The sequence below is a fragment of the Arachis ipaensis genome, chromosome B9 (assembly GCF_059453495.1).
Source record: "Arachis ipaensis isolate K30076 ecotype BB chromosome B9, ASM5945349v1, whole genome shotgun sequence".
NCBI classification, from domain to species: domain Eukaryota; kingdom Viridiplantae; phylum Streptophyta; class Magnoliopsida; order Fabales; family Fabaceae; genus Arachis; species Arachis ipaensis.
The window spans coordinates 14,398,004-14,469,314 of NC_142444.1; the positions used below are offsets into that span (position 1 = coordinate 14,398,004).

A 71,311-nucleotide genomic window follows, 5' to 3' on the forward strand; every position below is an offset into this window, starting at 1 on the left:
TTGTGGCTCAATTTAATCCTTGAACACATCAATTTTTCTTTTCTTTGGTGCTTTGCACCTTGAGCCTAGCCGTGACTTTAAATGTTTTGTCTCAAGTTTTACTTGACACAGAAACACCATAAGCACTTAACTGTGGAACTCTTTTGAAGTTCTGATTTTTTTCAGCTACTCCCAGATAGTGGTGCTCAAAGCCTTTGGCACACTCTGCTAATTGCAATTGATCTCGACTCTAAATGTTTTGTCTCAAGGATTACTTGACACAAGAACACCACAAGTATGTGACTAGGGAAACAACTCTTTGAGCTTTTAATCATGTCTGACCTCCCTAGTCATTGATGCTCAGAGCCTTGGACCTTACTTTTATATCTTTTTTTTTTTTGCTGTTTCTTTTGCTTCAAGGATTAAACTTTTACTTATTGCAAAGACTTCATAATAATTCTCTAAATTCCTGTTCCTTGTACATCAACATTCTTTGATTCAAATTTAAATATACACTGTTCATGTCATGCATTCAGAGTTACAGAAAATACCACCACATTTAAGTGAATAAGACTACTCTTCAATATAAACTCAATTTCTCATGCAATATATCACTTCTTTTTCTTTTTAGATTCAAGTTCAGTGAGCAGTACATGAGACAAATGACAAAATGGAACTAATTCTAAGAGCTGAAAGTACTAAAGATCATGCAGGCAATCAAAGCAACAGAAAACAGAAAACAACAAAATAAGAATGGAAGAAAAATAAAGTGAAAGGAACTCAACCACCTCAGTTATTCTAGTGGTCATCTCATTCCTCGATGAAGAACATTCATCTCCCTTTTGTGCTATTAAAACAAACAGAAAAGTTATAAGCGAAGTGACAATACCAAACTTAAAGGTTTGCTTGTCCTCAAGCAAAGAAAAACTGAAAACAAATAAAAACAATTATTATGATGAAATAAGAATAAAAGGATAAAAGAACAAGAGAGAATTAGGATTTGGGAGAGAGAGAGAATGAAAATTTAAAACTGGACGGCGAATTAGTGGAGGTGTGCGGCGCAGGCGACGTGTACGCGTACAGCACGCGTACGCGTGCCCTTGATTTGTGCAAATCTCGTGAAGGCGGCCGCGCGCACGCACAACTCTCTGTTCGCGTGGCCTGGGAACCAAAATTTTCATATGACGCGTGCGCGTCATGCACGCGCACGCGTGGATGGCCATTTGTGGAAAGGACGCGCACGCGTTAGGGACGCGTTCGCGTGATCAAGTTTGTGCCTCTAGCACAATTCCAGCCCCAAGCCATCACAACTCTCTGCCCAAACACTCATTGACGCCAATTTTCAGGGACGCGTACGCGTGGGTGGCTAAAAGCGCAAACGACGCGCACGCGTGGACTGTTGAAACCGAAAGCGACGCGTACGCGTGAGGAACGCGTACACGTGGACTTGCTTGTGCGCAAGGCACGCCACCAGCACCACTCCTGCCCAACTCTCTGTTCGATTTTTATTTTTCACTCACACACATATGACGCGTACACGTCAGCGACGCTTGCACGTCGTGTGCTCATTCTTTTTTGTCGCCTGAAGTGTTCGGTTCCTGTTATAAAATAGCTGCATAATCAGAAAAACAGTAAAAACTCAATTAAAATCAAATAAATAAGAAAACTACTACTACGAAAAATAACTAAGGATACAAAATTATCGGGTTGCCTCCCGGCAAGCGCTTCTTTACCGTCACTAGCTTGACGGTTAGCTCCTCTAAGGAGGAGGATCATAGGGCTCAGCTCTTCACTCCTTACTTTGAACTTCTTTCCTGTGTCTCCATAAATTAGCTCAACATGCTCCAGAGAGAGGATTCTATTTACTGTATAAATCCATACTGGATTCCAAGTCAACACCACCTTCATTCCTGGGGAGAAACCTTCAATAGGGATCTTTTTGTTCCTCCATCCCCTGAGTATTTTCTTCTTTTTGGGAACCTCCTCCTTGGTGGATGATGCATTCCTGACACCAAACTTAGGTTTGATATCAGGGGGAATTTTATTGATTGTCACCAAAGGAGGTTTGAGCTACAGATTCTGCTGTCCATCATCAGGGGGTTCTTGAAGGTTTGGATCAATAAGCTCAGTGTGCATGCACCTCTCTTCTTTACCTGCTAAATGTATATCTTTGAAGACATGAAAGACCAGTTGCTCATGATGCACTCTGAGCACTAATTCTCCCACTTCTACATCAATTAGAGCTCTCCCAGTGGCTAGGAAAGGTCTTCCTAGGATTATAGAGGCATTCTCATCCTCCCCTGTGTCAAGAATCACAAAATCTGCTGGAAGGAAGAACTTACCCACTTTGACCAAGATATTTTCCACTAATCTGTATACAGGCTTCATAGACTTGTCTACCATCTGTAATGCTATCCCTGTGGGTTGTGCCTCTTGGATTTGCAGCTTCTTCATCACAGACAAGGGCATTAAATTGATACTTGCTCCAAGATCACATAATGCTTTCTCAATGGTTGTGCTCCCAATGGTGCATGGAATTTGGAAGCTCCCTGGATCCGACATCTTCCTTGGCAAGTTATCCTGAATGATGGCACTGCATTCTTTAGTCAGGACCACTGTCTCATCTCCCTTTAAAGGCTTCTTCTTTGACAACAACTCCTTCATGAATTTGACCTAGAGAAGCATTTGCTCCAAAATCTCAGCAAAAGGAATATTGATTTGTAATTTTCTGTAGACTTCCAAGAACTTTGAAAACTGCTTGTCTTTGGTCTCCTTTTGAAGTCTTTGAGGATATGGCATTTTAGGCTTGTACTCAGGAGCCTTTGGCAATGTAGGATAAGTGTCAAGAGAGTCTAGGAATGGGTTGTCTGCACGCTTTGGAGGGACGTGCTCTACTTCTTCCTTCTTCTCATATGGAGCTTCTTTTTCAACTAACTCTCCATTGACCTTGGTCTCAGAGCCAGCTACTTTACCACTTCTCAGTTGAATAACCTTGCAATCTTCTTTTTTCAACTGGCTCCTCATTAACTTGTGCTTCTGTACTTGCCACTTGTCCACTTATCAAGGTGATAGCCTTGCATTCTGGTGCGGAATTTCTAACCACAAACTAACCGACAAGTGCACTGGGTCGTACCAAGTAATACCTCAGGTGAGTGAGGATCGATCCCATGAGGATTGATGGACTAAGCAACAATGGTTAAGTGATTTACTTAGTTAGACTAACAGAAAATGATGTTTGAGAACTCAGAAGCATGAAACAGTAAATTCAGAAAATTAATAAAGCAAGCAGTAAACAGGTTATGAAATATGTATGGAGAAACAGTTAAGACTTCAGAGATATCTATTTTTCAGATTGACTTTTCTTACTAACTATTTTAATCATGCAAGATTCAATTCATGGCAAACTATATATGACTAAGCCCTAATTTTTTAGACCTTCTTAGTCTACTCTAACTTTCATCAACCGCCAATTCCTTGGTCACTTAATTCCAATTAGAGGATAAAGTTCAATTCTAGTTTATGTGCCACAGAAACTCTAATTACCAAAATATAAAAGGATTATATGTCACGTATCCCGCTAAGTCCAGATAATTAGAAGTTTAGGAGAAATTATTTTCAAGTTGTTGTTCAAGTAAAGAACTTTTCCAAGTTATACAAGAACTCAATTAGAACAAGGGTCATACTTCCGTTCCACCCAAATTCATAAGATAAAGAACGAAAACAATTCTTGAAATAGAAATCAAATATGAATTAAAATAGAAAAAATAGTATCAATCCATACAATAGACAGAGCTCCTAACCTTAACAATGGAGGTTTAGTTGCTCATGGTTCAAAGAGAAAACTAGGATTCTAAAAAACTGTCAATTGCGGAATGAGGTAGAAGAGAAGGGAAGAGCCCGAAGGGCTGATTCTTTTCCCTTTTATATCTAATCCTAATTAATGTAAAAATATATTTTCTAAAACTAAAATAATATCTTTTCCTATTTTTAAAATAAAATTAAAGCTTAATCATAATTAAAATAAAATCTTCGAACAACCTTATTTTAGACGCTGGGACCATTTGATTTGGGAGATCATGCGCCTAACTTGGGATTGTCCACGCCTTACTTGGTCCTGGCCGCATGGATTGGAGTTTGAGTGGATGAGGTTGCGCCTAACTCAAAGATTCATGCGCCTTACTTGGAGTGTGAGTTGCTCCTTATGCGTGCTTGTTGGTGTCTTGCGCCTAACTTGAGAATTCTCAAGTTAGGCGCAGCCTAGGCAGACTCCTTTAGCGCTTTTCCTTCATCCTTACACCTAACTTGAATTATCTCAAGTTAGGCACAACCTTGGCTGCGCTGGATTGATGTGGATGGCTTGTCTTTGCGCCTAACTTGAGAAATCTCAAGTTAGGCGCCACCTTTGCTGACTTGGTGAAGAAGAAGTATAGACTATTATATATCGTTAGCTTTCCAACGCCACTAGAATCACGTCTATTGGACCTCTGTAGCTCCAGATATTCAGGTTTGAGTGCAGAGAGGTCAGGGTTGACAGCATCATTCGCCTTCTTCTCTTTTTCTACGGAAACTCCATCAAATCCAGCCGAATGCTACCTAAATTAAACAGAATTTCACAAGACTCAAAGTAGCATCCAAAGTGGATAAAAGATAATTAATTCTTGATTAAACTCAACAATTTAAATGCAAATTCACTAGGAAAAGATAGGAAAGATGCTCACGCATCACATTCCTCTCTTGGATTTGGAACTGTATTACCAGGAAGGCTATTAGTGGTCCTCTGATCAATTTCATTAACTTTTGTGGCTAGTTGACCCATTTGAATCTCCAAGTTTTTGATTGATGCTCTGGTTTCCTGTCTAAAACTTGTCAATATTGCTTCCAAATCATTGTTCAACTGGGGCTGAGAAGTTGCTTGCTGAGATGACTAAAACTGGTGGTAATTAAAATTCTTCTGTTGAAAACCATCCTGAGAATTATTATTAAAATTCTGTGACCTCTGAGGTTGCTCTCTCCACCCAAAATTTGGGTGATTTTTCCACCCCGGATTGTAGGTCTGAGAATAGGGATCATTATTGGGGTTTCTAGGAGAACTCCCCATGTAACTGACTTGTTCAGAAAAGGATTGAGCATAACCATAATTATCATTTTACACAAAATTACCTGTCATGTCATAAGAGACCTCTTGAGGTGGATTTTGGGTGTTGATAGCTGAGACTTGCATGCCACCTATCTGTTGAGTAAGTAGACTTATTTGCTGAGACATAAGTTTATTATGAGCAAGAAGAGCATTAAGAGCTTCTACTTCTATAACACCCTTCTTCTGAGGAGTCTCAGAGTTCACAGGATTCCTGTTAGATGAGTATAAATATTGGTTGCTAGCAACCAATTCAATTAGCTCAATAGTCTCCTCCGGTATCTTCTTCTTGTGCAATGAACCACCTACAGAATTATCTAAGCACATCTTGGACATTTCACCCAAGCCTTCATAAAAGATATCTAGTTAGGTCCATTTGGAGAACATGTTTGGAGGGCATTGCCTAGTCAGTAACTTGTACCTCTCCCAAACTTCATAAAGAGTTTCACCATCCTTCTGCCTGAAGGTCTGAACCTCCACCCTAAGTTTAGTCAGCTTCTTTGGTGGGAAAAATTTAGTAAGAAACTCAGTAACAACCTTGTCCCAAGTATCCAAACTCTCCTTGGGTCGGGAATCTAGCCATAGCTTTGCTCCATCCCTCAGAGCAAACGGGAAGAGCATGAGTTTGTACACCTCTGGGTTCACTCTATTTGTCTTCACAGTATCACAAATCTGCAGAAAATTAGAAATAAATTGATTTGGATCTTCGTGGGGAAGATCATGATACTGGCAGTTTTGTTGCACCAGAGTGACCAATTGTGGCTTCAACTCAAAGTTGTTCGCAACTATAGGAGGCACCACAATACTTTTTCCATAAAGATCTGCAGTAGGAGCAGAGTAAGAGCCAAGCACTCTCCTTTGCTGATCATCCCCATTCGGATTTGCCACATTGGCATTAACAGCATTATTAGGATCCATAGTGGATTCTGCAACCTTGTAAAGTCTTGCTTGTTGTAAATGCCGCCTAAAAGTCTTTTTAGGTTCAGGATCAAAGTCTAAAAGAGGTTCCTTGTCTCTGTTCCTGTGCATAAACAGACAGAAAACAAGAAAAGATGGGAATCTCTACGTCAGAGTGTAGAGAATTCCCAGTGAGGTAACCTGTGTGAAAGAAATAAAATAAAAGATACAAGAAAATTAACTCTAAAATTCAAAAATTACTTATTAAAATAGAACAAAAAATTTCGAAATTATTAGGCAGATTAAATAAGAAAAATTAAAATAAGACTATCTAGGAAACACCAAACTTAATTTCAGAAATTAAGAAAAATATTAGTGCTATTTATTTATTTATTTATTTATTTTTCGAAAATAATAAAGCAAAATTTAAATAAAATTAAAACTAAAATGCCTAATCTAAGCAATCAAACAATTAATAGTTGTTAATCACTATCAATCCCCGGCAACGGTGCCAAAAACTTGGTGCGGATATTATAACTACAAACTAACCGGCAAGTGCACCGCCAAGACTTTTGAGAAGTCCTATTTTGAACTAATCTCAAATCATATATTTATTTATATTTTTAATTTTCATAAATTATCTTATTGAAGGTAATTAAAGGTAGTTTTGATTAATTAAATTTGAAATAAATTAAGGTTTTTATCCAAACTCTATGCTTATGGAGTATTTCTCTATTTACAACTTAAAGTTCTAGAAATCTAAAAATAATGAGTTTGGGCTATTTAAATTAAGATTTTATCTAATTTTATAATTATTGAGTTATTTTATATATTTAAATTGTAAAGTTTGTAGTTGTGAAATAATAAGGATTTTTATATGATTTGGACTAAATAATTAATATTTTAAAATATTGATACTACTGTTTTGGAAAAACAAAGGATTTAAGTATATTATTTCTAATTATTTGATTTGGACATTTTATTGAAAATAATTTGTAAAATTGACGAGCAAATAGTATTTTCTATATACAATTAATGTTGGATTTAACTTGGGTTTCGATTATTATATTATTCCCAATTTTATTTGAAATTACCAAGTTACCCCTAACCCTAATTTTCAAAATAATAAAACCCTAACCCAGCCCGGTTCCCTTTTTCCCCACACCCAGTAGCCGCCGAAGATCCCCCTTTCCCCTAACTCATCAAACTCGTCAGCAAGCACCCAAGGTTTCCTTTTTATGAAAGAAAGAAAAGAAGAAAGAAAGGGGGGAGCTAGGAAAGGGAGCGCCGGTATGAGAAGAGAGAAAGGGACGGCGCCGGCGGGCGTCACTGCCGCCGCGCCGCCGTGTTGCACCGGGGAGGGTGAGAGAGCGAAGAACAGGCAAGAGAGGGAAGAGAGCTGCGCCAGGAGAAGAGAGGGAAGGGAGATCTGAGGGGAGGAGGTGCATCGCCGGCCTGGTGCCACTGTCGCCGTCGCGTCCTGCCGTCCCTGCCACTATGAAGCCGCGGAACTAGGCTGAGGGAGAGGGAGGAAGAACGAGTGTGGAGAGCTCAGCCGCGAGAAGGGGAAGCGCGGGTCTGACCCGTCGCCGCCGATCCGTCCCGACCCAACACCATCACGAGGAAGCTGCCACCGTGGGGTGTGTCGCCGTTGAGGAGCCGTCGCCGCCAGATTTGCCGCCGCCTCTGTTCGTTGCGCCGTCACCTCTAGCCGTGCCGCCGTCCCTACGCCGTCGCAGAGCAAACAAGAGAGAGATCTGAGGCTGAGTTGGGAGTCTAACCATCATGCCCAGCCGCCGTTCGCGTCGCCGGCACTGCCTCCGTCGGAACTACCGCCGTAGGTGCCGCTGCCGGAGAAAGGAGCTGCGTCTCCATGACTCTGACCGCCGGGAGTGGTTCTGTGACTTCTGGGACCACCGCCGGAGCTTCTGGCCATTTCTGCCGTCGCCAGAAAACTCTGCCGGTAAGGGTTTTGAATTTGATTTTCATTCGTTTAAAATTCTGGAAACTTTATCGTTTGCGTATGTGGGTTTCAGCCACCATTGCCGAAGTCCGGGTCGCCGCTGCCATTTGAGGTGGCTGTCGGGCTGCCGCCAAGCCGGTTTAGAGACCGCCGCTGTTTCGGTTCAGCCGTTCCTTCTTCGTTCGGTAAGCGTCTCGATCTGAAAGCCCTCTAGTTACTGCTTCATTATACGTTGAGGTGTTGTAGCATTCGTTGTTATGAGAGTTAATCTCGGGTATTATATGTTGTGATTAGAGTGGTTGTGGTTGCTGAGAAAGCGGGTTGGAGCTGAGGTTTTGACTGCAGTCGATTCGGGTCAATACGAAAGGAGTCAGTTAGCGAGTTTGGGTTGTGATTTCAACGTATCGAGGTAGGGGATTTTTATACAAACTGATTCATTTTAAAGTGGAAGTTGTTATAAATAGATATGCTGTACAAAATGTATTTCTGGTGGTTATGTGAGTCTTATGAATTGTCTGGTTTTATCTTGAATGAATATGGGTGCTTGTTTGATTGTAACAATGTCTGATTTTGGTAAATTGGAGATTTCTGGATTGGTTGATTTGAATGATTTTTGATAATTTGAAAGTTGAGTTTTGTTTTATTGGAAACTGATTTAGTCTTGAACCTGTCAGAAAGGATTGATGATTGGTTTTGTTGGGACTCGAAAAAGGTGGCAAAGTCCAAGTTTTAGGGGAGATGCTGTCGAAATTTCTAGAAAATCTGAGATTTTGATTGGAATTGTTATTTTGGAAAAGAATGAATTATGCTTTGACTTAAATATTTGAGAAATAAATTATGTTTGAACTTGCCTTAGTAGGAAAATCTCTATATCTTGGATGTAATTATTAAGAAAGGAATTATGCCTTAAAAAATCAATTTAAATATGAAATTTTTATGTTTTGGAAATTGATTTACGTAAATAGATTTTGGAGGGGGCTTTAATGGGTTTAAAATAAACGTGGTTTTCAATTAATCTATTTCACTTTACGACATTTAGGAAGAGCTTGAAGTATTTTCTGGAACTTTGATTTATTAAAATTGAAACACTTCCCGAGCCCTTGGAAACAGATTTAAGAATGAAACTGAAATTGGTTTTCGGTTTAAAAATGATTTGGTTTTGGCTTAAGTTTGGTTGGTTTTGAAATTGGTTCGGAATAATTGGAAACACGATTTGGTTTTGGGTTTAAACCCTATTCTATTTATTCAACTCAAGAAGTTAAAGTTTCGGAGGTTTTCAAGGAATTTAAGAAATGAGTTAGGTTATTCTCCCCTAAAGTCTTGAGACTCCGCTGAGGAATCTTACGACCAAATCTTGATTTAGAAATGAATTATTTTGAGTCTTTCAAAGAGATTTTGAACTTGGCATGGTTTTGAGATCTTTGGAAGTGTTGGAAAGATGTGGAAAGTGGCTCCGTTTTGAAAAGTGATTCTTGGCTAGCTGTGATTTGACTACGTTTGTTACTTAAAAGTAAATGGGCCAAGAATGATTTTGAATTAAGATTTTGGGCCTGATTGATTGTAGATATCATCAAGATTGATGAGTTATTGTTTGGTAGGCATAAGGGCCGGGTTCGTCCCACTTATGCTGATAGATTTGATAATTGATGAGATTGTTGATAAGTCGTTTGTGCCTGGCAAGGACGGTGGTTAATCCCCCTTGTCGAGGTTGCGGTGCCCGCGTAAGGATGGTGGTTAATCCCGCTTACGTGTAGATGTGAGGTCGGAGGCAAAGTATCCCGCTCACATCCTTTCGGATCACAGGAGTGTGCAGGCACTGACATCCTGGACCGTGTGGCGGGCACGTTATCCCAGAGGGTTCCCATTTATATGTGATCGAAAGGCAACATTCCCATGGGAATGTGTCGGGTTGGCAATTGAACCGACAATGTGATATCACAGCCAGTAGGACAGGCATTCATCATTTGCATCTATGTGATATTGTTTGGGTGTGCATATTGTATTTGGTTTGTCTATGTGAATACTTATGTTAACTGCTAACTGTTATACTTGTTGTAATTGCTCTTGATTGTGCTTGAACCACATTAATTGTGATTGTGTTTGAATTGATTGGTTTGTGAAGAGTTGGTTGCTGATCTAGCTGTTTGGGCCGGGGGCCGTGTTGGATTGGATGGGCTTGAGGCCGTGATTGGTATATTGAGTCCTAGTTCTGTATAAAGTATCTGATCGGTTCAGCATAGACTTAATGAACTTATGCTTGGGACGGGATGATCATTTATACCGCGTAGGTAACTGCTTTCATGATTGCGGTCTAGGAAAAACTTTTCAGACATTTTTTTTAAGGAAAAAGGTTTTGTGTTAGAATATTTGAGAAATTTAGCAAGTCTTCAAAAAGGAATTTTCTGGATTTCGAATGTGAACCTATGATTTTTGGAAAGACTCATAAGACGAGCAATGATCACTGAACTCTAAGAATGATCTTATCTTTACGTATCTTGTTATAGCAAATTCTGTAATCCTATAGTGAGAACAAGCGAGGACGACGTTCTCACTCCCCTACAGGTTATTCCTTTTCAGGATATGGAAGGCGAAGCTTCAGGAGAGTTATGTTTATTTTCTATTTATTCGGTCTTTTTGTATCACCGTAGCTATTATTTTTCCCTCACCTTTATCTTTATGAAGCTTGTAAGAGGGATAGGAAATTATGATATGTATAATTGTAAACTAGTGTTATGTATATGTATATATATATATCTTAAGGTTATATCTGAATTGTATGTACATGTATGTTTAGGTTTTCACGAAAAAGAGTTATCGAAGTGTTATGCGGTTTTAAGTTTTAAACAGGCTCATATTTTAGTCTTAAATATTATAAAAGTCGTGGTAATACTCGAGCTATCAGAGTGGCGCAGCCGGAAGCGTGACATTTTGATAGTTAGGGTGTTACATTTGTGGTATCAGAGCGGTCTTTCCTGTAGAGCCTGAGGAATGGACCGACTATGCTTCAATTGCATACTCTGAGCGTTTGTCATGTAATAAGTCTTGTTGAATGACGAGAATTAGAGCTTTATGCACATGACTGTCTATTGATTAATGCCATTAGTCTTGCGTTGCATAATTCCTGATATTAAGTTTGGCCAGCTTAATACTAGTGAATTATGTATATGAAAGCACTGATGGGTTATCATAGATGATATACGAGTTTTGAGTAAAGTAAATCGCGGGTTTTGGAAACGTTAGAAACTATTTCTCGAGGTTACTCAGTTATGTGCTTTGGATTCTGTTGGATGTCGTGTGACTTATTGTTTCTTAGCCTATTTTGATGTTCTTGTCAATTCTTTTGGGAAGCAGTTTGATGTTTTCAATCCTATTTTTCTGTTCATATGCATTCTTCTTGATTCTAAATTGCATATGCCGGTTTGAATTTCTTGGTGTATCCGTCTTTCTCTGTTTGAGCTCTTTTCTTGATTCATGTAATTTTTAGACATGATTTTGAACTTGTCTTGATGTAACGTGTCTTTTTATGTCCTTACTTCTAGTCTTTAAAAAAAATGATGATTCAGTTTTTCTCTTAATTGACTATATTTATAACCAATTTTCAAACTTTTATAAAATCGCTTTTGATTTGATATACACCTATCTATATAAAACTTTGAAAATTCCTTATGCAATTTAAAAATTATATTTCTAATACCTCGCATGTTCTTTTACTGGTTTACGGAACTACACTTACTTTAAATACAATTTGACTTTTCAAAATAATTTTATTATGGTCCCTATACGTAACTTTATTTGATTACGTACTTAGGTATTTTTAAATTCTTAAAGGAAAGGCTTTTCACTTTATTTCCAGTTAGTTTTCGTTTGACAAATTGACTTTAATTTAGTATGATACATTATTTACGTAATTGTTGTTCTTTTGAAAATATTAGGTTCATACCTTTCCTCTCAAGTATGGGCTAATTCTTTAAGCTTGTGTTTCTATGGTCATGATACTTGATTTTGTTTTTAACTACTCTTTTTCTTTTATGAACACCACTAGTAGTCGCAGTTTTCCTTCTCTTGTGAATTTCATGCTCCTCTAAGTCAACTTAAATTGTTTCTATCTAGTGTGTTATTTGTCCTCCCAATTGTCCTTCTTTAGTCAAAGGTTCTTTCTTGAAAATTCACTGTTGATTGAGTTGTTTTTCCTGACGAGTGTTGCATCATTTTGAACCAATGAAAAGCTTGTTTGGTGTCCCATGCTTCGTGGATCTTGTTTGGACTCCCTTGACTTGAGATCCTTTCTTGTTTGGTCTAATTCCCTTTTAAGTACATCTTAATACTCTTGAATATTCTTATGTAATGGCAATTTCAAGTGTATTCTTAGAGTTTTGATGTGAACTTTTGAAGCAAGTTTTAGATTCTCTTAAGAAACTTAAATCAATTCTTCTCGCTTAAAAATTGCATCCATAGTTATCCTTTAAATTGGAAAAGTTATTTTGGAGTTGACATGCATTATTTTAAATAAAGTTTTGAAACCGACTGATAAGTAAATTTTTACCTCAGGGTTTCCTTTTCTAAATAGAGTTTAACTTGTTCCATATTTGCTATAAAATTTTATACACACTTGTTTGAATTTAGACTTTGAGAGTTCTTGAACAAACGTTTGATTTTCTTACAACCCTGCCACAATATCAGTGTATACTTTTAGCTGATTGAGTACCTAAATGTCTTTCAGGATTTTCGAAAGATTATTTTGGCCTTAACCTAATTGACTTTCAATTTTCAACCCTCACCTATTCTATCTTTTACTTGGAAACTATTTGGACAAAACGCAATTTAGTTTTCTTTTAACCATATTGCAGTTTTGATATATGTTTATGTTACCCTTTTGTGAACTGCGAGTTACATACTTTTCTTTTAGCACAGGAGGTTTCTTTCAGTTTTTCATTCTTTATATTAAAATGTATTATGTGAACTTGATCAAAAATTTTAAATCTTGAGAGTGTCATCACTAGCTTTAGTTGACCTTCTTCTATGATTTTATACTTGTTAACTCAGCTTGATTTAGTTCCAAATTACTGTCTTGCTTATCCTTTTGTGTTCCTATCAGTTGTCTCTGATTCATGAGTCATCTTTGAGGTTGTTAAACTGAATTTCTTTCCAATACTCTTCATCGATTGTACATCCTTGTTTACTTGTAGATTCAACAATTCTTTCAGAACTCTTGCGGAGATTATCCTTGTTGTTTGTCCTTCTATTTCAAAGTCTTTTACCTTTCTGAGTAAACTCGAGAATTGTTTTGATGTCACGTGCGATCTTTAGGTATAGTAATGCGATGCATAGTTCTTTAAGGCCTGTTCGTGGATACGGAAGGTGAAGTGGTAAGAGTGCAATGTTATGAGAAGTTATGGGAGTTTTGTTTCTCGTGGAAGAGTCTGCGGATGTTAGGTTTGTGAACGGTTATGGAGTTGTGAAGTGATTGATGGAGTTGGGAAGTGGAAGTTTCGAAGGGGTAAGAGATCTGTGAGGAAATGTTATATCCATTGTTTTAATACCAACTTGTCTTGTAGCCTTTTGCCACATTAGCTATAGCTCTGCTTTGTGAACGCCTATCTTGACTTGCACCTTATATTGTTTCTCCTAGCTTTTGTAAGATTTTGAAACCATATAACCTTTTGCATTGAGCCTATCTTGTATCCTTCACCTTACACTATACCTTACCTTTACATTTAAATCTTATGGATATCAGGTATTTGAACTTATGTATATATATATATGTGTTAAGATCTCTTACTTTTCTAAAAGGTATTTAAGGCTATGTACTATATTATGTATTACTTTAATTTTCGAGGACGAAAATTTTTATAAGGTGGGTGGAATGTAAGACCCAAGACTTTTGAGAAGTCCTATTTTGAACTAATCTCAAATCATATATTTATTTATATTTTTAATTTTGATAAATTATCTTATTGAAGGTAATTAAAGGTAGTTTTGATTAATTGGATTTGAAATAAATTAAGGTTTTTATCCAAACTCTATGCTTATGGAGTATTTCTCTATTTACAACTTAAAGTTCTAGAAATCTAAAAATAATGAGTTTGGGCTATTTAAATTAAGATTTTATCTAATTTTATAATTATTGAGTTATTTTATATATTTAAATTGTAAAGTTTGTAGTTGTGAAATAATAAGGATTTTTATATGATTTGGACTAAATAATTAATATTTTAAAATATTGATACTACTGTTTTGGAAAAACAAAGGATTTAAGTATATTATTTCTAATTATTGGTTTGGACATTTTATTGAAAATAATTTGTAAAATTGATGAGCAAATAGTATTTTCTATATACAATTAATGTTGGATTTAACTTGGGTTTCAATTATTATATTATTCCCAATTTTATTTGAAATTACCAAGTTACCCCTAACCCTAATTTTCAAAATAATAAACCCTAACCCAGCAACCCGTTACCCGACCCGGTTCCCTTTTTCCCCACACCCAGTAGCCGCCGAAGATCCCCCTTTCTCCTAACTCATCAAACTCATCAGCAAGCACCCAAGGTTTCCTTTTTATGAAAGAAAGAAAAGAAGAAAGAAAGGGGGGAGCTGGGAAAGGGAGCGCCGGTATGAGAAGAGAGAAAGGGACGGCGCCGGCGGGCGTCACTGCCGCCGCGCCACCGTGTTGCACCGGGGAGGGTAAGAGAGCGAAGAACAGGCAAGAGAGGGAAGAGAGTTGAGCCGGGAGAAGAGAGGGAAGAGAGATCTGAGGGGAGGAGGTGCGTCGTCGGCCTGGTGCCACTGTCGCCGTCGCGTCCTGCCGTCCCTGCCACTATGAAGCCGCCGAACTAGGCTGAGGGAGAGGGAGGAAGAACGAGCGTGGAGAGCTCAGCCGCGAGAAGGGGAAGCGCGGGTCTGACCCGTCGCCGCCGATCCGTCCCGACCCAACACCATCGTGAGGAAGCTGCCACCGTGGGGTGTGTCGCCGTTGAGGAGCCATCGCCTCCAGATTCGCCGCCGCCTTTGTTCGTTGCGCCGTCACCTCTAGCCGCGCCGCCGTCCCTACGCCGTCGCAGAGCAAACAAGAGAGAGATCTGAGGCTGAGTTGGGAGTCTAACCATCCTGCCCAGCCGCCGTTCGCGTCGCCGGCGCTGCCTCCGTCGGAACTACCGCCGTAGGTGCCGCTGCCGGAGAAAGGAGCTGCGTCTCCGTGACTCTGACCGCCGGGATTGGTTCTGTGACTTCTGGGACCACCGCCGGAGCTTCTGGCCATTTCTGCCGTCGCCGGAAAACTCTGCCGGTAAGGGTTTTGAATTTGGTTTTCATTCGTTTAAAATTCTGGAAACTTTATCGTTTGCGTATGTGGGTTTCAGCCACCATTGCCGAAGTCCGGGTCGCCGCTGCCATTTGAGGTGGCTGCCGGGCTGCCGCCAAGCCGGTTCGGAGACCGCCGCTGTTTCGGTTCAGCCGTTCCTTCTTCGTTCGGTAAGCGTCTCGATCTGAAAGCCCTCTAGTTACTGCTTCATTATACGTTGAGGTGTTGTAGCATTCGTTGTTATGAGAGTTAATCTCGGGTATTATATGTTGTGATTAGAGTGGTTGTGGTTGCTGAGAAAGCGGGTTGGAGCTGAGGTTTTGACTGCAGTCGATTCGGGTCAATACGAAAGGAGTCAGTTAGCGAGTTTGGGTTGTGATTTCAACGTATCGAGGTAGGGGATTTTCATACAAACTGATTCATTTTAAAGTGGAAGTTGTTATAAATAGATATGCTGTACAAAATGTATTTCTGGTGGTTATGTGAGTCTTATGAATTGTCTGGTTTTATCTTGAATGAATATGGGTGCTTGTTTGATTGTAACAATGTCTGATTTTGGTAAATTGGAGATTTCTGGATTGGTTGATTTGAATGATTTTTGATAATTTGAAAGTTGAGTTTTGTTTTATTGGAAACTGATTTAGTCTTGAACCTGTCAGAAAGGATTGATGATTGGTTTTGTTGAGACCCGAAAAGGGTGGCAAAGTCCAAGTTTTAGGGGAGATGCTGCCGAAATTTCTAGAAAATCTGAGATTTTGATTGGAATTGTTATTTTGGAAAAGAATGAATTATGCTTTGACTTAAATATTTGAGAAATAAATTATGTTTGAACTTGCCTTAGTAGGAAAATCTCTATATCTTGGATGTAATTATTAAGAAAGGAATTATGCCTTAAAAAATCAATTTAAATATGAAATTTTTATGTTTTGGAAATTGATTTACGTAAACAGATTTTGGAGGGGGTTTTAATGGGTTTAAAATAAACGTGGTTTTCAATTAATCTATTTCACTTTACGACATTTAGGAAGAGCTTGAAGTATTTTCTGGAACTTTGATTTATTAAAATTGAAACACTTCCCGAGCCCTTGGAAACAGATTTAAGAATGAAACTGAAATTGGTTTTTGGTTTAAAAATGATTTGGTTTTGGCTTAAGTTTGGTTGGTTTTGAAATTGGTTCGGAATAATTGGAAACACGATTTGGTTTTGGGTTTAAACCCTATTCTATTTATTCAACTCAAGAAGTTAAAGTTTCGGAGGTTTTCAAGGAATTTAAGAAATGAGTTAGGTTATTCTCCCCTGAAGTCTTGAGACTCCGCTGAGGAATCTTACGACCAAATCTTGATTTAGAAATGAATGATTTTGAGTCTTTCAAAGAGATTTTGAACTTGGCATGGTTTTGAGATCTTTGGAAGTGTTGGAAAGATATGGAAAGTGGCTCCGTTTTGAAAAGTGATTCGTGGCTAGCTGTGATTTGACTACGTTTGTTACTTAAAAGTAAATGGGCCAAGAATGATTTTGAATTAAGATTTTGAGCCTGATTGATTGTAGATATCATCAAGATTGATGAGTTATTGTTTGGTAGGCGTAAGGGCCGGGTTCGTCCCGCTTATGCTGAGAGATTTGATAATTGATGAGATTGTTGATAAGTCGTTTGCGCCTGGCAAGGACGGTGGTTAATCCCACTTGTCGAGGTTGCGGCGCCCGTGTAAGGACGGTGGTTAATCCCGCTTACGTGTAGATGTGAGGTCGGAGGCAAAGTATCCCGCTCACATCCTTTCGGATCACAGGAGTGTGCAGTCGCTGACATCCTGGACCGTGTGGCGGGCACGTTATCCCAGAGGGTTCCCATTTATACGTGATCGAAAGGCAACATTCCTATGGAAATGTGTCGGGTTGGCAATTGAACCGACAATGTGATATCACAGCCAGTAGGACAGGCATTCATCATTTGCATCTATGTGATATTGTTTGGGTGTGCATATTGTATTTGGTTTGCCTATGTGAATACTTATGTTAACTGCTAACTGTTATACTTGTTGTAATTGCTCTTGATTGTGCTTGAACCACATTAATTGTGATTGTGTTTAAATTGATTGGTTTGTGAAGAGTTGGTTGCTGATCTAGCTGTTTGGGCCGGGGGCCGTGTTGGATTGGATGGGCTTGAGGCCGTGATTGGTATATTGAGTCCTAGTTCTGTATAAAGTATCTGATCGATTCAGCATAGACTTAATGAACCTATGCTTGGGACGGGATGATCATTTATACCGCGTAGGTAACTGCTTTCATGATTGCGGTCTAGGAAAAACTTTTCAGACATTTTTTTTAAGGAAAAAGGTTTTGTTTTAGAATATTTGAGAAATTTAGCAAGTCTTCAAAAAGAAATTTTCTGGATTTCGAATGTGAACCTATGATTTTTTGAAAGACTCATAAGACGAGCAATGATCACTGAACTCTAAGAATGATCTTATCTTTACGTATCTTGTTATAGCAAATTCTGTAATCCTATAGTGAGAACAAGCGAGGACGACGTTCTCACTCCCCTACAGGTTATTCCTTTTCAGGATATGGAAGGCGAAGCTTCAGGAGAGTTATGTTTATTTTCTGTTTATTCGGTCTTTTTGTATCACCGTAGCTATTATTTTTCCCTCACCTTTATCTTTATGAAGCTTGTAAGAGGGATAGGAAATTATGATATGTATAATTGTAAACTAGTGTTATGTATATGTATATATATATCTTAAGGTTATATCTGAATTGTATGTACATGTATGTTTAGGTTTTCACGAAAAAGAGTTATCGAAGTGTTATGCGGTTTTAAGTTTTAAACAGGCTCATATTTTAGTCTTAAATATTATAAAAGTCGTGGTAATACTCGAGCTATCAGAGTGGCGCAGCCGGAAGCGTGACATTTTGATAGTTAGGGTGTTACATGAAATATGTTTGGAGAAACAGTTAAGGCTTCAGAGTTATCTATTTTCTGGATTGAATTTTCTTATTAATTTATTTTAATCATGCAAGATTTTCAATTAATGGCAAACTAGATGTGACTAGACCCTAATTCCTTAGACCTTTCTAGTCTCCTCTAAAATTCACCAACCGCCAATTCCTTGGTCAATTAATTCCGATTAGGGTGTGAAGTTTAATTCTAGTTATTATGCTACAAAAACTCTAATTACTCAAATATAAAAGGATTATATGTCACGTATCCCGTTAAGTCCAGATAATTAGAAGTTTAGGAGAAATTGTTTTCAAGCTGTTGTTCAAGTAAAGAGCTTTTCCAAGTTATACAAGAACTCAATTAGAAAGAGGGTCATACTTTCGTTCTACCCAAATTCATAAAATAAAGAATGAAAATAATTCTTAAATATAAATCAGTACATGAATTAAAATAGAAAAACAATAAAATCAATCCATACAATAGACAGAGCTCCTAATCTTAACAGTGGAGGTTTAGTTGCTCATGGTTCAGAGTGAAAAACTAGGATTTTGATAAAATGTATTTTGGTTGAGATGGAATGGGATCCCCCTTTTGGAATAATTCCAATCCCTTTTATATCTAATCCTAATTAATTTAAAATCTATCTTCTAAAACTAAAATAATATCTTTTTCTATTTTAAAATAAAAGTTTAAATCAAAATTAATTAAAGCAATCAGCATGTCTTTAATTGATGGATGGGGACCACTTGCTTCGTAGGGTCCACGCCTAACTTGGAGTGGGCATAACCATTTGAGTGAATCTTCCTTGAGTCTCTGCTATCCCTTGGCTCTAGTCTGTGTTTATGGGCCGAAAACTGGGTCGAAACTTGGCCTAATATCGCCCCCAGCGTTTTCTGCAAATTCTGCACGTGGCGCATGTCACGCGTACGCGTCAGGTACGTGCACGCGTCGCCCTTCGCTGTCATCTTCTTTAATTCTTGTGCTGCAGAAACTCCATCAAATCCAGCTGAATGCTACCTAAAATAAACAGAATTGCACAAGACTCAAAGTAGCATCCATAGTGGCTAAAAGATAATCAATTCTTGATTAAACTCAACAAATTAAATGCAAATTCACTAGAAAAAGATAGGAAAGATGCTCACGCATCAAGAACCTTGTGTTTGAAAAGTGCTGATGGAAGGCTGGTAAACTATCGAGAAGTTATGAAAGTGAGGGAGTTCATAAGGGTGGTGAAGTCGAGTTTTGAGGAGATGTTTTGCCTGTATTCTTGTAAAAACAAACAAAAAAGTGATTTTGTTTTGAAAACTTGATTTTTATATATATTTATATTAAGAAATGATATTTTTATTGGAAATCTGATTTATAAACCTATTTTAAAAAAATGATCCTATGTTGAAAAAGGTCTGGTTGCATATTTACTTATATTGAGAAAATGGTTTTATATTTAAAGTTTGAGTTATAAATTTATACTAAAAGATTTGGGTTACATATTTACTCATAATTGAGAAAATGGGTTTTTGTATTAAAAATTTGATTTATTGGAAGTGATCTTTGAGGATTGAAAATGGAATTATATTATTGAATTTGATTTGTTTGAATTATCAAGAAATGTTTTTGAGAATTGAAGATGGTTTGGTAGGGACCCTTGAAAGGTGGCAAAGTCCGAATTTTAGAGGAAGGACTATAGAAATTTTTATAAAACTCCGAGGCTTATTTAAAGCGTTATTTAAAAGAAAATTGAATTTAAAAACTATATTATTTGTTTTTGATTTGTTAAGAAAATAATAAATTATGCTATGATTTTGAATTATGGAGAAAAGCATTTTGTTTTGAGATCATTTATTAAGAAAATGAATTTTTCTTTAATTAAACGTTAAAGAAGTTTGGGTATTTGGAAATTAAAAGTTTTAATGCTAAGACCGAAAGTATACCTATGAGGTGATGTGGAGGTAAGAGTGATTGATTATTTGGTGATGCGGAGGTATGTGTAATTAAGCGATGATGCGGAGGTACGTTTAATAATGTAGGTTATGTAGAGGTATGTGTATGTAATTAGTGATGTGGAGGCATAATAAAGAGAAAGAAAATAAGAAGGCATGTATGAAAGATATAACTGGAACGGATAATGAATCATGAAAAGTGTATGTCGAATGGGTCTCGTGCCAAACTGCTAATGCGGAAGTGCCCGCCTGACTGATAGCCTAAGGTTGCTAATGCGGGAATGTCCGCCTAACTGATAGCATAATGTATGTTGAATGGGCCTTGTGCCAAATTGCTAATGCGAAAGTGCCTGCCCAATTGATAGCCTGAGATTGCTAATGCGAGAATGTTCGTTGACGGAGGAAAAATATCGGTAAAGATTTTCACAAAAATTCGCGTTGCAAGTATAGTTCTAAACCGACAATTAAACCTCAATCAATGTTTAAATTGTTTGTCACTTAAGCAAACCCAGTAAAATTAACCGAAGTATTTAAACTTCGGGTCGTCTCTCAAGAAATTGCAAGGAAGTATGTTACTATTGGTTATGAAAAAGTATTTTTGGGGTTTTTAAATGTTGAACAAGGAATGTAAATGACAAGGAAATAAACTAACAACCAAGGAAAGTCCTAGCAAGGATTGAGAATTAGAATTCCTATCCTTATTATCATCATCAATTAGTGAAGCCTAAGCCAACCAGCAAGTCTCAATCACCAATCAACAAAAGAATTTTGATAACTCAAGAGTCTCTAATTGATCAATCCAAGTCAAGAACATAAAAATCTAATTTAAAATCCAACCAAGCATTTTATCAAACACTTGGAAGGCATAAAATAAAAACTTAGAAAACTAACAAGACATAGCAAAATCTAAAACTAACCAAAGCAAAGAAATAACAATAACAAAGCAATTGAACAATAAGAAACGTGAAACATAAATTGCATTAATGAAAATTGAGAGTAACACATGAACTCATAAACTAAATTAGCAAAATAAAGGAATCAATGAGAGAAGTAAATAACTAAAGTACTAGAACAAATAAAAGTAGAAGAAAACTAAGTTAAAGTAAGATGGAAAGCTGAATTGGAGAAGAAATAAACCTAAAAATCCTAAAACCTAGAGAGAGGAGAGAGCCTCTCTCTTTAGAAAACTACATCTAAAACCTAATAATTGTGAATGAAAGTGTGAATGATTGATTTTCCCCTTCCAGCTCCACTCTGCAGCCTCTAATCTTCACTTTCGGGCTTGAAACTGGGCCAAAAGCATCCCAGAAATTGCCCCCAGCGTTTTCTGATAATTGCAGCACATGACGCTCTGTCACGCGTGCGCGTCGGTTGTCTTCTGCATCAGTCACGCGTAGGCGTCGCCCATGTGTGTGCGTCGCTGCTAGCTTCTCAAAACATCAATTTCCTGTATTCCTTCCACTTTTGCATGCTTCCTTTCCATCCTCTAAGCCATTCCTGCCCTATAAAATCTGAAAACACTGAACACACGCATCACGGCATCGAATGGTAATAAGAGAGGACTAAAAATTAGCAAATTTAAGGTCAAAGAATCATATTTTCAATCATAGCACAAAATTAGGAAGAAAAATGTAAAACATGCAAATTATATGCATAAGTGTGAGAATAAGGGATAAAATCCACTCAATTCAACCTAAAATGTACCACGAAATAGTGGTACATCATTTGCCTAATTGATAGCCTGTCTCTTATCGTGATGCCAAGATATCCTAATTGACATGAATTCTCCCATGATGATAATTGTGCCTAACTGACATGGTAAATAGACCATATTTGGGGTTCACCCTGAGTAACGTCCGTTTGCGGGTAGACAACCGATGCATGAGCTCATGGCTTGCTTAGGACTGACATGCATCATATTGTTTGCGTATTTGTATTTGATTGTGTTTATCTTGTTGTATTTTCTCTATGATTGTGTTGTTTGCTTGTGTCGTTTGCCTTGATGACTTGCTTGTGTGCTTAATTGGTTATTTTGTTATGCTGCAAACTTAGTAATGTGATTTAAAGAAAGGGACTTAAACGGCTTTAAGTAAGGCTTAGGAGAAGTTTTAAGGGTTTAATAAAGAGAACAGTTTTTGGGATACGAGTTAATTATTTGTATTTTATTTCTTTATTCTCACGGCATTCACTTTTTCTACTAAGAACATGCGAGGACGACGTTCTCACTCCCTACAGATCTTTTGTTTCAGTGACAGGTTCAGGGAACCCTTGACAAGGAGCCATGACCGGTTCATAGAGTTTTATATATATGTATTTCGTATTTTTCTGGATTTTGGTTTAATATTAGGTTTTACTTTTCCCTCGTCATTTATTGTTCTGGAAATTTTCAGAGGGATAGGGCTTGTATTTGAGAATTCTGCGATAAGTCTATGTATATAATGTTATGTGAATATATGTATCTTTGTGATTAAGTGATTAAGAATAAACCTTTCATTTTCATAATTAAAGTTTCCGTTCGAACTTGCAAAGGCTCGATATTAAATAAAAATAGTATAAAATAAAAAGGGTTTAGAAGTAAGTGACACGTGAACTTTTAGTGCGATAATGAGGTGCTAAAAGTTAGGGTGTTACAAAAGTTGTATTTTAAGATTTTGTTTTATGAACTATGATTTGCTATGTTGTATTTCTGGACTTATAATCTTGGATAAGATATGTTTGTGTGTTTGTAATAATATTTTGTAGTTTATTTTTGTTTTTTGTTTTTAATTTTTTACTATAATTTTCATATAAATATTAAACATAGGGAGATGGGGAATGGGGCCCCGCAGGAAACACGGGGATGGGAACAATTACCCCCATGGCGGGGACGAGGATCAATTCTGGGGGTGGGGACGGGAGCAGGGAGACATCCCCCACCTCCGTCCTGCCCCATTGACATCCCTATCTAGGTGATTTCGAAAGGGAGTAGACACGATATATTGTCATCAGCTATTAACTCATCCCATCTGTGGTCGTTCTGTAAAGTTCTGAAGCTGCATACGAACATGAGACTTCTAATGCTTCTTCAAATCAACATGTTTGTGAAATGAAGAGATTTGTTAATTATATACTGATATTGGAAATGAAAATGTTAGTTCTGCTGTTGGTGATGATTCAGAAGTTGAAATTTTAGATGATCTGTTGATTACAAGTACTGATGACGTTCTCTCTCATTTGGTAGAATTTTCATATCCAAATTTGTTGCAAAACATGTCAGATTACAGGTATTTTTAGAGTAGGGAAATTCTTGCACCTACGCTTGAGAGTGTCGAGAAGGTAAACGATTTCGTCTTGACAATCTTCCTAGGGACAAAAAAGGAGTATCTAAGTTCTGATACAACATGTCAAGCTGATGAGAATGAAGCTGTACAGCAAGAGTGATTCACACCAAAGTTCCTAAATAATATCAAATGTTCGGGACTACCAAACCACAAGTTGACTTTGAAGCCAAGAGTCGCTATAATGCTATTGCGAAACATAGACAAGACTTCAGGTTTGTGCAATGGGACAAGGTTAATAGTTTGGGACGAAGCTCCAATACTCAATAAAAATGTGTTTTGAAGCACTTGATTAGACACTCAAGGATTTTATGTCAGTTACCAATTAACATAAGACACATAAACCATTAGGTGATAAGGTTGTAGTTCTAGGAGATGATTTTAGACAGATACTTCCGGTGATTTCGAAAGGGAGTAGACATGATATATTGTTATCAGGTATTAACTCATCCCATCTATGGTCATTCTGTAAAGTTCTGAAACTGTATACGAACATGAGGCTTCTAATGTCTTCTTCAAATCAACATGTTGGTGAAATGAAGAGATTTGCTAATTAGATACTTGATGTTGGAAATGAAAATGTTGGTTCTGCTATTGGTGTTGAAATTTCAGATGATCTGTTGATTACAAGTACTAATGACGCTCTCTCTCGTTTGGTAGAATTTGCATATCCAAATTTGTTGCAAAACATGTCAGATTATAGGTATTTCAGAATAGGGCAATTCTTACACCCACGCTTGAGAGTGTGGAGAAGGTAAACAATTTCGTCTTGACAATCTTTTTAAGGATGAAAAATGAGTATCTAAGTTTTGACACAATATGCCAAGTTGATGAGAATGAAGATTTATAGCAAGAGTGGTTCACACCAGAGTTCCTAAATAACATCAAATATTCGGGAGTACTCAACCACAAGTTGACTTTGAAATCAGCTGTAATGCTACTGCGAAACATAGACAAGACTTCATATTTGTACAATGGAACAAGGTTAATGGTTAATGAATTTGGTAACAACGTAATTGAAATAACGGTAGTGACCGATAGAAATATTGGTGATAAAGTATACATTTCAAGAATAAATTTGATTTCTTCGGATTTATGATTGCCATTTAAGTTTTAACGAAGACAATTTTTAATAACAATGTACTTTACAATGACTATGAACAAGAGTCAGAATCGATCATTATCATATATAAGATTTTATTTGTCAAAATTAGTATTCATTCATAAATAACTTTATATTATTTTATCAAAGATTAAAAGTCGTAATGATCTGAAGATTTTAATTTTAAATGAAGACGTTAAACCAAAATCATTAACAATAAATATTATGTTTAATTTTTTTTTAATAATATTTATATTTTAATAATATATTATAATTTATACTTTTATATAAATATTTATTTCAATATAAAATGTCATTTTTAATTTATCATCTCAAATTAAAATTTAAGCTCGTCCGACCGGTTTAAACACTAGCAACTTATAATAAGTGTCACGCACAAAACCGGTTTAAACCCATCAGTATCTTTTCTTTTCTCCTGAATTCAAACAAAACAAATCTGAAATCCCTAAACTCCTCTTCTGCCGCCGCGGCCGCCTTCAGCCACCACCGCTGCGTCGCCAGCCCACTATTGGTGACCTCGCAGGTTCACTCTCTTCTCCACCTTCCCCAGCTCACGAAGAAGGGATTAGAGGAAGATGTTATCGTTGCCTTAGGTTTTCTCTCCGCTGCTCAAGTCCACCGAACCCAACCCCCATTCAAAACTTTTTTGGGTACGATTCATTTTTACCTTACATTTCTTTTTTTCATTTTTCTGCTTCTAGGCACGATGCAAGTCACCGCCATGTTTCATATTTGTTCTCTACCCTTAAATTCCTTTTCTATAATGCATATAAGGCGTCTTTTCTCCCTGGGATGATATTTTACACGGAAGACGGTTGGTTGGAGTTCTAGCACTGTTAATATTTCAAATTAGTAGTTAGTACATGATTACTTGAACTGTTGAACATGTACATTTTGTTCGCCTTAGTACTAATCTTTGATTAGGTTTCGTAATTTGACTAGGTGAGCTGGTTATATAGCCTTATATTAAGTTAAAAGTGAAAAAGCTTTGTCTAGTTGGTCTAAACAGAACACAGCAAGGTGCATTGTTTTACACTCGTTGAGGCTTTGCTCTGGGTATACAAATCAATTTGTGTTAACTTTTTATGACCAAGTCGTGAGTGACGGTTGATGATAGTTTAGAAGAAAAAGGAATTCTAGATTAGTTTCTTATTCATGTAATATTGCTTGCCAAATTGTATTATATATGTTGTTCTATGCGTGAAAATTGGTGATCTACTGCCATGGTTTCTTATGAACAGAAAGTTCAATAAAATAAGTAATTGTTGTAATTTAAATTCCATTGAACTTGTGCGATGAACTGAAATGTTTCATTGGTACTAATGCACCCTTATGGTGTGTCTTCTGATTCTTTGTGTCCTTATTTATGGTACAATGATGATAAAGACTAGCATCATTTTAGTCTAACACGCATGATCTTTTTTTGGTCTAAAATGCATGATCAAGACATGTTGAAAGATTGGAAAACTATGCTTTATAGATATATCTTTTTTGTTTTGTTTTGGTTTTGTATAGGGGTTTTTGTCCATCCAAAAAAGAAAAAATTATAGAGCTCAGTTTGGATCTTGGATTTGTCCAAAATTGGTCTGATCCAATTTTGTTTTCACCCGTATTTATGTTAGTTGATGTCAAAGTAAAATATGGAAGAAAAAGAACTTTTTAATTAATAGATATACAAAGTTTCTACTTTTTGGATTTAATGCAAATGTATAACTAGAACTGAATCCAAAATTTTTTGTTAAGCTAGCATAACCCTCTTCCAACTGAAAAAGAAAATTTTAGGTCAACATAACATTTTTTTAACTTTTGGATTTGGCTACTACTATTTAAAAGATTTAGAGAGAAGGACAAATAGGTCCTTGACCTTTTGATCTGCAAACATTTAAGTCCTCGAAAATTTAAAAATACATTTAAGCCCCTGATCTTTTCAAAACCTGGACATATCGATCCATCGTGTTCACTTGGGTCTGTCAGACTCAACGAAAAAATCAAACGTGGCTCTGTTGTATTGACCTGGTTGTTACGGATGCACACGTGCGAGAGTTTTTAAAATTAGACAAATTAGACTCAGGGATCGATGTGTCCAAATTTTAAGGAGGTCACAGACTTAAATGTATTTTTAAATCCTTAGTGACTTAAATATCCACAGACCAAAAAGTCAAGGATCGATTTATTCTTTTCTCACAGATTTAATTTTTTGAAAATTAATGAGTTGTGATGTATTTTGTGAATAATAATTATTTTTGAGTCTTGAAAAGATAATATACATTTTCCTTTTTTTTTTTTTCTGGTTGTTGGGTTATGATTGATATTCTCTTTTTGCATTGGTTGTTTATTTTAGTCAGACAAGGGCACAAGGCTTTGTTGTTATTATATGGTGGTTTATTTATTTCCCTTTTTTGTTTTTGGTGATACAGTTTATGTTGAAGGTATTTTCATTTGAGATTTCACTTGAGACATACTTTCATGCCCCTTCTTGGAGATAAGGTTTTGTAGAATTTTCTGGGAAATTTTTATTTTCCAAGAAAAATGGAGGAGGGAACACAATTGCAAGTCTCCATCGACAAGCTTCCGATCAAGCGCTTGGAATCCATCGAAGAAAATGGAATTGAACGTTTCCCTTCGTATGCATCTTCTTCTTTCTCCTTTTCATACTTTTTCTCCCCCTATTTTGCTACTGTGTATTACTGTATTAGCTTATTTTGTACTGGCAGCGTTTTCGAAAGTAGAGCTAGTAGCAATCTAAACCCTAGTTTGTGCTTGCAATTGCTAACGTGACACCCTTCTTCAATTTTGTGTGGTTTCTTATAGAGATGTGGATTATGATGAGAAGCGGCTCTCGCTCATTAGGCGAATTGATTTCGCTTGGGCAGTTGAGAAGGATGACGAGGAGAAGAACAAGAAGCAGAAGAAGGCCTCAAAGGAGGCCTCAACTCCATGGCAATGGCAGAGCATGGTGGAGAATTTGCAGTTAGCTCATCAGGAGCTCTCTGTCATCATAGATCTCATCAACACTGTGAGTAAATGAACATCACTTCTAGGAACTCTTGTGATATGTTTATTTTTTCTCTCTCTAAATACTTGTTTCTAATAATGTAAGATTTACTTGAGGCATTCGGAGCATGTTTTTGATGAACAAGTTTGTGAATTGAAGAAGATATTGTGTTAGTTTTGTTCATCTAAGAATGAAATGAAGTTTTGAAATAACACTTTCAATGGCAAGTTACAGTGCCAGAGGAACTAACAATCACAAGTTCATTACGAAAAATATTGTTTCATGGAGCGAAATCCTTCATGTATAATATCTACTCTAGATGGTGGCTGCTATTTAAATATTCTCTGTGATATTGTTTTTAGAATGCGGTTGTATATGTTGCAACTTGTGAGTAGGCTAACAATATAGATATTTTTGTTCTAATTATTGTGTTTAGGTGGAAGCAAACGATGCGGTAACTGTGGCTAGCATGACAAGGCCGAAACTATTATCTAATGAAGCTTTGTCCGACCTGGCTGTATCTGCTGCCACCAAGCTGCAATGTTACCGTGTAAATTTTCTATCTTTTAGCCTTTTTAATTGCAATTTCATTGATTTTCAATTTTTTATGTTCACACTAGTATGCGATGGGGCAACCAAGTCTTGTATAACTTCATTAACTTGTCAATAGCAGCCACAGCTTCTTTAGCTTTTACTTGGAATCTGGGACATGTAATCAAGTTTGCAAACTTTCTTCTCTTTGCAGCATGTTGGAAAATATTTCAAGCAATCTGCCAAAGCTTTTGAACGGCAGGTTGCTCGAGAAGCAAGGTTTTATGGTGCTCTTATTAGGTAAATCTCTGGTACTGACAAGAAATTTAACATGAAGTTTTGGATCTTTAATAACCATGTTAAAATTCTCTTCAAAAGCTGTTAAATAACATAGAAGATCCTTGTATCAATAATTCAGCCTTGAATTAAAGAGGAGAATGATTTTTACTAGCTTCTTTCGTTTCTCCTCTTTGCGTTTTTTTTTTTTTTTTTTTGTGGCAGTAAGATGATTGTTTCCTACCTTGCATGACTTGTTAATCCATATCCTGATATATGCACACAGGTTGCAGCAAAATTGGAAAGTAAAACGGCAACGCCAGGCAGCTATAGCTCCAGGAAGTGAAGGCTTTACCTTTGATCTCTTTGATACCTCGTATGACCAGGGTGCAATATATCGGTCATCTTCTACGTCCACTGTTCGTGTCAATCATAATCCAGCTGGAATGCTGGCAATAAATGTCTCTCCCAATTCATGCCACTCTCTCCAATTCGGTTTTGTTGGTGCACAATCAGAGGAAAGACTGGGGAAATCAGAAGAACACAAATCCGACTTTTCAGATGAGCATCATATGGAAGAAACTGACAAAAAGCCTTTGAATGATGAAGAGTGTGTTAAGAAGACACATTCACTTCTTCGTGAAGTACATAAGGCAATATTCAATGAGCAGGTGGATTTTTACTTTCACAAGTTCTTGTTTTTGAATTTGTGTGTCTAGTTTGTCGAATTTACTACTTTGACATCTCCCTGATGCTTTATTGTGTTGGTACTTTTGCATCAAGGTGTTTGATCTGGTCAACCGTGAAGCATTTAATGCGTCTACAGGTGTCACTGTGACTGGAATACGCGAAAATTATTTACAGTTAAGCTTAGGTCAAGGAACATCTGTGTACTTGTCATTAGTACCCTCTGATCAAGATCGTTCTGCAGTTGAGGGTGAATCCAATAATGATGTTGAGAATGCAAATTTACCAGAATCATCTGATGAAATGGAATGTGATGCCAAACATAACACCTGGAAGAAGGAAGAGCAATTTCATCATTCTACCTGCTATGAGATTTACATTCAACAGATTTTTCATGATTATATATTTGGGAGAGGTAGTGAAAAGCCAGTTTCTTCCGGAAGTCGTTTGTCCGGTGCACAGGCAAAGGATGGATCAGGTCTTCTTGGTCATTTTTTCATGTCTTTGGCTCATAGGATATTTTCAATCAAAGTTCTCAAGGAGCTGGAAAATGTGGTAATGCTCTTTTGAATTTGACTTTTGGTGCTTATTAAATGGACATGATGTTTAGTTAAGTATTTGGTATTTACAGGCATGCAAGGTCCCATATCTCCAGTTAATTTCTAATCCCACATGGAATTCTCGGGCGTCATCTTGGACGCTAAACATGGAGGTTCCCCAGTCCATTATCAGAACATCAGATTTTAATGAAAAAAATGCTTCGAAGCGACAGTTTTGGACCAAGGTCTTGGTAAATGATGACTGCATCAATGTCAAAGCAGAAGGTTCTCCTAATGTATCGGGCCTTTTCAAGGGAAAGGCCGAGGAAACCCACACGATAAACAGATACGACTGCAACATAGCTGATCTCGCCGTGGTTATTTTGCAACAGGTAAAACTAATAGAAAAGGAATCGTTGTCATTGCAAATTCGCAATTGTCTTTCTTTCCTTCTTATTTATTAAGAATGCGATCGCAGGTTGCAAGCCAAATCATTAATTGGCTCTACCATGAAGCTATGATGGTTGGGATAAAAGCGAACAGGGACTTCTTAAGCTTATGTTTTGAGCTGGAGCAGGGCGAAACACTTTGCCTGATTGCGAATGTGGACCCAGAAGACATTGAAGGGTGTATATCATGGTGGTTGGTGATGGCGGACAGTTTTGCAGAGGAACAAAAGCTTCATATGAACATGAACATGAATGATGGTGCATCTGAGTATAGGAAATTCCTAGGTCACTTGTCTCTTGAGTTGTTATACGCGACGCTAATGGACTTGGTTGGCTTGTGTTGCGGCGGTGGTGGTGGCCATTGAAGTTGTATGTAGACTGTGTATACGGTTTTCTTGCACTTTTCAAGTGAAACTCGGCAACCAGCAGAATATGATTATGATTTATACCAAAGATTCATCATCTTAAATATCTTAGTAATTATCAATATTCACGTAAGTGTAATAGTCTTTGATTTTACAGTAGTTAGAATTAGAGTCGGTATATAGAAAAGAAATCTTGATTGAAGTACTTAGAATTAGACTCAGTAGTTAGAGTTAGTAGAATAAATAGAAATATAAATATGGTAGTTGCTCAAAAAAAAGAAATCTTGATTGAAGTATATAGAAAAGAAATAATTAGGTAGAACTCGATCTTTAATTATAGCTGAGCATTTTCTTGAAGGGCAGCTAGGACTTGACATGTATGTGAAGCTTAAAATGCACAATGTTCTTGAGCAAATTGTTGTTACTTACAAAAGAAAGTCCGTGGTCGATGTTATAACTTATAACCTTTCCTCCAATTTAGTGGTTAGGATTGGCTTTTTCTAGTGTAACCGGAGAATTCTAACTTGGATGAAGAATCTAACCATCACTTTAAATCACTTGAGTCTTCAGAAAAATAATCTCCAAGGTATATTCTATTTCACGTTAAAGAATCTTGCATGTCTTAAATTATTTGGAAACTGGTTACTCAAGTTTGACATGTTCTCAAAGCTCAAAAAGCTTCCTATACTTGGTTTAAGAGGAGGCAATAAATTGTCTTCGATACGAATAGGGACGGAGCTGAATAAAATATTAGAAGGGAGTCAAAAATATTTACACAATAAAATAAGATTAAAATAAAATTTTAAGGAAAGCTAAACTAAAATTTACATATAATTTATATGTAAAAAATTAAAATTAGAAGGGACCAACTTTTTTCTCTATGTAGCTCCGCCCCTAAATACGAATGGAGGGATAAATAAAAGGCCAATGCTAGTCCTCGAGTCGAATCCAAAAATTTCAATAATGGCCTAACACAAAAAATTTCATTAAATATTAATTAGAACTTTTAAACTAATTTAAATGAGACACAAATTTTGAAATTTTTTTACTGGTGTCTGTTTTTTTTTTTTCTTGCAACAATTCAGATAGTGGTCATCAATAATAATTTGTTCATCCGAACCCACTATTATAAGTAAAGTCCGATCTTATTTCAACACCTCAAATCTATACATGTAGAAATTTTTGACCATCTACGTAGTAGTATTGACCTAAATAAAAAGATAAGAACTGAAATTGAATAAAAAAGATAAATTAAAATTGAAATAAAAATAAAAATGATAGATTGAAATTGAATACAAAGATAATCACTCTATTTTTTATCTAATTTTTTGATGTAACAAAAAAAAGACTCACTCAACTTAACTTGCTATCTCCAAAGTTTGGGAATTAAATCGAAGAGACTCACTTAACATTCTATACATTTTTTTAGTGCAACAAGAGATAGACTCACTTAATCTCACTTGTCCACGTTATGGTTTTATCCATTATGGTTTTATTGAATTAAAATAAAGAAACCCTAATCTCGTTATTGTAAAACTCAATCTAGTAACTAAATAAATAAAATTAAAATTTATGAAGTTAAATTTAATATTTTAATACTTAAAAATATAAACTAATAACTACTAAATAATACTTGAACTCTTCATATCACAAAAAAATTTAGAACACATATTAATCTTATTGTAAAATTTTTATACATAGAAAGTAGAAATTAGCATTGCTCAAAACATGCCAGACAATTTTTTAGCGGTTATACAAAAGATCAGTCATCAATCACTAATTTATAATATATTAAAATATAAAATTTATATTAAAAAATATATAAAAAATCTTAAAAATATATGAAACAACATATGTAAATATATAAATATATAATAAATAAATTTGTGACTATTTTTTTTATATATAGAGTATTTTTAATATATTTTACCTTCAACAATAAATGTGGAGGGGTGAAAAATATTTTTAGCATAAATACATATATTGACTCTTCCAAATTAATTTGGGATGGGAGGGGAGGGAAGGGGATAAAATTTCAATAATAGTTCAAAATAATATTTCTAAACTTTTATTGTTCTTAACTTTGGCTTTTTTTCCCTTGAAAATTTCACTTTGTTATGAGCCTCGCTAGGGAGTCAATAGAATATTTGTACAATGTGTACAATGGACTGTTTATTTAGTCCAATATGAGTTAAAAATAAAAATTACCTACGAAATAATAAATTTAAAAATTTTTGTTCAGTTATTTCACATCAAATTTTAAATTTCAAATTCTCCAATTTCAAATTTCAAATTTTAAATTTTTAAAAAATCTAATTAGTTATTTCAAAAAAAATAACCATCTAAAATCCTCAAATGCTCTCTTCTTTTTCAACCAGTGGCCACCCCACCTTCATCAATAATCATCTTATTTCACCGTCGCTACTTGGCTTGCCACACACCACTCACTCTTAATAAAAATAACCATCCACTTAAGGATAAAAATGATCATCCGCATACCTAATAAATTGAACATCTAACATATTTTAATTATATATAACTAAACTCAATCTAATCAAAATAATCAACTACATAAAAATAAAATAACCATCCACATACCTACTAAAATGACCATCCTAAACTGACCATTAAAATAGAAGAAGAAGATGAATAAACAGAAGAAACTATTATTGTGGTGAAACATAATTTTGAAGGACTAGTCATGACAAAAGCAGCACTGAAACATATGGCTCAAATCATGAAAGAAGCTAACCATGCTTGGATCCGAAGAAGAAGAAGAGAATAGTGTTATCATCGGTGAGAAGAGACTTGAAGTTGAAGGAATGGGAGAAAGCGAGAGCCGGTTCGGAAGAGAGGTACGAAAACAGCGACAGTAACGTTAGGCTGAGCGTCGGAGGGCGAGGCGCATCGGGCTGACCGGCGGAGGTGAGGACGGTGTCGGTGGGAGGATGCGGCGGCCTCAGTATGGTCGGCAAGAAATTCAGTGACGCGAGGTGAGAACCAGAAAAGATGACGGACTGACGGTGAGTTTTGGACGTGTATTAAAGGTTACGGTAAGATTAGAAATAACCGTATATAGTGTGAATGAATTTAAATACTAATCTTAATTTTCAAATTTTTAAAATTTAAAATTAAATAATTAATTAATGATCTAATTTTTAATTTTAATTTTATCTTTTTTTTTTTAATTTGTTGTACACATTATACACAATTAATATTGATTCCAATACTTTCTCCTTTGTTATACATGCATGAGAGTGTAATAGTTTTTCAAAAAATGTTATATGCAAATCAAAATTTAAACTTTTCAATAAATATACAGTAATTTTATTCTGCTAACGAGTTATACCTCAAATAACATAATCTCTCTATACTCACTTTGAAATCGCGAGTTCGAGTCTCATTCTTAATTTAAGAAAAAAAAAATACAGTAAGTTCACGTGTAAATAAAGATCATTTTAAAACAAATAGTAAAATCATATCATCTAATTGTGTCAGGTCAACTTTTTAGTAACAAAAATGAATGAAAGAGTCAACTTAAGATACCATTAAAATTTTCAGGATATAATTTGGGTTAATTAAAAATTCGAAGAGCCAGATCAAATTTTAGATGGTATTTTGAGTATTAACTTATTCACGGTCAAACAACATAGGTAACATCTACAAATCGAATAATTAAAAATTAAAAAATCAAGTGTTGGTGGGAAGCGACGAGGTCGTTACTGTTAACAAATTCAAAAATTTAAAAGAAACAGTCTCTCCTCGAAGTACCACACCACTAACATACAAAATGCGGCAAACCCAAACCACGTCACTATGACACTAAACCGGACATAACTTTCTTTGTTTACCATCTCAACTCAACTTCCTTCAACTCTTTTTGTAACCCTAGAATCTCTCACACCCTTTTTCTTTTCCTTTTTTTTTTTTTTGTTTTATTCTTCTTTAGTCTTATTTCTTACGCGTTCTATATTCATTCATCACACGTTCTTAACGTTGATTCCAAAGACTCTGCTGTTAGTGCTGTGCTTCTCCACTTACAGTTTTGCATGTACGTTTCTTCAATTGGCTCAATCTTAATTGTTAAAATTGCGAACATAGATTCTGCTGTATGAATTTGCTTTTTTTTTTTTCTCTTTCTTCTAACCTGTATCGATTTAATGACGCTCAAACAAGCAGTTAAGATTGAATGAGTCTTTCAACCCCAATGCTAGCTCAAGGGTGAGGGTTGCCCTTGTAATACACCTCCTTCGTGCCCAGAAATGATTATCTGAAGCGTGAAGATTTGCACGTGGATGGTCCAAAAACATTGGATTAGATAGATTTTGATACTATATTAGAATTGAGCTTGAGTGAGTCTAACTTAATTAATTCCAAAAGCTAGCGCAAAGGGTGAGGGTTGTATCGCACTTATAAATTATCTAGAGACCATATTCTTGAGATATGTAAGACTTGTAATAATTGGAGTAACTGCTAATTTAAAAGAAAAAGAAATATATAGTGGGAAATTATATTTTGGTTCGAGTATTTTTTTCCTTGGGTTAATTCTCGGGGTTTAAGTTGTTACTATTCATTTTGCTATGGCTTTGTTTGGTTTTCACATATTTATTTGAATTTTGAACTCTTTTTTTTTTTTGCAGGATTAGAAATGGAAGCTAATAGCGATCTTAAGATTCCTCTGTTGCAGACTTCACCAGAAGATGCCGCAGTAAGGACGGTTATGTTTCAAATAGGTGACATCAAGTGTGCATCGTGTATAAATTCTGTTGAATCTTCAATTAAGGACCTCCATGGAGTAAACAGCATCATGGTGTCGCCGCTTGATGGCCGAGCTATAATAAAATATTCTCCAAAATTTATCACTGTAAGTCACCCTTCTGAAATTATGTCACTGTAATCAGCTTTATAATATTTTTCTGAATTAAAGTTTTGGCCATTTCATTGATTCTCATACCAGCATACCAAGAATTCTCATGCAAGAAAAAAAACACAAGCAACCTCTGTTTATGAAAGTTTTAGAAATAGGATCATTGTGCTGAGTTTTAAACTTTCGTTAAGAAAAACTCTCTGAACTAGTGGATGTAATTATAAATAAATAACAGAAGTAAGGTGGGAAAAAAATTTAGTAGTACCTATTGTCTTGGAATAAATAAATTAATTTGCGATCTAAATTCACTTTTTAGGCGAAAAACATAAAAGAAGCAATAGAAGACAGTGGCTTCGGAGTTGATGAGCTTCAGGAGCAAGAAATATCGGTATGCCGAGTAAGGATTAAAGGGATGGCATGCACAAGCTGCTCCGAGTCTGTTGAGAATGCACTTCGGATGATTGATGGAGTGAAAAAAGCAACTGTAGGTCTAGCTTTAGAGGAGGCCAAAGTGTACTTTGATCCTAACCTCGCCGATGCAAACAAGATAATTGAAGCTATAGAAGATGCTGGTTTTGGAGCGGAACTTATTAGCTCTGCTAATGATGTGAACAAAGTGCATTTAAAACTAGAAGGGGTTGATTCTCTTGAAGATGTAAATATTGTAATGTCTTCGCTTGAGTTCGCAGCAGGTGTGAATCATGTTGAATTCAATTTGACAGAACATATAGTAACAGTTAACTATGAACCGGATATTACGGGTCCAAGATCTCTCATTCACTTTATTCAGACAGCTAGCTCTGGCACCAAGATGTACCAGGCATCCTTGCACACTACTTCGGGAAAAAGAGAAAGGGATAAGGTGGATGAAATTCATAGGTATAGGGACCAATTTTTGTTCAGCTGCTTATTTTCGGTTCCTGTGTTTGTATTTGCCATGGTGCTTCCCATGCTTCCTCCCTATGGAAACTGGCTGAACTATAAGATCCACCATATGCTAACTCTTGGGCTGTTTCTGAGATGGATTCTTAGTACGCCTGTGCAGTTCATAGTTGGCAAAAGGTATTACTAATATATGATTAATTGTTTAATTCTATTTCTTGCTTTTGATGCTATTTATTAGACATAATAGTTTTTTTTTTCAACTGTTTGGACTAAATGGAGAATTTTTTTTCTTTTTTTACAATCATTTAACTACGGCAGCTCTTGTTAGGTTTTATGTAGGATCATATCATGCACTGAGGCGAAGATCTGCTAACATGGATGTGCTGGTTGCATTAGGAACTAATGCTGCTTATTTTTACTCCGTATACATTTTAATAAAAGCACTGACTTCAGATACTTTTCAAGGACAAGATTTCTTTGAGACCAGTTCCATGTTGATATCCTTTATTCTATTAGGGAAATATTTGGAGAATTTGGCTAAAGGGAAAACCTCAGATGCTTTAGGAAAGCTGACACAACTTGTTCCTGATAAAGCTTATCTGGTGGACATGGATGCTGATGAAAATGTCATCTCAGAGACAGAAATTGACACTCAACTAATACAAAAGAGTGACATACTTAAGATTGTTCCTGGGGCCAAAATTCCTATTGATGGTGTTGTCATAAAAGGGCAAAGCTATGTAAATGAAAGTATGATTACCGGGGAGGCAAAACCTGTTGATAAAAGTCCTGGTGACAAGGTATTATTCATATGGTATGACTCTTTTTCAGTATGATGGCAAAATCTGCCCAATAAATTAGGGGGAAATGACAAAAACATACACGGAGGTTGAATGTTGAAATCGTTTGATGAAAGTTTCAAGAAAGATAGGCAACTAAACCTGAGTGTATGCACTCTGTGATGTGTTTACTGATAAGCTTATTTAATATTCATTGGATTCTGGCGGTTGATATCATTCTGTAGAGAAACAAGCATCTTTGATTATTTTAATCAAACTTCCAGTACTTTAAATTAGTGAAACATTTTTAATTTCTTGAAATTTGCTGAGCAGGTTATTGGTGGAACAATCAATGAGAATGGCTGCTTACTGATTAAGGCTACACATGTTGGATCAGATACTGCACTTTCTCAAATTGTTCAGCTTGTAGAAACCGCTCAACTAGCTAAGGCACCAGTTCAAAAACTCGCAGACCACATTTCAAGGGTTTTTGTTCCATTAGTGAGTGTCTTTCCTTAACTAAATCCTTCAAATTTTTCATCATTATTAGAAAAGGTTTTATTCATATGTTGAGGCTTAATGTAATAAATATCCCTTCAGGTTCTGTTCAAAATTTCCCCTCCCATTTTACTTTATTTTACATTTTTTTTATTTAAAAAAAAATCTGAAAAGGGGTTCCCTTTCGTTACTTTTTGTTTATCAAGTGTATGAAATAATCATGGCTATGAAATGTAACCTTTGTTTCAAGGATTCTGTCAAATACTGAAGCATAAAACATTTTGAGACATGCTATCATCCTGTGATTATGTTTCTTACGTTATCTTTTTGTTTAATTGCTAATTCCACTGGACTGCAAAAAAGAGCTGATAAATTCTTATGTAATTGCTTAATTGATGTTAGCATTTAAATGATATTTTATCCATGGGATGCTGCTTGTACTTATGTTGCATCCTTAGGTGGTTGTTGCAGCATTTTTAACTTGGATGGGATGGTTTGTTCCTGGGGAAGTTGGCTTATACCCTAGGCATTGGATACCAAAAGCAATGAATGCATTTGAACTTGCTCTGCAATTTGCTATTTCTGTACTAGTTGTTGCTTGCCCTTGTGCTTTGGGTCTAGCAACACCAACTGCAGTCATGGTTGCTTCAGGCATGGGTGCTTCTCAAGGTGTTCTCATCAAGGGTGGAGATGCATTGGAAAAGGCACACAAGGTAATGAAACTCTTTATTCTTGTTACTCGATACCTGTTTAATTGTGCTTTAGCAGGTAAACTTTCCTTCCATTTGCAACAAGGGTTCAAAATAAAACCTTGATTCACTGTACATAATTGTAAAACAGATGTGATATTTTGCGATTGCTTGTATCCTTTTCTAGGTGGTTGTTGCTATGCAACAATTGTCCATCTGTTTTCCTTTGATTGAAATGATCATGATAAGTACATTGGAATTGGGATATTTGATGAACTAAGGAAAAACATTTGGTCATTGCTTATATCCTTTACTAGCTGGTTGTTGCTAATGCTAAAGCTATAATGTCTTCTTCTCTTGTAATTTATGCAAGGATTCCGCTTCTCTGCTGAGAAATTATAGCATTAAAAATCATCATGGAAGGTGTATTTTTACTTTTTATTTTATTTTATTTTATTTTTGACCTGCTAATTTTGTAGGCACTATTCATATCTGATATCATTTCATTATATCTCTAGTATTGATGTTTGGCATAATCTAGTTTCTAGCATATCTTATCTCATGTTATTTGACACAAGTATGCTACATATCCCGATATCCCTCATTCTTTCGCTGCCGATTCTGATAGGAGCTTGTTTTGTTTTCCTGATGCAGGTAAAAGTTGTTGTGTTTGATAAGACCGGGACACTAACTGTTGGAGAGCCGGTGGTAGTTAGCGCAGTACTGTTTTCTGAATTTACTATGGAAGAATTTTATGACATGACAATAGCAGTGGAGGTAATTATTTTCCTTTTTTTTCTTATATGCTGCATACTATACTAATTTGGAAATCTGAATAATTGATATAAATTTATTCTGTTGAACATTGTTGGATCCTGTAAGTTGAAAAGATGTTGAATACTAATAAAGAAGAATTAACGTTGTTGGAACTGCTTGAACTTGAGAGGGGGAGTTGAATCAAGTTGGCTCTAAAATGAACGTTTTAAGTTCTGTTTTCGCAGAAGCTACCTATGAAGGAGATTTTTTCGTTTTGTCTCATACTCAGAAAAAAAACAGAGAAGGAAAGAAGAGAAAGAGGTCAGCATGTATCCTGGTTCGGATTCTAAGTGTCATGAATTCTACGTCTAGTCTCCACCACAACCATGGTGGAATTTTCACTATAATCAACTGATTACAATCACCAATACTATTGAATTACAACCTAATTCAACTAGTGTCTACCACTAAGCTTTCTTCACCAAAGCTTAGCTTCCCTAGTGTTGTCCCAACTTGGAAGGAGAACCTAAACAGATTCAAACTCACCGAGTGCTAACCCAACTTGGCAAGGGGAACTAGTCCTAATTCAACAATTCAATTACACAGAATTTCAGTGGCTCTTTCATGTATCACTCTTGTCTTTTCTCTCATGGCTTTTTCTACTCACATATTTAGCATTTTCTCAATACAAAGGATGACACAAGATAGCCATAACAAATAAAACCAGAAATGAAGCACTAGTAGAAGAAAAAGAATTCAGTTCGATTGAGAGGATATGATACTCTAATTTTTTCCTCCTTTTCTTACTTTCAAATGTTGAGGTGAGGCTTCTTATAGAATCAGCTTGCTCTTCCAATTTGCTCTCTATTCCCTCGTACCATTCACCCGTTGGAGCTGTCTCTAAAGGCATACATGTCCTTTCATCTTGCTCCACTAACTCTGCAGGTTGAGGAGCCATTCCACCACTTCTGCTGTCCTTGGGTTTGCTTTCTTCCTTAGCATGCTTTTCTTTCTCCCTTTACTCCATTACCTTTGCTATTTGAGGAGCTGCTCTGCTGCTTCTGCTCTTATGCAAAAGAAATTGGAATTTTGGAGAGAAGAGCGAACAGAACCAGTGTGTCACAAAAGGAGACTCGCTGAAAAGAGCCACTCTGAGGCAGAATTATATGGTTCACAATCCTGTGCAACTGGGCACGGATTGGACCAAGAAACTTATGAGTGGGAGTGGTACTTTTAAGGAGAGGAATGTTGATCCAGTACTTAGGGCTTCAAAATATGACACATTGAGAGTTTCATCCCACTTACCAGAGGTGAACACATCAAGCCCCCTTTCCTGGTAATCTAGGCTTTACTAATGTGGTACTTGTCAAGAATGATTGTGCGACCTTTAACAAAGGATGCGATTCTTCCTTTTTTGTATGACATGTTTTATAGAACTGCTTCACTAGATAGGATAAAATTTTGTCACGAATGGATAGAATGAAAATCCATCCTTGATATGTAAACAGAGGTGTAAAGTTTAGACCTTTTCTACAAAACTTGTCTAGATTTACAAGTTTGGAAGGACAGAGAGTACGCTTATAAATATCCTTGCAGAATAATATGTAGTTCATGAAGGAATTATAACGGTGACGATCAAAAGACTCTTTAGGGAAGTCAGTATAGAAGGATTTGTAGGCAATGAGATTGGAAAGTTTTAGTTCAGAAATAGAACGAAGATGAAAGTCGATGACTGTATCGTGGCTGTGGCGAGGAGGGGGTGACGGAAGCTCTTCGTCTTCTTCACAAACAGGTCTCTTTCCTCGGGAAGAACTGGGTTGAGAAGAGCTGGGCTGTGAGACATTTGGCTGAGAGGAGGTAGGGCGAGGAGCTACTCCAGGATGGCGAGCGATGGTCTTGGTGCGAGCCATTTCAGGAGCGTTATTATGAGGAGAAGTGGGAGGAGAGTTAGTGGGAGATGGAGAAGGAGATGTTTGTGAGTGCAGTGAAATAGGAGAAGAGGGTTAAGAACGTGAAGAGTGAGCACCACTATGAGAGTTTCTACGGACTGCTCTTTTTTGCGAGCCATACGTATAGGACACAGGTTAGTTTCAGAATGGGAATAGTGTAGTGAAAGAGGAGTGGAGGAGTTGAGTGTGAAAGGGTGCATGTAGTGGAGAATTAATATAGGCCTTGGTTAGTGTAAAAGGATAAAAATGAAAACTTTTGAAAAGTGGAGTGGAGTGAAGGAGTTGTGGAGGAGTTGAGTGTGAAAGGGTGTATGTAGTGGAGAATTAATATAGGTCTTAGTTAGTATAAAAGTTTCATCTTGAAAAGGATAAAAATAAAAAACTTTTGAAAACCTTCGAATTTTACAACCGTAACCTCTATAATTTCAATTTTGAAAATTTAATTAAAATGAAATGCAATTTTAAAATAATGTTAAGTTTTGGGACCAAAAACAACTTTCTAATATCTAAGTCTAGTGAGAGCCTAAGGTGCTTCAACAAAGGTGGCCCATTTGATGATAAACAATCAAACACACCAGGTCCACCAAATCTCACTTGCTTTCAACGAGACTAGATTGCATCACAAAGAGTTTATGAAGCTTGCTTATCATCTGTCCAGAATAATCTCATCTCGATCTATGAGACAAAATGCTTAAACCAGAATATCAGAAAAATTAGATAAATTAAGAATGCCCAGTGCAGTTCGTAATTTGCAGAACCTCTCTTCTATCAATGGTTTAGTGAAAATATCAGCTAGTTGATCTTTAGATTTAACAAACTGAATATCTAAATTTTTATTTTGCACATGTTCTCTTATAGAATGAAATCTAACTTCAATATGCTTTGTTCTTGAGTCCAAAACAAGATTTTTTGAAATATTTATAGCACTCATATTGTCACAAAATAATGAAATATTAGATACTTTCAATTTATAATCAGCTAACTGAGTTTTCAACCATAGTAATTGAGAGCAACAAGAAGAGGCTGCAATATACTCAACTTTGGCAGTGGATAGTGCCACTGTTGCTTGCTTCTTACTTGACCATACATTGAGTGATTTGCTAAGCAAGCAACACATGCCACTTGTGCTTCTTCTATCAATCGTCTCCCCAACAAAATCTGCATCACAATAACCCACTAATTGAAAGGAATCAGTTTTGGGATACCATAAACTATAATTAGTGGTACCAAGCACATATCGGATGATCCTCTTGACAGTTGAGAGATGAGATTCTTTAGGCTTTGATTGGAATTTTGAGCACACACCAACACTTTATACGATATCAGGCCTCGAGAAGGTTAGATACATCAAAGAGCCAATCATCCCTCTGTAACGTGTCTCATCAACATCTCTAGCTTGTTCATCTTTGTCAAGCTTGATATTTGGATGCATGGGGTTCCCATCGGCTTGACGCATTCCAGCCCAAATTTTTTGACAAGTTCCTTGACATATTTTTCTTGATAAACAAAAATTCCTTCAGCAATTTGCTTGATTTGCAAGCCTAGGAAGAAAGTTAATTCTCCCATTATGTTCATATCAAATTCACTTGTCATTAGCTTAGCAAAATCTGCACACAAAGTCTCATCAGTTGAACTAAAAATGATATCATCAACATAAACTTGCACAAGAATAAAATGATCATTGAGATTTTTAATAAATAGAGTAGTGCCAGTGGCTCCTCTTTGAAAATTATTTTTCAATAAAAATGAGTTAAGCCTCTCATACCAAGCTCTAGGAGCTTGTCTTAAACCATATAAGGCTTTAGCTAGTTTGAAAACATAGTTAGAAAATGTTTTGTTTTCAAACCCAGGAGGTTGTGCCACATATACCTCTCTATCTATTATACCATTGAAGAATGCACACTTTACGTTCATTTGAAAAAGCTTGAAGCCGTAGTGAGCTGCATAGGCTAAGAGCAACCTAATGGCTTCCATTCGAACTACAGGTGCAAATGATTCATCGAAATCAATCCCTTACTCTTGATCATAGCCTTGAGCAACCAATCTTGCTTTGTTTCGGACAATGGTTCCATCTTCACCCATTTTATTTTTGAAAATCCATTTTGTGCCAGTGACTTTCTTTCCATTTGAGTGAGGCACTAAGGTCCAGACTTGATTCTTCTCAAACTGCTGCAATTCTTCTTCCATGGCTAATACCCAAGATGGATCAGCGAGAGTTTCTTGGATATTTTGAGGTTCAATCTTTGATATAAGAGCAATGTTGTTAGATTCGGCTCTTTTCAAAAATGAACGAGTAGTCATTCCTTTGGAGGGATCACCTATTATGAACTCTTAAGGATAATTTTTCAGAAATTTTGATTCTCTTGGCCTTTTGGTCTGGGTAGAGGATTCAGGTTCCTCTTGATCTACAATGGCCTCTACATCAAGATTTTCTGCTGCAATAGGAGATAATTCTAAATTGTCTCCTGCAGAATTGAGATTTTTGCTGCTAGCAGGTGCAGTTTCTTGAGAACTCAAATTTTGAGTAATTAACTCAGTGATCTTGGGCAATTCAGTTTCAAAACTTGGACTATCATCAATACACACGCTAGGAACAAGGTTAAACTCACAAAATGTGACATGCATGGTCTCCTCAACAGATTTAGAGTTCTTGTTATATACTCTATAAACTTTGCTATTAGTGGAATAACCAAGAAAGATACCTTCATGTGTTTTAGGATCAATTTTTTTCGAATTTTCTTTGATATTCAGTATAAAACACTTGCAGCTAAACACACGAAAGTAATTAAGATTGGGTGGATACCCTTTCCAAAGTTCATATAGAGTTTTCTTCAAAATTTTTTTTATGAGGATTCGATTTAAAGCGTAGCTTCAGCCCATAAGAATTTGGGAACCTGATATTTACACAATATAGCTCAAGCCATTTTTTGTGAACTTCTATTTCTTCTTTCCACAATACCATTTTGTTGTGGTGTTTTAGGACATGAGAAGTTGTGTGATATACCAAGTTCATCACAAAAAGATTCAAAGTGTTGATTTTTAAATTTTTTTTCCATGATCACTTCTAATTGAAATAATTTTTAAACTCTTTTCATTTTGAATCTTCGTGCTGAATTTTTCGAAAATAGAAAATGCTTCATGTTTATGAGCTAGAAAGAACACCCAACCAAACCTAGTGTAGTCATCCACAATAACCATTTCATAACTTTTTTTTCCAAGACTGAGTCCCAATTGGTCCGAACAGATCAAGATGTAACAGCTCTAATGGTTTTTTAGTTGAGACATCTTCCTTAGGTTTAAAAGAGATTTTTGTTTGTTTACCCATTTGACAAGTATCACAAGTGATGTCTTTATCAAATTTAATGTTAGAAAGACCTCTTGCTAAACCCTTTTTAACAAGTTTAGAGATTTGTTACATGCTAACATGTCGTAATCTCTTATACCATATCCATTTTTCAAATTTAATTGAAGGGAAATAAGTTACATTTTGAACTTTAAGATCATTTAATGTGAGACCATAAACATTGTCACTTCTTTTTGCAACAAATAACACAACCCCTGTTTTTTCATTAATGATCCTACAATTTACTTTCCTAAAGGTTACAACATATCCAATGTCACACAATTGACTTATACTCAATAGATTATACTTTAACCCATCTACTAAAAAGGCACTATCAATGCAAGTAAAAAAATTTTTGCCAACCTTATCAATGGCAATTCTTTTACCTTTACCATTATCTCCAAAAGTGACAAATCCTCCATCATACTTGTTGAGTTTGATAAAGAAAGTATCATTTCCGATCATATGCCTTGAATATTCACTATCAAAATACCACATGTCCAATTTCTTCTTGGATGTAAGGCAAACCTGCATGTTTTTCAACTAACCTTAGGTATCCAAATTCATTTGGATCCTCTTATGTGAAATCTTCTTGGTTGCTCAAGAGCATTATAATCATGAACAACTTTATATAATTTACTATCATTACCAAAAGACCTTAGAAAGATAAAACATTGTTGAGGATCATGACCTTTTCTATTGTACTTATAGCAATGGTTCTTGCTCACTGATTTTTTAGTTTTACTAAAAATTTTTTGTTTGAAAATCTTGGAAGAGGAAGCTTCAGATTTTTTAACATTTTGTTTGAAAATAGCCTTACTTTTCTCTTTGAATCCAAGTCTAGATTTTTCACCACTAAATCTTTGACAAACAAGTAATTTATCAAGATTTTGTGAATTTTGAACAAATTTCGCTAAGTCTTCATTAAGGTTTTTAATTTGTTCATTCAACCTTTTATTTTTCAGTAATCAAATCAGTGGAGGCAGTGACTGTATGCTTGAGTTTGAATTTGTTTAATTCAGCTCTTAAAGCATTGTTTTCTTCTTTTAAAAAAATTTCATCACAAGCTTCGGTTGCCTTTACTTTTTTCAGTAAGAAATCATTTTCAGCTCTCAATATTTCATTATCTTTCTTGCATTTAACATATTTATCTAAGAGTTTCTTAGAGTTCATAGTAAAGTCTTTGATAATGTAGTGCAATTCATTAATAGATAGGTCAGAGAGATCTACCTCATCTTCATCATCGTGATCAACCATCAAGCAGAGTTGAGCCTTTTGATCTGAGTCTTCAGAATTGATGTCATTTTCCAAGTCTTCCCATGTTGTCATCATCACTTTCTTTTTGTCCTTCTTTGATTTTTCGCCTTTTCTTAATTGAGGACAATCTGACTTGAAGTGATCCGGTTCCTTACAGTGGTGACATGTGAACTTGGCTTGATCCTTCTTGAAATCTTTGGATGAAGAACTTTCTTTGCCTTTGTTTTTGAATCTCAGTAATTTCATTTTTCTTGTAAAGAGCACCATTTCTTCATCTGAGAAACTGTCATAAGATTCTTTTTCTTTGGCTCTCATTCTTGATTTCAGTGCTACACTTTTCTTCTTGTTATTTTTGTCTTGAGACATGTGAGTAGTTTCATAGGCCAGCAGCTTGCCTCTTAGCTCATCATAGGTGATTTTTATCAAATCATTTCTTTTAGAGATGGCTGTACTTTTTACTTCCCACTTCTTCGTAAGACTCCTTAAGATCTTCCTCACCAAGGTTTTCTCGGAATAGCTCTTTCCCATGACATCCAGATTATTGATGGTTATTGAGAACCTTTCGAATATTTGATCGATGCTCTCTTCCTCCTTCATATTGAACATTTCATATTCCTTCATCAACATATTAATTCTGGTCTCCCTCACTTGTTTAGTGCCTTCATGGGTGAGTCTGAACTTGTCCCAGATTTCTATAGCCGTCTTGCACCTTGACACTTTTCTGTATTCTTTAAAACTGATTGCACTGTGCATTAGGTTGATAGCCTTGGCATTGAGTTCAACCTTCTTCTTTTCTTCCTCTATCCACTCATTGTCTTCTTTTGCCACAACTTCTCCATCAGCATTTTTCTTTGTTGGAACGTCCGTCCGTTGAGAATAATCTTCCAAATGTTGTAGTCGATTGACTACACGAAGATTCTCATTCTCTCTTTCCAGTAGAAATAGTTGCTGCCATTGAAATAAGGAGGTCTATTATTTGACTGTCCTTCAATAAGAGTGTACGCCATGATGTTAGGATCCATATTGTTGGTCATGAATCTTTGTTCTAAGCTGTGAAGCTTGACTCCTTGAGACCTTGTTCCTGATACCAATTGATGGAACTGCTTGAACTTGAAAGGGGGGGGGGGAGTTGAATCAAGTTGGCTCTAAAATGAACGTTTCAAGCTCTGTTTTCGCGAAAGCTACTTATGTAGGAGATTTTTTTGTTTTGTCTCATACTCAAAAAATAAAAGAGAAGGGAAGAAGAAAAAGCGGCCAGCATGTATCCTAGTTCAGATTCTAAGTGTCATGAATCCTATGTCCAGTCTCCACCACAACCATGGTGAAATTTCCACTATAATCAACTAATTACAATCACCAATACTATTGAATTACAACCTAATTCGACTAGTATCTACCACTAAGCTTTCTTCACCAAAACTTAGCTTTCCAAGTGTTGTCCCAACTTTAAAGGTGAACCTAAACAGATTCAAATTCACCGAGTACTAACCCAACTTGGCAAAGGAAATTAGTCCTAGTTCAACAACTCAATTACACAGAATTTCAGTGGCTCTTTCATGCATCACTCTTGCCTTTTCTCTTATGGCTTTTTCTACTCACATATTTAGCCTTTTTCCAATACAAAGGATGACATAAGATAGCCATAACAAATAAAATCAGAAATGAATCACTAGTAGAAGAAAAAGAATTCAGCTCGATTGAGAGGATATGATGCCCTGAATTTTTTCTCCTTTTCTTTGCTTTCAAATGTTGAGGTGAGGCTTTTTATAGAATCAGCTTGCTCTTCCAATTTGCTCTCCATTGCCTCTTCCATTCCCTCGTACCATTCACCCGTTGGAGCTGTCTCCGAAGGCATGCATGTCCTTTTTCATCATGCTCCACTAACTCTGCAGGTTGAGGAACCATTCCACCACCTCTGCTGCCCTTGGGTTTGCTTTTTTCCTTAGCATGCTTTTCTTTCTCCCTCTGCTCCATTACCTCTGCTATCCGAGGAGCTGCTCTGCTGCTTCTGCTTTTGTGCAAGTCTGTGTTTTGCTCTCCCACATTCTGAATTGTGTTTTGCTGATGTTCTTGGAGTAGTGAAATTGTTCTTATGTCTAATTGCTTTGTTAGAACTACAACTGTCTTTGTTGTTGACAGATGTCCTTCTCTTTCTTCTTTTTGTTCGGTGCTCTCTCTTTTGGCTCATGTACTGATTTGTTTCTCATCTAGCAAGTAATGGGCTAAAGTGTTGGACCTGTAATAGCTTAAGTTGCTGAAGCAACACTCATTTGGACTAAAGCAACACATAAATGGACCTGGATTACTTAGCACATACATTAAATAAATAATTAGACTTTTAATCCAAATAATATTTGTCATCGTATATTAACCCAAAATCAAATTTAGCTCAACAAACGGAAGGTCAAACTCACAAATTAATTTGCCTAGGATCTTCTAACACACAAGAAACTCTCATAATTTCTCTCAATGGTAACATAACACAAAAAAAGAGGAAGTGAAAACTTTTCCAGTCAACTAATATCTTCATTGTGCTTTTCTTGAATTATTCAGCACACACGTGCCTTTATTTATAGGCAAACATGTAGAATAAAATACTACAATATAACATTGCTTAATGCCTAACACAACCTATGACAGTGCAACAAACTGAGCAGAGATTTATGATGACTATTGATTCTTCTAGTCAGTTACCTTGTCCAGTTGTTCCATTCTTATCAAGTTGGAGTTGTAATAAAATTTTATAACTTTCTTTGACTATTCTTATGTTCTTTTTATGCTTCTTGGAATCCCTAGCGTTTAATTTAACTTGAATTCTTCAAGTTGCTCATAGTTTATTGATAAGCTTAGTTTATTTACCAACAATTAAGAATTTATTTTCCATCGAAGAAAACTTGGTTTCAATACCATTTATGTTTCATTTAATTAGTTTGAAAATATTGTAAGTTTGTAACTGTCCATGATTTTCAGACTTTGCTGCTGCATTTTTAGTTTTCACACATTTACTGTGACGAAAAAGAGAACAATTTTTATTTATAGTGGAGTTTTTCTAATTTAAAGAACTTCAATTTTATTTATCCATAATATTTCAACTAACTCTTTCTACAACTTTTCAGTCAAGTAGTGAGCACCCACTAGCAAAAGCTGTTGTTAAACATGCAAAGAAGCTGCGCAAGAAATTTGGTTCCAACGATGAGGAAGTGCCAGATGTGAAGGACTTTGAGGTGCAAGTGGGAGCTGGTGTGTGTGGAAAAGTTGGTGAAAGAACAGTTCTAGTTGGAAACAAGAGACTTATGCATGCTTGTAATGTTCCACTAAGTTCCGAGGTTGAGAGGTACATGTCTGAGAATGAAATTCTAGCGAGAACTTGTGTTCTGGTTTCCATCGACGGGAAGATTGCTGGAGCATACTCTGTAACTGATCCATTAAAGCCCGAAGCTAAGCGTGTCATATCTTTTCTCCACACCATGGGCATTTCAAGCATCATAGCAACCGGTGATAACCTTGCTACTGCAACTGCTATTGCAAACGAAGTTGGTATTGATGAGGTCTTCGCCGAGACAGATCCACTAGGGAAAGCTGATAAGGTGAAAGAATTACAGGTAAGCCTTGTTTTGTAATAACCTCTAAAGAGGAGTGTTAGGGGCTAGTAACTTTTGTGATTTGTAGCCATCAAGTAGCCATCAATAATGTTTTTAATGGTGTGAGATTTCATCCAATGGTGTAGGATTATTCACTTTTCTTTTGATGGTTACTTTTTGGCCATAATTTAATAAAAGTGCTGTCCCTACACTTTTTTTTTTTTTTAAAAAAGGCTTGCGGAAACAGTCTTTTAAAATGGATCCGAAAAACTTATGGTGTAAAAGGCAAATTTGAGTTACATATACGAGGGTCTATATAAGAGATTGTAAAAAGAAAAACATGTGATGAATGTCTGAGTTTTCATACTGAAATCGATGCAGATGAAAGGGATGACTGTGGCAATGGTGGGTGATGGAATAAATGACTCGCCGGCCTTGGTTGCTGCTGATGTTGGTATGGCAATAGGTGCTGGAACTGATGTAGCCATAGAAGCAGCTGATATAGTGCTTGTGAAAAACAGCTTGGAAGATGTGATCACAGCCATAGATCTTTCCAGAAAGACCATGTTGCGTATCCGCCTCAACTATATCTGGGCTCTCGGCTATAACGTCCTAGGCATGCCGGTTGCTGCCGGTGTCTTATACCCCTTTACCGGAATCAGATTGCCCCCATGGCTCGCCGGTGCTTGCATGGCTGCTTCTTCTGTTAGCGTGGTTTCTTCATCTCTTCTGCTGCAATTGTATAAAAAACCTTTAAATGTTCAATGCATCTGAATTGATGGCCTATTTATGCACGCACAATCCATTTTTTTTTTCAAGAATCATGTGTGACTTTTTTATTGGAATGTTATTTTTCTTATTATTTCTTTCAAACTGAAAGGTAGATGCTCGCTTGTTCCATGTAAGCAATGATCTTCCAATCTTGCCTTTCTTAATATTGAGTAGTTTATTAACAAGTACTATGTGCAATTTCGTTCTTATTTATGAAAAAAGTATAGGAAATTTAAAAAATTAACAGGAGTTCACAATACATATGAATATGAGGAAATGATTGGTATATGGTTACATTTGGTGTTCTTTAAATTTATGGAACTATAATTTATGAGCTATCCGTTTCACATTCTTTATTGTTTTCAATCATCTAAAATTAATGAATTGTCTAGGTTAATTGTCATTGTTATTGTTGTTTGGAGCTGTTGTTCGTTAAACCAGTTCTTCAATACATTGTCTCTTACTTTTTGACATTTATTAATAGAGTATGAAACAACATTTGCCTTAAGTTTCTACCCTCTAAAGGGTTATATTCACGGTCACTTCTCCTTTTTACTATCATTAATTAAACCTAGGACATGTCACACACTAATTATTACTAAACCTCAACTAGGTAATACGAAAATTGTAAAACATAATATTCCGTACAACTATGAGTAACTACATTGGATCGTATCAAGTATAAAACTCACCAAGAGTAAGATCGATCCCACGAGATTTAACGGATTAAGTAAGCAATAGTTGATTGATTATTCTAGTTAGATGGTTCAATTTTGAGTGATGAACAAACAAGGAATGTAAATGACTTGAAATTAAATGAAAGCAATAAAGAGCAAGAAAGTAAATGACTAGAATGTAAAGTGTTAAAAGTTAAATTGCAAGAATGTAAATGACTAGAAAGTAAAACTAAGTAAAGCATTTCTACAAACACTTAAACACTTAGAAGGCATAAATGTACATAAGTAAATAAAGCTATAAAGGTGCATAAGTAAATGACAAGAATTTAAAGAGAACAATTAAATGACAAGAATTAAAGACAAGAAATGAATAACAAGAATTAAGAATGAAATTAACACTAGAATCAAGAGATATTGTATTTTTTGGATCAATAGTTTTATCTCATCTTCAATCATTCAATTCATTGATCTCTTGACAAATCATAAGTGACTGAATTCCAATTCCTTGGTAATTCAATCTCTCTTAATTTGATCAATTGTCAATTCTTTGATCTAATTGCTCATGAGAAGAGATGAAAATCAGTCTCTAATTTAGAGCCACACAATCTCATAAACCCAAGTTTTGGGATGATTACATGTCACTATATCAAATCCAAACTCAAATTTACTCAATTGTGAGAAAGAACTTCAAACATGATTCTATCATCTCTTTCCCAAGGCTCACATAGAATCCATGTGAATTCAATTTCTCTCCCAAGATAACTAAATCCTTGAAATGAAAAACGAAGATTCTTTCTAAAGAAACAATAAAAGAAGAATTTAAGATGGAGAAGAAATCAAATTAATCTATTGAAAAACAATAGAGCTCTCTTTCCCAATGATGAAAATTAGATACTCATAGCAAAATATTTACAAAAGTGTGTATGAAAGACAATAGAAGAAGAGAAGAGGATGAGAGTGAGGTGTGGAGTCACCTCCACCCCCTCTTAGTGCGTGTAAAATGATGAATCTAAGGTCCTATTTATAAGCTACCTAAATTACAAATTCAAATGAAATTACAATCAAATGCAAATTTTCTAACTATTTTTAGATGATTCTTGTGGCCCTGATTAATTGTTAATTGTGGCTTGACTTAGGCTTGTGAAATTTTAATTTTCTTCTTTGAGGCTTGAAATATTAAAAAATAAATAAAAGAATTGGGTTATTAGAAGTGGCCCAATGTGGAGTGTCATCGAAGTGGCACTTTGGTAACACTTTGGGCTTTTGAGGCTTTGGAAATCTTGTACGTTGAAAGATGGGATCCTTCACGGCCCCAAACTGCACGTCCACTATAAACTATTATATATCATTGAAAAGTTCTGGAAGTAAGCTTTCTAACGCCGTTAGAAGCGCGTCATTTGGATCTCTCTATCTCAAGTTATACTCTTTCCAAGATGAAGAGGTCAGTCTAGCAAAATGCAGGAAATTGTCCTCGGGAAATTTGGCCTAGCGTGCCACTTTCCTAGGCATGCCAAGTACGTAGTGCTAAAAGAATAGTGATTTGCACCCTTAAATTCAGTGTTTACTATGGAGTATTATATATGGTTGGAAAGATCTGGAAGTCTACTTTCCAATGACACTAAAATCACCTCATTTGGAGTTTTGTAACTCAATTTATTTTTGTTGGAGTATGAAGAGTTCAGGGTTGCAAATCCTCTTTGCTTCTCTTTGAGTTTGTTTCCAACTCTTTTGCCACCTTGAGAGTGTGCTTCCTCTATTAGTTCTTTTATTGCTTCTTTTTATATTATTTTCTACAAAATTTATCAAATCAAAAGATCAAAGCAATATACAACTTAAACACCGAAAACACTCCATAATTAAGCATTATGAATTGGTTTTTATATGAAAAAGTATAGAAAAACACATCATGATGCACATGCATCACAACACCAAACTTAAACTTTACTTGTCCTCAAGTAAATAAAGAATCATGCAATACAATTTGACAATCCAAGGTGAGAAGAGTAGCAATTTAATATCCATGGTTGGCTAATTTACTATGTATGCAACAATCACAAAAAAAATTTAAATGATTGATGTTTCTATTTAGCTCACTTTATGAAATCTTTTCTTTATATTCCTTCTTTGAAATAAGCTCTTCATCTTTTTCTTAGCTTAGATTCTTAGGTGCTTTGCACCATTAGTTAAAAGCTTCGACTCTAAATATTTTGTTTTCAAGTATTACCACTTGATACATAAGCACCACAAGCATTTAATTAGAGAACTCTTTAAGCTCATTTGTTTCTTTTCTTTACTCTCTAATCATTGATGCTTAGAGCCTTAAACTTTGAGGGAGTGCTTTGTACTTGAGTCTAGCCTTGACTCTAAGTATTTTGTTTTCAAGTTTTTTGCTTGATACATAAACACCACAAGTACTTGACTAATGAATTGTCATTGGTACTTAGACCCTTCAACTTTCTCATTCTTTCCCTTTTTTTTACTTGATTTAATTAATTTGCTTCTTCAAGGATTTCAAAATTTCAAAATTTTCACAAAAAGCTCTAGATGAAAATTTCAATTAAACAAATTCAAATGCAATTGAGCAAAAATAGTCATGCTAGCCTCCCAATACTTATATGCTCATGCTAGCTTCTTCTTTAGTTACCTTGTTTGTTTATGATCATGATGTTTAATTGCTTTGACTTACAAATTTTAAGATGATAATTATGATGTAAAAGCAACATGGTACAATTCAAAACTATACTATGCTTTTTCAAAAAGAAGAACACACATGCATATAAAAGAAATGGAAGACAATCATGCAATTGAAAGTATAAGAAGTAAATAAGAGGAAAAGAAACTTAACCACATTGTAGTTCATCTTTATTGTTGTCATTTTTCTCATATTCTCTCCCTCCAACATCAAATTTAGAATGATTGCTTGTCCTCAAAGCAACAAGTGAGAAAAGTGGTGATGGGCTTGTGAATTAATCATGAATGTCTTAAAATAATGATGTAAGTAATGCATGTGTTTAAGCAAGCAAAATTAAAGATAACAATCAAGGCACAAAGAAAAGAGACAATGTGATTGCATTAATAAGTGGGTTGTGCATGGTACATTGCATGAAAGGTAAGTAGCCACACCAAACTTGGTATGATACTTTCATTTTTAAAATGATGCAAGTACCTAGTGAAGATTGAAAATCAAATTATTGCATGACAACACCAAACTTATTCTATGCAATCTCATGCCAAATTATTTGAAAGTAAAACTAAGTAAAGCAAGAAATTGTTACCAACGGTTAGGTTGCCTCCCAACAAGCGTTCTTTTAGTGTAATTAGCTTGACATATTGGTTCTTGAATTTTCTTCCTCTTCTTCCAATTAGTTAAGAGAAATGACTTCAAGGGAGAAGAAGAGAATATTGATGCCCCTTAATTTGATTGCCTCCTAACAAGCCTTCTTTTGTTGTTATTAGTTTGATTCCTCTTGCTTGTTGGGGTGGGATTTGGATTGTTTTTTGTTGACCTTCTCTTTTTCATGGATGTTCTCTTCTATTTCTTGGTCACAATCCTTCTTTGAGTGTTTTTCTTGAGTGCCTTGACTTCCTTGATTTTAAGACTTAGGTGTTGTGTGATGGTTGGAGTGTCCTCTTCCTCAAGAACCTCTTGGATTAATGGTTCAATTAAATCATCCTCCATATAACTCTCTACTTCTTTGGAGTGTGGACTTTCTTGGTTATTTTTATCCCTTACAACCTCCTTCTTCATTGGGATTTCACTTGGTATAGGGGTTTTTTTTTTATTATTTCTAATTCCTCCCTTGTATCTAACATTTAGTCTAAAAGCACTTCCATGTTCTTGAGAAAGATTTCTTGTTCTCTCCAAGATTTCTTTATCTCCTCGCAAAAGCTTTCCATATCCTTCTTTTCCTCCTCTGTAAAGCATAGAAAAAGCATATGAAAAAGCATAATTGAAGAGAAGATGAAAACTATTGAAGAGGAGATGTAAATATTCCATGAAAACCGATTGACCCCTGTAATCGGTTACGAACAGGTTGCCTATATGATGTGTCAAATGGAGGCTGAGTCGTCAAATACAAGTGCCACGTGTCACTAGAAATTATTGCAGGGACTAAATACTCCATCCCTGCAATTGAAATGTCGTCGTCGCCTGGGGTTCATAATCCCCCCTGGCCTACGGTATTATTGTTCAACTCATTTTTTTTAACTAACCACATATTGTGAATGTTGTTGCATAGCAATCTAAAACTGAACCTTCACCACCAATCCAGCCAAGTCTTGCACCACCAGTCTAGGCAAGTCCTGCACCACTAGTCCAACCAAGTCCCAGATTCAGGTCTAAGCAGACGACTTTTAGGCCACCAGGTAGGGGTGAACATGGGTTAGGTTGGTTTGGATTTATGGTAAAATTAGAACCGAACCAATTAAATTGTACTTGGTTTGGTTTGGTTCGAATTTACGTTTTTTTGTGTATGTACTCGAACCAAACTAAACCGATTAAAAATGGATTGGTTTGGTTTGGATAATTGGGTACCCAATAAAATAGAAATTAATAATAAAAAAAACTAAATTTTTATCTTAAAAATTCTGTAAGTACAATAAACATATAAAATTAATAGAAATAATCCAAACATGTTAAATACTAAATACATTAAAAACTAAACACATTAAAATCTAAACATATTAAATATTAAAGACACTAAGATCCAAATATATTAAACACCAAATACATTAAAAACTAAACATATTAAAATTCAAACATGTTAAACACCAAATATATAAAAAGCTAAATAAAAAAGTGCAACAGAGAGAGACTCAAAATCATTAAAAGACATATATATTTTTTAAAATTATTATTATTTTTATTTAATTAATACATGGTCGAGTCTACGGGTTGATTCAGGTTCCGCACCCCCAGAACCATTACCCGAACCAATTACTAGAGAAAGACATTGGTTTGGTTATAGTTGGACCTGATTACCTTAGTTCCAGAATAAATTTAATTGGTTCGGTTCAGGTTTAGACAAGTAATCGAGTACCCATGCTCATCCCTACCACCAGGTCTTCTGAATTCACAGCATTCTCTAAACTATGGTCCTAATCAGCTTGCACCACCAGTCCAGCTTCTTTTGAGACAGTCTACAGCTACACCAAAAAACAATGAGGTTATCTCCAAAAAAACAGTGGCAGCAACAAGTGGAGGAACTTAATTACAAATAATAATAATAATAATAATAATAAGTGGAGGAATTTTCTCAATATTATTGAAGTTCATTCCAACATTAAATTTCAGGCCAACAAAACAGACTTAGTTAACTAGAATGGTTATACCATAAGATATCGCATTTAGTTATTTGTTTTTTATGCTGTTTTTGTTTTTTGGTTACTAATTCAGAATTTGAAAAACTAGTATCAAGTAAGGACATATTTTTCGAAAATTTTGCCTCACATAAATTGTGAGTTCTATTTTGAAAACTTTGTCTAACATAGTTTGTGAATTACCTTCTAAAAACTTTACCTCACATGATTTATGAGTTACACATTGAAAATCTTAGAATTGTAAAATGATAATATATCATTTTTGTGTAAATGTGCATTATTAATTTTCAATTTTCTTTAACATTAATTCTGTCAATCAATTATAAAAATCATGAAATGTACAAAATATACATAACTAAATACACAATATTTATTAATCCAGGACTATAGTTTATTACAATTTCATAATCTAATTTTTCACTGCATCTCCTAATTGTATGGATTACAAAATATTAAATTTACACCAACAAAAGCATACTAACATTATACAGTTGTAATTAGACTACATTCCTTTCCTATTACAATGCCTAGCAAAATCAACCTAAACAATTTTTAATTACTAAGAGCACCACTGTTCTTCTCATTGTTTTTGACCTCATCCATCTTCTTCTCTATCTTTGCAATTTTTTCTTCCATCTTTTTTGTTGGGTCTGCAACTCCATCTTGTGGCACTTCATCAATACAAAAAGAGGCAATGTACTCATCTAGTATTTGTAATGTCGTGTGTTGTTCTATATTAAAGATGTCTACTGTTAAACTCCAAAAAAAATTACAAAATAACTCAACAAACCAAACAAAATCCTAAACACAAAATTAAAAATAAGAACAACCAAAGAAAAGCCTTCTTGAATTTTTTGAAGTGCCAGATTCGAACAAAATGATGTAGGATCCGCAATTACACATTGGAGGAACAAATTTCTTCTTCATCCTTCTCGATGCTCTTTCCTGCTTCCATCTGCACTCATTCGAATGCTCTAACTTTCCTCACACCCACCGCATCTTTTTTCGCGACTGAATGACGAACCAGAATTTGTAATACTCATATCCACTGTTGCGAGTCCTCTCACATAGACTGAAGATGAGAATCCTAAACCCTTTGAATCGTACGAGAAAGGAAGGATTATCAATCCCATGCGACGACGGTGTTTCAGTTGTAGGGAGAGGGTATTTAGTCCTTGTAACAATTTTCAGTGACACGTGGCACTTGCATTTAACAATTCAGCCTCCACCCTATACGTCATATAGGCAATCTGTTCGCAACCGGTCACAGAGGTCGATCGATTCATTTATATCGATGGATAGAAATTTAGTTGAGATTTAGTTGATCAAGTATGACATGTTCCACGGACAAATGGTCAAGTGCGGGAAAGGTATTTAGTATTTACCCTTAATTAATTAAATAACATAAAAATTATTTCCTTTATGAAAAAAAAAAAAAGCAAGAATCTCTCGTAACTTGAACATAGAAAGACATTACTGTACAATGGGTGCTCGTGGTCATGGTCACTCATGGAGCATGTGAATATGCTCACACCATGTGCATTGCTTATTTTGCTATTTGCTTAGAAGAAAGAGTCTATTTAAGGTGTTTATCTGAGTGCAAGCGTAGTAATTAAATACTAATTGTACTATGGAGTCAACGTCAATACCGCATTCGTGCAGCATAGTGAGTCAACCACGTGCCTCTTCTTTCTCTGAGTCATCCATATCGACTCCTAACTCCTAAGAACTAAGATAATTTGATTTCTAGTAACACACCTTGCCTTCATTTCATTCTTTTATAATTGGAACATGGAAGCCTGCTTATGCTGTTATGAACCAATTATCAATCTATCATCATCATCATTGACTCAATCACAATCAGTAATCAATAGTCCATAGACCCTACACCACCTCCCAAAGGAATATTATATTCAAGATAGCAATTAGCACAAGTCAGTGGCGTTTACTGACTTATTGCCATTCTTATCCTCTTCCCACAACTCCAGAATTCAATTTAGCCTTCTTCACACCTTCCATCTCAATGTTACACACACAAATACAAAAACAATAATCATACATAAAATATACACATCATCAAGCTGAAACCGATGGCTACTATCATTACAGTTTCTCTATTAATTATCTCCCTTTCATTCTTCTCCATATCCAGTAAGCTACTCTAGTACTCTACTCCCTCTAAGTCCTATTAAATTATTAATCTGAAATTATTTTCCTTTTGGATCATTTTAATTTCTTTCACAGGTGCAAAAATCTCAGGTCAACCTGGAATCAACTACGGTCAATTGGGCAACAATCTTCCACCTCCAAAAACCTCAATAAACCTAATCAAATCCCTAAAAGCCAAACGCGTCAAAATCTATGATACGAATCCATTGATCCTAAAATCCCTAGAAAACACGAACCTCCAAGTCTCAATCATGGTGCCAAACGAACTCGTCTCAAAAATCTCAACAAACCAAACACTCTCAGACCAATGGGTCCAATCCAACGTCGCACCCTTCTACCACAAAACCCTAATCCGATACCTCCTCGTCGGAAACGAACTCATCAGCTCCACGTCACCTGACACGTGGCACCACATCGTTCCCGCGATGCAGAGGATCAAAACCTCCCTAACAACGTTCCGTTTGCACAAGGTGAAGGTTGGAACGCCCTGTGCCATGGACGTGCTGGAATCGTCGTTTCCACCTTCAAATGGCACATTCAGAAACGACATTGCGTTTCGCGTCATGAAGCCTATGCTGAAATTTTTATCCAAAACCAAATCGTTTTTCTTCTTGGATGTGTACCCGTTTTTCGCGTGGTCCTCGGACCCTAAAAACATTGACCTTAATTACGCGCTATTTGAGTCCAAGAACATAACGGTAACGGACTCGGGTACGGGTTTGGTTTACCATAATTTGTTTGATCAGATGGTGGACGCGGTTTATTTTGCAATGAACCGGATCGGGTATCCGGATATTCGGATCTTTATTGCTGAAACGGGTTGGCCCAACGGAGGAAACTTGGACCAAATTGGAGCGAATGTTCACAATGCTGCTACGTATAACCGGAATTTTGTGAAGAAAGTGACGAAAAAACCGACGGTTGGGACTCCGGCTCGACCGGGTTGGAGTCTTCCATCGTTTATATTTGCGTTGTTTAACGAGAATTTAAAACCAGGATTAGGCACAGAACGTCATTTTGGGTTATTGTATCCGAATGGATCTGGAATTTACGAAATTGACCTTTCTGGAAAGACGCCGGAGTCAGAATTTCCAGCGCTGCCGCCGGCGGAGGATTACAAAGGGAAGGCGTGGTGTGTGGTGGCGGAGGGAGCGAACGTGACCTTAGTAGCGGCGGCGCTATCATACGCTTGCTCCCAAGGGAACGGAACCTGTGATCCGATCCAACGTGGACAATTATGTTTTGAACCGAACAGTGTAGTTGGGCATGCTAACTATGCGTTTAGTTCTTATTGGGCACAGTTCAGGTCTATTGGTGGAACTTGTTATTTCAACGGTTTAGCTGAAGCTACCTCAAAGGATCCAAGTAAGCTTTTCATTTCATTCATTGTTTATTTTCTCCAAATTTTATCTCTTCTTGAAAGGAAATTAATTTGGTAAAAAATTCTTTTATTTAATGATTTTTCATTATTTCGTCTACCAAATTATCCCAACCAACTAGCTTCCCGCTTATTTTTTTCCCCTATTCTTGATATATTTCATGTTTGTTGAATCTATTATGGGGCACATAGAAAATTAGTTACTAATAAAAATAAATAGATTGTATTATAAGTTTATAACAGATTTTATTATTTTATTGTAAGAGAAAGTCTAGGGCCAGTATTTTTGTTGAAATCTGGCCAACACTTAACCATCAAAGAAAAAATGATTAATCATACACTATTAGATATCATCTTCACCATTGAAAATATTGATGATGACTAATTGATAGCTAAACATCACAAATTCTGCTGGTCCCTAGCACTTCTCTTATTGTAATATGTTTAAAAAAAATATAAAAATTTAATTTTTAATTAATCAATATTAATCAATTTTAAAATTTAGATTCATAATTTTAGATTCAAAATTTAAAATTTATATTTAGAATAAATGACATAATTTAAAAAAATTAATTAATATTCTAATAACTTGAAAAAATTGGTATAAATATATCATAACTAAATTTTAAGAGCACATAGTATTTTTTACACGGATTTACAATGAAGCTTATATTATTTTTGCGAAAACGTGGTACTCTCCCTCCACTTCTAAAAGTTGAAGTGAGAAGTTTGTTCATTAATATGGCCATTTGGGTTGACTCTTACTTTGTGTGCATTTGTTTGTCTGTTTGGTCATGTTTGAAGGTTATGGATCTTGCAAGTTTCCAAGTGTGATTCTTTGAAGAAGTGACGAGTCAATTAATGCCAATCAAATGAAAAATTGGCCATGAGAAAAAGATAAATAAAATAAAATACATTAGCAAATGATAGTATATGGAATCATGACCTATTTTCTGTTCCATTTATTGGAGCCTTATCTTTTGATATATGTATGTTTTTCTAAGCAAATTATATATTTTTCTAATAAAATTATTATATCAATGGGAGAGTAGTATCAATCTTATATGAGAATGAGATGCATATGGAATTTACTCCAAACTCCATAAAATCCACACCATAATATCAATTACTTTCTGTTGTTACTATTCTCAAGCTAATTTCATGGAGGAAAAAAAGATAAACGAAGCACTTCTAAGACATTTCAAAACTTCAATTTTTCTAGCATCATCACTTGAAATTTTAATTCGCAACCCTAACAACAATAAGAAATCTAGAATAGAAAACGATTTGGTTTCTTATAAAATATTCAAGGCATGCAACAACAACCTTCATTTATTGGCACCTGAACCTTTTGTTCAAGCTTCAATTTTTTGTCACTACTGAGACAGAGGAAGATGACGAAGGCAAAAAGAAGGAAGAGAAAAAATAAAGAAAATTTAGAGGAAATATGGATGCAAAAAAGAAATATGAGCAGCGAGAAGGGAAGGAGACGGTGGCCTCTGTTTTCTTTAAAGGTCAATAGACCTCTTACACATATATTGATATATAATCTTCTATGTTGAAATATTATTTTGGTTTCTCAAAAGTCCTTGTAGTATTTTAGTTAAATAACATTAGCGTAATGCACGAATATTCAAGAATAACAGAACAAGTATTGAGGTAATCCACACAAGGACGGTGTTGAGCTACACAGAATGGCGTGGTTGTGATCTTGGGGTAGGCTGAGAGCAGCACTGGAGATGCTAGGGGTTGATGGCTTTGTGGGTTGATTTTTATGTTTATTTTTTGCTTTTCTATGCTCCACTTTAACGTGTTGAACTTTCTTTGTTTCAAAAAAAAAAACATTAGCGTGTGTTTAGAAGGGATAATTAAAGGTGGAAAAGTAATTTTAGAGAGTATTTATATTGACAAAATAGTTTGGATATTTATTAGGAAGAATTTCAAAATTTAAAGGATTCCAGTGAAAAAGTTTAAATATTAAAGATGAATTATTTTAATTTCTCTAAAAGAGAAGGAATTTTAATTTATTTTTTTAACCTCAATTTAAAATGTATTTATATACATTAATAAATATTTATAATTGATTATGTCATAATCTCTATTGAACAATTTTATCTGTAATTTAGGAGTGTGTAGATAGATTATTTATTTTTTATCCAAATCCGATTGTTCCCAAGATGAATTTGGGCCTATATATAAGATCCAAACTCTTTTGGGTAAAGGATCGGACTTATTTGTCGGAATAGTGAATCGTCCAATGTCCTCATCTAGATGGTAGTAGGAGATACATGCAAGGAACCCTGATATTTAAGTTAGCAAATATTTAAAGTATGCTTAAGTAAATTGAGATTGAAAAATATTTGAATTTGATGGTGTATTTACAGAGATACGTGATGACTTGACCATCACTCCTAAGTCTCTCAACTTTTAGTAGTGGACAGTTTCTTTGTTAGTATTTGGGAAGTAATCCCACGTTTTAGGTAATAGTTAAGTTGTGAATAGTATTTGAAGTAGTGTTCGATAAGATCTTACTTTTCATGCAAGTCGGATAGGGTATGGGTTATGACATCCATGTCCTGAGATCTGGTTAGATTTATTGGGCTTCTATGGATTCTTTGTGAAATTGGATTAGTTTATTTGGGTCATGGTATAATAGGTGCAATGATTTACTTCACGTGCGAGGTCTCTAGTTCAAATCCAGAATGGCTCAGCTGCGCCAGGGAAAAGAATGAACATTGACTCCTTCGTACATACTCCACTTGACTCGGGAGAATATAGCTCAATTGGTAGAGCTCCGTTCTTGAAATTGGATCATTATGATTATAGGTTGGATGTCTAATTATCTAAGCGGTAATGATAATTACTTGTACTTAAATTAGACTGTTCTTATTTTGTTTGTCGCTACTATGTAAATCGTTTTTTCTTTTTTTTTTTTTCTGTCTATTAAGATGTTTCAGTTGATCAAATTATCTTTTATCTACATGTAAATTCAGCAACAATTAAAAAAGTTGACCCACTTGAAGCATTTTTTTCTTACTATGCCCTCTCTCGTCTCTGGATGGGCAGGTATCCACCATAAGCCTTTCCTAATCGATCATAATATTTTATCGTTTCTGTTTTAAAAACACGATTCTTACCTTGATTATTCTGGATTGAACACGATCGACATGACATACAATTAGTGTAAATAATTTTGTGAATTTTATATAATTACGTAAAAAATATACCCATGCTTTTACATAGATGAATTGTGAATTTCTATGCGTGCACTGGTGCATAATCATGTCTATTATTCTACTGTAACTGCTATTGCAAATGGAGTTGGTATGATGAGGGATCCACGACCACTAGGGAAAGTTGAATAATCCAAAAAAAACTCATAGTGTACATGACAAATTTGAAGGTGAGTATCAGTCTATCAGATATTGTTAAAAAAGAAAAACATTTGATGAATATAAAAATATGTACTATATGAAATCGGATGCAGAGGAAAGGGATGGCTGTGGCAATTATGTACTATATGATAATATGAAAATTTATAGTTAAAAAAGAGGGGGAAAAAACAACAAAGAATTGAATATAAAAAAATATATATCAACTAAGTCAAATTATTGGAGAGAGATCTTCAGAGTTCAGACTAGTTAGGAGAGATTTCCTAATGTGCCATAGAATGATAATAATAATAATAAAAATAACAAGTAAAAAAAATATTACTAAACTCAACCATTATTCTCCAGTACTTGTGCCACAGAATCCACATAGTTGTTCCACAATTCTTGTATCACCTTTGATACAAAATCTGCGAGTTCCTCAATTAGTTCTGGCAAATTCTGCAAACCTTCTTCAATTGAAGTCTTCAATTTCTCTGCAACTTCCCCAATTGCTGACCCAGTAGCACTCATTGAACCTTTGATGCTTTCTTTAATAGCATCAAGGAGTGAAGACAAAAGCAAGCTTATTCCTTCAATTATAAGCTGAAACATAACATCCAAACACGCCCTTAACGCCTCGGCTACTAGTTGAAATCCTCCATGAATGGCCTCACTGGGTACTTTGATGGCTTGAATCAACAACACAATTGCGGAAGCAATGAAGGAGAAGATTAAGTGAGTTAACAAACTGCATAATGTTAATAGAGAAAATATAATTAGCCTTAGAAGAAGAACCAACATTTGAATTATTAAGAAGACTTGGCAAACAAGCAAAAAGGCAAAACTTTATGGCAGCATGAGGTTAGAATGTTATATCGAATTTGAATGTTTGAAAGTCAAATTTCTATGAATATTTTATTATGATAAGTAAATTATTAGGCTGCGTTTGATTTTGAGAATATGACTGAGAACAAAATACAAAGAATAAAAGTACAAAAATTAATATTTTTATATTTTATTTGGTAATAAATTAAATTTTTAAAATTTAATTTAATTTATTTTTTTTATTTAAAAAATATTTTAAAAAATATTATAATAAAAAATATAATTATAAAAATTAATAAAAATAATAAAAAAATAAAAAATAAATTATGATTCATATTAGCATCTCTTTATTTTTGTCTCGTTATTTCGTACCTATAAACAAATGCAGCCTTAAAAACAATTGTCCAGATAAAAAAGTTTCATGGTACAAGGTGATAGATTGTTTTATGAGTTACCAGTTACTATACGCCACCTTAGAAAAACTTGTAAGGATTGTTTATTTTTTCATATATGCTTTGATTTGAAGCAACGTTACTCCATATGTCGTGCTGTGTTAACATTTAGTTGCTTCTCAATAATGCTTTTAAACACTCATAATCATAACTGAATTAAAGACCTTTTAATGATTGAAAAAATAGTAGCGTGTACTTTTTCATTTTCAATCTTAATTAATTAAGTTTTATTATTAAAATATCATAAAATAATAAGCATATTAACCTTTTTATTAGTATTGAGTGAAAAATTAATAATAAGCTTTGATATATTAGAAGGATAATTAAATGAATGATGATATATGGACAACTCTTAAAATTGTTTATTATTTATAAGAGAAAATATAGGAAGCTAATGAAATATTTGTACAATGTGTACAATAGAGGTTTAGGGATGTCCGATTCAGTATTAGAGATATAACCATTAGTATTATCATGACATGGTATCAGAGTTCTAGATTCGAAAGGTTAAGAGTTTGATCTTTGGTAAATCCAAAATCGATGGTTATTCTGGATAGAATATGTGATATTCATTTTTTAACTCATATAGCCCATTATATACATTGTACAAATATTTCATTGGCTTTCTATAAATAGTGAAGCGGCACAATGTTAAACTTAAATTAGAAAATCTCTTTTAATTGAGTAAAATTGGTTCCTTCTTTGAAAAATAAATTAGATGGGTGCTTTCTATTTTGTCATTTTTTAAATTAAATACTGACAGTCATAGAGGAAGGAATTGCAGTTTGTAATGGTATCATAAAGGATCATGATGATAAATTTTTAGCATGTTTCAAATACTGTTAATTTGTGTTCTGCTAAATTTTTATTGCTGCGATTCATTTCAGATGTTACAAATTTACTGCTTAAAAAATTCATCATGAATTCACAAAAACACATGGTCATAATCTGCATTTAGGATGCCACTTTTTTTTAGTTTATCTTCTACTGTACTATTTCTTCTTATTTAGGCTTTGTTTGGATATAGAAAAAAAAATGGGAGGAAAGAAAATGAGTGGAAAGAAAATAGAAGGAAAATTAGAGTTATTTGTATGTTATTTGGATTAAGAGAAAATGGATGGAAAGAAAATAAGAGAAAATTTTCTTTTGTTTGGATAGAAAGAAAAGTGAGAAAAAAGAAAATCATAATAGTATAAAATTACATTAATACCCTTATATATATTATATGCAAATTATAAGTTATTAATGACAATGAGTAAATGTGTAATTTTATTCATATTGCCTCCATTTCTCTTCATTTTCTTCTCATTTGTGGAGAGAAAATAATTTAGTGGGTTCCACACTAATATTTTCTTTTCTCCCTATTTTCTCTTCTCATCCAAATAATAAAAAACTTGTTTTTCCATTCATTTTCTTTCCTCCCATTTTCTTTCTCTTCAAAATCCCTCGATCCAAACAATGTGTTAATGACAGATGTGATTGATACTTTTTTTTCTAGAATTGTGTTTGTATAGTTTTTTTGGGGTTTTAGTCCCATTTTTTATCTAAAAAAAAATTGTTGAACTTAAATTTTTGTCTTTTATTTAATGTATTTTAAATTTAACTATAAAATTCAATTTTTAAAATTTTAAACATTTCGTGAATGGCATTAAATTAAAGTATAAATTAATTCAATGCTTTGTCTTAAACGGCATTTACCTTAGCTTTGTATATTTAATAGAAAATTTACATAATTAATAGATTTTAACTAAATAAAGAATTAAATATAAAGCACTAATGAAACAAAATACTAAAAATATATTTATATTTTTTTATATAATCTATGTGCATTGACATTCAATAAAAGTGCAAACAGTAATTTATTGGGTGTCAGTCAAAATATATATTTATTATTTTTATTAGAACCCAATATAAAGCAAAAAATATTATTCAATGAGTGCACAACCCCTTATAGCAGGAGAATGAAATAATCTAGATTTATTAGTTAACCTTCAATAGCTAATGCAAACATGAATTAAACAAAGGTTCACTTAAGTGGATGCTTAATTACAATGGGACTCCTAACATGGTTCTTGCCATCGGTCCATTCCAAACTCGCAAATGTATACTCCAGAATTTGCTTTCTTAGAGGCCTTAAAGTGAATGTAACTGTGAACGTTTTCTTTTCACCTTTCCTCTTGAAACTTAGAATCTTGGGATCAACTGAAATATCAACTTGAGGAGGTGCTTTGACTCTCACTTTGTATGTCCTTGGGGACCCAACATTGGTAACCGTGCGAGTCACATTCCGAGAAGAACTTGCATTTGCAAAGTTAGTAACTGTGATAGATGGGTAGTTGAAATCTGCTGGGTCAAACTCCTTTGGACAAATGTATTTTTTGCCAATAAATTGTCTTATTTGCAAACTAGTGTAACCATGACCACACAAGAAGTTTACGTAATCAATGAAACTTAGGTCGTATATAAGTCCTGGGTAAGCTGCACGATTAGGAACAATGTGACCTGCACCGTAAGCAAATGGTGTTGCCTTTTTTGTTGCTGAGTCTAGCATTGGCCTTCCAGTGTTATCTGTTATTTTTGCTGTATATAAAAGATAGTAAATGTATCTTAATAATTAAAATGGTAAACGTTCAAATGTATGATCATTAATTAAGAAGAGTGGTTTGTTACCCGTGGTCATGATTGCCGACTTAATAGCTGCCGGACTCCAATGAGGATGAAGTGATTTGAGAAGCCCAACAACACCGGCAACGTGAGGACATGACATTGAAGTGCCTGACATGGTAACGAAAGGAGTTCTACGTTTATCAAATTCTTCTTCTGATGGAGGTACACCTTCACTGTAGGCGGCAATGATATCCACTCCTGGAGCAATAACGTCCGGCTGAAACAAAACAGAACAGAAAAGTATATATTAAATTAAGATGGAAATCAGTTAACTTCACGTAAAATTAATAGTTGAGAGTCGTTAAATAATTTGACAGATTTGACTAACATTTAACAGCTCTCAATTATTAACCTTACGTGAAGTTAACTGTAACATACTTCTAGTTATAACCAATTCTTCTTATAATAGACCTTAAGGATTGAAGGCTCTACGGGACTTGGCCCTCTTGATGAAAATGTAGCCACAAATGGAGCTGGTTTTACGCCCAATTGTGTTCCCACTCTAGAAATGGAAGCCACAGGGTACCTGCATAGTATATATATACATGATTAACTCTTGCCTTGACAAGTTGGTTAGAGTAAAGAGCGTGTAAGAAAGTTAATTACTTGGTTCGGTTAATGTAGGAAAAGATATATTGGCCATCATTAAAATGAACATGTGAGGAAGGAAGCAGATGAGGATCAGCTTCAACATCGTTTACTGAGTTATTATGATTAGCCAAAATCATTCCAGTAGCTCCTACACGAGCAGCTTCAATCCCTTTCGCAAGTCTGCTATTCCCACCACGAACACAAAACACTATTTTTCCCTTCGCCTTCTTAGGATCAAGACTTCCCTCTTGGCATTGACTCCTAAACATTTCACAAAAACGTCAACATTGTCACCACTCTTTGGATTCTATTTCTAATACAAAAATATAAAATAGGAAAAGTCTGGGACGAGCAACTTTATTAAATTTTGACCAGCATGTAACCAGCAAAGAAAAGTGAGTTATTAGATGAAATTTTACACCAATCTCACACCATTAAAATCATCATTGATGGCTACAAATCACAAAAGTTGCTGGCCCTAACACTCTTCTATAAAATATATAACGAATATTTTTGACCAATTTTTGATTAATCGGAATCGATCCTAATATTGAGTGGTATTCTTACGCATATAGTTCGGTTGCAACGGCAAGTTTAGCATCGGCGGCACTGATCAATGGAGAAAACTTAGTATATGGTAAAGCAGACTCGGAAAGGCTTGCTCCCTAAATAGAAAATTGACGAGTTATAATGATTTAGTAAAATTACAAAGACGAACAAAATAATTAACTTTTTTTTAAGAAAAGAAAAAGAAATACCTTGCGGATTCTCTTATTACCAAGAATGATATGATTATTAAAGGCTCTATCAAGAGTGCTTGCAGCAACAGTGAAGATCCAGGGCTCAAAGTTGCTGACAGTAGAAGGAGAAGGTCCATTGTTTCCAGCAGAAGCGATAACAGGAATAGCATGCTGCGCAGCTGCATGAAAAGAGCCAATGGAAATGGCACTCTCATTGAACTCAGAGGGAATATCAGAACCCACTGATAGTGAAATTACATCAACGCCATCACTTATGGCAGCTTCAAAAGCAGCCAAAATGTCCGCATCAAAACAACCTCCACTACCTTCCGTTGGTGGCCAACAAACCTTATATGATGCAACACGTGCTTTCGGAGATCCACCACTTGCTGTTCCATTTCCATTTCCAAATACGTTCGCCCCATGAACAAAGCTACCTCCTGTAGTACCACAAATATTTTTTTAACCAAGTTGAATAATAAAGTTTGGTGAGCCGGCCGTGAGTGAGAGTGATCGGAGGAATAATAGTAGAAGAATGTTAGAAGACTATCAAAATTTATTATTTTTAATTATCATTTAACCCCGTGCAATATTTAAAAGTATGAGATAAAATATGTTGAAGGATATTAAACTTAAAAAATTATAATAAAAGAATTGAGTTGATAACTAAATGATGGCCAAAAATAATAAATTTTAATGGCAGTATCATTTCTGATAATAGTAACATTACTTATTACTGTGATAACTAATAATAATTAACTAAAATATTTCATTCAAGGAATGAGGTTGAGAAAGGTGTATACTTAGTTTGGTTTTTAACAAGTAAAATTTGATTAACATGGATGCTTCAAGTAATTTATTTAGGATAATTATTATTTCTATTTATAAAAATTTAGACTATTTATAAATTTATTTATAAATGAATAAAATTAATTTTGTATTCATAAAAAATAAATAAATAATTATTTCTACTTTTCAAAATTTAGAATACTAATAAATCTGTTCATAAAAAATATTAGTGTTTGAGAATTTTTGTTATATGAAAATTATTCTTTATAAGTATAAATCTATTTATTCTATAAATATTTTTGTTAACATTTTAAAATTTTAAAAATAAAGATAATAGTTTATTTTTTATTGAGAGATTAAATTAAGTCTCATGTATTCGGTATAATATGAACTAGTTACATATATAAATATTTTAGTTTATTAATTAAATTCATCACTGAATAAAATACATTTAAAATTTAAAGACGAAAATAGCTATCTTGTGAAAAATTAAAAGACACAATTAGGTATTATCTCAAAATTATTTACTATATAAATTACATTTTAGAGAATAATTTTAGCACCTGCAGTAGATAGCGTGTGTGTTCCATGACCTTCATAGTCACGTGTAGTATTGAAGGGGGTTTGGCCAAGAGCTGCGATGTAGCCTTTGTTAAAATATCTTGCTCCAATGAGTTTCCTTTATAGTTTATACAGTGAAAAAATAAAAATCATGAGCAACAAAAATTATGAATTAAAGCAGTTTCTCATTGATAGAAATTATTTGACTCAATTTAAGAGATTAATTTTGTTTATATTTAATATTGATAGAAATTATTTTGGCATATCATAATTTAAACAAACTAAAAAAGCAATAACCCATTTTTTAGTTACTCCAAAAATCTTTATAATTTTATAATAAAGTTTCTAAAGTTTAAAAATGTGTGTAAATTATTTTTAATACAAGAATTATTTAAAAATTTTAATTATAAATCCCAATTGACTAATAAATAATAATTAAAATATTAAATAATTATTAAATACTGTTTTCAATATTTTGTGTAATCAGCATGAGCAAGAAAGAACAAACCTGTTACAGTGAAATTTAAATAAATTCTTCTCATCAACTTGACAAATTCCACGCCATCTTTTTGGAATTGGCCCCATCCCTTCATCACTAAAACTCTTTGATTCAGGCCAAACACCTATCAAATCAAAATACCAACATATAAAAGAGATTAAAATATATTTGGAGCGAGTCCTCTTAACTATTACAACCTTTTAGCTTATTATTTTTGGCATGTTTTTCTTTGCTTTTTTTTTTTTCACATCTCACATATATTTGCACTTGTTTGCCTTTTACCAATCAAGTATCGTAATATTAAAAGAAACCCTTTTTTTTTTTCAAATCACTTAAATTAACAAAATGTGTTAAAAAATGATTTGTAAACAATTCTAAAAAACATGTTAAAAACATATATTTCTATGCATCATTTATCATTACCAGTGTCCAAATTTGCAATAATTACATCTTGACCCAAGGACTCCTTCCATATAGATGGTTTTCCAATTGCACCATTTGTCTCTAATCCAAGAAAACTCCATGAATATGTTGTGTGCAGTTGTCTTGGTTTATTCGGAAAAACTGATAATACTTCTGGATGTTCTGTACTCCAAATGAAAAGTGTTAGAAATATTAATTATTTGACATGACTTCTAAAGAGAAAATTATTTGATTTCTTTAGAATCCTCTCACTTAATTTTTAATTATACAGAAATTAATATTATTGAATATTTTGTTGGTGTGAGTTTCTAAAAAAATTCATTTTTTCAATTATTTTTTAAAAGATCTTTTAAAAAAATAAAAGTAATTTTATATTTCAATATCTCATGTAAAAAAATTATTTTATTTATAAATTATGTTTGGATACAATAATATAAAAAAAATTTTTGTTTATTTATTACATAAAAAATCTTAAAAAACTTTTTTTAAAAAAATATAAATTATAATTTTTTATTTTTTATTTTTCTGATACTTTTATTTTTACTACTAAAAATCTACCAAATACATTTAAAAAAATATATATTTTTCTATAAACTTAATGACACTCGAACAAACCGTTGGTTTACTAGTTTTTACATATTATGATAAAAAAAATTAGTTTTTTATTTATTGATAATATAAAAGAATTTTAAACAGACAATTAATAATATATTACACATTGATAGATAGGAAATCAATTTTGAAATAAACATATATGTAATTATGTACTTGCAATCTTGGCTGCTTCTTCCTCATCCAATACTGCAGCAAAACCATTGATGTATTTATTATAAGAGTAAAAGATTGCTTCTTTGGCCTTCTCAACGCTGTGTCACAAAATACATTCCATTGTTAATTTAGTTCATAATGCATTTTGCACTTGCAAATTTCATAAATTAGTTAGGATTCAATTAATTTCATCATACCTTCCAACATATGGTCCAAGTAAATTATGGTGAGAGTTTGTGACATATTCAGCATCAGCTAATGTAGGATTTTGAC

At 34.8% G+C, this 71,311-nt stretch overlaps 5 protein-coding genes, 1 non-coding gene and 1 pseudogene across 6 annotated transcripts in view; 5 read left to right on the top strand and 2 right to left on the bottom strand.

Moving 5' to 3' along the window:
• Positions 1 to 4,903: 4,903 nt before the first annotated feature.
• LOC148543822 (uncharacterized) lies at positions 4,904 to 6,031 on the bottom strand (annotated as a pseudogene).
• On the top strand, positions 5,494 to 5,602 carry LOC148543823 (small nucleolar RNA R71). Its single transcript, XR_015901463.1, has one exon. It is a non-coding gene; the product is annotated as a small nucleolar RNA R71 (small nucleolar RNA).
• Positions 6,032 to 7,883: 1,852 nt separating the features above from the next.
• Positions 7,884 to 10,958, top strand: LOC110270183 (uncharacterized). The gene is made up of 4 exons (XM_088498362.1): positions 7,884 to 7,973; positions 8,047 to 8,158; positions 8,268 to 8,382; positions 10,478 to 10,958. Exons 1-4 carry the CDS (start codon positions 7,884 to 7,886, stop codon positions 10,956 to 10,958), a joined length of 798 nt encoding a protein of 265 aa, XP_088354488.1.
• A 13,993-nt stretch (positions 10,959 to 24,951) lies between these two features.
• Positions 24,952 to 30,538, top strand: LOC107618452 (RNA polymerase II transcription mediator). The gene is made up of 9 exons (XM_016320534.3): positions 24,952 to 25,242; positions 27,010 to 27,216; positions 27,404 to 27,608; positions 28,024 to 28,137; positions 28,333 to 28,418; positions 28,681 to 29,065; positions 29,178 to 29,636; positions 29,713 to 30,012; positions 30,099 to 30,538. The coding sequence occupies exons 2-9, from the start codon at positions 27,122 to 27,124 to the stop codon at positions 30,432 to 30,434; spliced, it is 1,980 nt and encodes a 659-aa protein (XP_016176020.1). The 5' UTR covers positions 24,952 to 25,242; positions 27,010 to 27,121; the 3' UTR covers positions 30,435 to 30,538.
• A 3,610-nt stretch (positions 30,539 to 34,148) lies between these two features.
• On the top strand, positions 34,149 to 49,994 carry LOC107618398 (copper-transporting ATPase HMA4). The gene is made up of 9 exons (XM_016320452.3): positions 34,149 to 34,485; positions 35,075 to 35,298; positions 35,618 to 36,363; positions 36,515 to 36,986; positions 37,299 to 37,466; positions 37,922 to 38,176; positions 38,807 to 38,929; positions 48,574 to 49,059; positions 49,420 to 49,994. Exons 2-9 carry the CDS (start codon positions 35,083 to 35,085, stop codon positions 49,810 to 49,812), a joined length of 2,859 nt encoding a protein of 952 aa, XP_016175938.1. The 5' UTR covers positions 34,149 to 34,485; positions 35,075 to 35,082; the 3' UTR covers positions 49,813 to 49,994.
• A 7,593-nt stretch (positions 49,995 to 57,587) lies between these two features.
• LOC107619687 (putative glucan endo-1,3-beta-glucosidase A6) lies at positions 57,588 to 60,447 on the top strand. The gene is made up of 3 exons (XM_016321984.3): positions 57,588 to 57,956; positions 58,050 to 59,339; positions 60,157 to 60,447. The coding sequence occupies exons 1-3, from the start codon at positions 57,896 to 57,898 to the stop codon at positions 60,192 to 60,194; spliced, it is 1,389 nt and encodes a 462-aa protein (XP_016177470.1). The 5' UTR covers positions 57,588 to 57,895; the 3' UTR covers positions 60,195 to 60,447.
• Positions 60,448 to 65,951: 5,504 nt separating this feature from the next.
• Positions 65,952 to 71,311, bottom strand: part of LOC107615046 (subtilisin-like protease SBT5.4) — a 6,233-nt gene continuing 873 nt past the window's right edge. The window contains exons 2-12 of the mRNA XM_088498119.1: positions 71,236 to 71,311; positions 71,039 to 71,136; positions 70,271 to 70,432; positions 69,857 to 69,971; positions 69,351 to 69,466; positions 68,017 to 68,438; positions 67,826 to 67,923; positions 67,274 to 67,519; positions 67,079 to 67,193; positions 66,671 to 66,884; positions 65,952 to 66,580 (exon numbers count right to left, since the gene is read on the bottom strand). The exon at positions 71,236 to 71,311 is cut by the window's right edge and continues 34 nt beyond it. Of these exons, the coding sequence (XP_088354245.1) occupies positions 66,027 to 66,580; positions 66,671 to 66,884; positions 67,079 to 67,193; positions 67,274 to 67,519; positions 67,826 to 67,923; positions 68,017 to 68,438; positions 69,351 to 69,466; positions 69,857 to 69,971; positions 70,271 to 70,432; positions 71,039 to 71,136; positions 71,236 to 71,311 (2,216 nt within the window). The 3' untranslated portion in view covers positions 65,952 to 66,026. The remainder of the gene's footprint in view (positions 66,581 to 66,670; positions 66,885 to 67,078; positions 67,194 to 67,273; positions 67,520 to 67,825; positions 67,924 to 68,016; positions 68,439 to 69,350; positions 69,467 to 69,856; positions 69,972 to 70,270; positions 70,433 to 71,038; positions 71,137 to 71,235) is intronic.

Coding starts and splice junctions, on each gene's coding strand:
- LOC110270183 (XM_088498362.1), top strand. CDS start 7,884: ATGACTCTGACCGCCGGGAGTGGTTCTGTGACTTCTGGGACCACCGCC. Junction 7,974..8,046: donor GTCGCCAGAAAACTCTGCCG/GTAAGGGTTTTG, acceptor TGTGGGTTTCAG/CCACCATTGCCGAAGTCCGG. Junction 8,383..10,477: donor TGTGATTTCAACGTATCGAG/GTAGGGGATTTT, acceptor ATCTTGTTATAG/CAAATTCTGTAATCCTATAG.
- LOC107618398 (XM_016320452.3), top strand. CDS start 35,083: ATGGAAGCTAATAGCGATCTTAAGATTCCTCTGTTGCAGACTTCACCA. Junction 37,467..37,921: donor CAAGGGTTTTTGTTCCATTA/GTGAGTGTCTTT, acceptor TTGCATCCTTAG/GTGGTTGTTGCAGCATTTTT. Junction 38,930..48,573: donor ACATGACAATAGCAGTGGAG/GTAATTATTTTC, acceptor ACAACTTTTCAG/TCAAGTAGTGAGCACCCACT.
- LOC107619687 (XM_016321984.3), top strand. CDS start 57,896: ATGGCTACTATCATTACAGTTTCTCTATTAATTATCTCCCTTTCATTC. Junction 57,957..58,049: donor TTCATTCTTCTCCATATCCA/GTAAGCTACTCT, acceptor TTTCTTTCACAG/GTGCAAAAATCTCAGGTCAA. Junction 59,340..60,156: donor AGCTACCTCAAAGGATCCAA/GTAAGCTTTTCA, acceptor TCATGTTTGAAG/GTTATGGATCTTGCAAGTTT.
- LOC107618452 (XM_016320534.3), top strand. CDS start 27,122: ATGGAGGAGGGAACACAATTGCAAGTCTCCATCGACAAGCTTCCGATC. Junction 27,217..27,403: donor GGAATTGAACGTTTCCCTTC/GTATGCATCTTC, acceptor GGTTTCTTATAG/AGATGTGGATTATGATGAGA. Junction 28,138..28,332: donor CCAAGCTGCAATGTTACCGT/GTAAATTTTCTA, acceptor TTCTCTTTGCAG/CATGTTGGAAAATATTTCAA.